Source organism: Dama dama, chromosome 33 (assembly GCF_033118175.1).
Source record: "Dama dama isolate Ldn47 chromosome 33, ASM3311817v1, whole genome shotgun sequence".
In the NCBI taxonomy this organism is placed as follows: domain Eukaryota; kingdom Metazoa; phylum Chordata; class Mammalia; order Artiodactyla; family Cervidae; genus Dama; species Dama dama.
The window spans coordinates 23,429,027-23,501,115 of NC_083713.1; positions in this window are offsets into that span (position 1 = coordinate 23,429,027).

The following is a 72,089-nucleotide window of genomic DNA, read 5'->3' on the forward strand; positions in this document are numbered from 1 at the left end:
ATTTTACTCACCGCATCGTCCCACCAGTCAGCAATCAGGGATCTAATTAGCTCTTTGCTTTAATGACAATAGTTAAATTTGCATTATTAATTTAAATATTACAGACTCTATGGACTTGAGCACATAGCTGACATAAAGATGTAAAATGAATAATATGGTGCCAAAAAACACCAGAGTCATTATTCCCATCATGTTCAAACTTCTAGCTATAATGATATCAATTAAAACTCTAATCCTAGCAAGAAGCTTTGCTGGTTCTCTTTCATTATAAAAGCTGTATTTGTATTTAAATGCTGGGCTGGAGTATTCAATTCATACCTTGCAAAATAGACAGGTCACATATATCACGAGACATAATTACAGTTCTAATTATATTTTTTTATTTTTTTAAAACATCCAAATAGTAAAAATGTAGTAAGTTCTTCAACATCCTGTTCCCTATCTGAATCTTGCTCTTCCTTCTTCCTGAAGTGCTGCAATCACTCTGCAGTGTCAAAACCTGTTTGGGTTGCAAGACAGATGGTACTTTCAAAATGAAATGTACCTATGACTGTTTGCTACTATATATATAAAATGTCTCATTTAGTCTCATCTGTGATTTTCCAAGAGGAAAATGTTTCCAGGAGCAATTTATCTCAGTCCTACAGGTTTGTATCACTGAGTGACCATCTGAAAAAAGAGGACCAGCATCTTTTCTTAAAGGGAAACCGCCTAAGTGTGTTACACAGAGATGTTTCGATGCAGTAGCTGAACTGCATGAATTTGTTTTTAAATGAATGAAATACAAAATATGAAATAACTGAAAATATGAACTTCAAATTTTTCATTTGGCTTGTGAACCTTTCATTTGACTTCATAAAATAGTTCATACCACTGTCCTTAAGAACAACTGGTAGAAAACATAAAATTAATAGACAAAGACATTGTTCATTTTTGTGCCAGTCTGAGCTTTCTGGCCTCCCAGTTATCTAACCAGCTCTCTGCTGAGTAAACCAGTTTAGCGCTTCTTTGGCACAAACTCCCTCCCCTGTTAAAGTAGCACCCGCCTTTGTCAGTGCTGCAAGCCTCCCCGTCCCCCGCAAAGACTCCTTCAATCTCCTAACTCTAATCCCTCCTTTGTGGCTATTATTATTATTATTATATTATATCTTTGACTGAAGATTCTAATTTCCCCTCTCAAATAGGTTCCTTGTGGTCAGGCACTCTGTGGATTATACCGAGTGATTGGGAGGGATTCAGTAATGTGACTGAGTCAGAAATGACTGAGTCAGAAATAGCTAAGGAGGAAGGATGCAATGGTTCACCCAGCAGGGATAAAATCTCTCTGCCTTTGAGCATGTAAAATGCATCATTTCAATTTTACAGGACTAAAAATAATTTCACTATTTATTCTAATCACAAGACCTAGGTTTAACTCTACACTGATCACTCATCAGTGTGGTGGCCAGGGTCTAGTCCTGTCTGCTCTCTGAGGTTCAGCTATCTGAGCAGCAAACAGTGGGCAAGAGTGAGGATTACATATGTAACCTGGTGAGGATTACATAAACGAGAGCCTTGCAATTTTTCTGGTAAAAGAGGAGGTCTGAATAACAAAGCATGCAACACCCCTCGGTCAACTGAAAATTACAAATAGAAGTGTGAAGGATTATGGCTGCTAATAAATGCAATGAAACTGTATTTGATTCAGTGCAACCTGGTGGCAAGGAATAAGGATTCAGTCTTCAAAGGAGAGAGACGGTACTGGACAAACATCTAGACTTTTTGAAAAATGGGTTAGCCATCAGTCCTATCTTAGGATGGTAGTTTAGGGTAATAGCTAGAATTAGACTAGCTCTGAATTTGAATCCTTGTGTTCAAAGTTTAGAATAATAAAAATAGTGTCTGCCTTGTGGGATTCTTGTAAGGATAATTTACAGAAGTCCTTAGCCCAGTGATGGCCTTTTGGTAAGTGTTCAGTCGCTCAGTCGTGTCCGACTCTTTGCGACCCCATGAACCGCAGCACGCCAGGCCATTATCAAAGAATCAAACTGCATGAAATTCAAATCCAGCTCATCCATATGTGCAGATATGCTTCATATTGTTTATAAAGTCACTGCATGTATTGACACCAAAAGATAAGAACCGTCTCGTCTGTTTTTCAGGGGACTGATACAAGTTGCCCAAAAAGGCCCTAACATGGCACTGAATGAATGGATAAAAACATTCAGGTTAGTGTCCAGAATAGGAATTTCAAAATTAATGGCTGGGATGTGTTGACAGGAGCCAGGAAAAAAGTCTAAAGTCCTTCATTTACACATTAGATGATTGAACCGGTGTCTACTAGAGTCTTTTAGAATACTAAGGGCATCATCCTGAGCTGAGCAGAAACTTTAGGTCACACATCAGGAAAGTCCATGATAATGGACTAATGATAATAACAGTAAACATTTAGAGATGGTTTACAACGTGCTGAGCACCAGCCTAGGAGGCTCACATGCATTATCACACTTCTCTTCCCATAACACTCTGTGTGTGCATGTGTGCTAAGTTATTTCAGTCATGTCCGACTCTTTGTGACCCCATGGACTGTGTAGCCCACCAGGCCCCTCTGTCCATGGGATTCTCCAAGCAAGAATACTGGAATGGGTTGCCATGTCCTCCTCCAGGGGATCTTCCTGACCCAGGGATCAAACTTGAGTCTCTTACATCTCCTGCTTTGGCAGGAAGGTTCTTTAACACTAGCACCACTTGGAAAGCCCACCATAACACTCTAACTTGCTTATATTCTTATTCCCATTTTATGGAGGATGTCACTGAAACTTACTGAGGTGAAATTAACTTCACCAAACAGTGAACAGTGCTGGCACATTTTTGATCTCAGATCACTGGGCTCGCAAGTATTTATTCCTGACATTATATAATACTGCCTCTGTGGAAATGCTTAGGGACGGAGCATCTCAGCTTTTGGAACTCTGGAGACCATGCTAAGTCGACTAAAATTTTGAGTTGCTCAAACTTCAAGACTTACTTGGAAGTAGATCTCAGCTAAAGTGAGTCTCCAGTTGTTAACTCAGGACCCATTTTGAGCCAAAGTCAGCCCCAAATCCTATGAAGCAAGCTTCCACAGAATTAAAAAGATGACGTGGCCCATTGGGACAAAAGGCCCATCTCTGTTCTTTGTCCTTGTCCTCTGTCATTGTCCACGTTTTCATCATGTTAAAACTCATGCGGGCAGAGAATACTTAGCAAATTAATAGAAGAAAAGTCCTGACTTTCCTAGCTCATAAAAGGTTGATGCCTTCCAGCCATGCTACTGAAAAGAATGGGATTTATGCTGCAACTTTCTTCCCAGATGGAAAAGTGCTTTAAAAATAATGGATCTAATGCAATTCATTGGTAGTGAGTAAATTTGTCACCGTGGATGCTGTATTAACTCTCTAAGGCCAATTCAATTGGGGATTCAATAAATCAGCTCTTTCAGAGTATCTCCTGATGTCCCACTGGTTAGAAAGAGTCCTAGATAAATAACAATTTGATCTTTCCAATTCTTTAATCCTTGAAATATGCTTTTAAGAAATGTGGAAAGGCTTTATGCCTCCATTTTCCTTCTAGAGAAGGTGAGGAATCTGTGCAATAAAGAAGGAAGCAGGAGACCTCAGATCATGCCCAATTCTATGACTATTTCAACTCCAGTGACATGAATATCTTCCAGCTTATTCTTGGATCGTGTTTTTAAAAGTCATCAGCAAAAACATGCTTGAGAACATTTCCCTGACTCAGTCACCTTAGGTGAAACTGAAGCTACCCCCTTAACTATTTTGCTCTCCTGAGCTCGTTTTTATTCTTACCCTTGGCTGTTCTGAAAGGTTTCATTCTTTGAAGGGGCACTGCTTCTCCATGCATTACTTACTGGGTGCTTCCTTCACACTAAGCTGAATGTCATTGTTTACTGAGCCAAAGTTGGCACTGAGAATGGAAATGAATGAGAAAGGATGTGTATTTGAATTCACATCATGTTATTTATGCCCATGGGTCCATGGCATGGAGCACGTATAAAGATTTTTCTATTTATTTATTTGTGTGAACTCCAGGGGTCCTTCAAGAAGTGAACAAATAGGCACTTCCCGGGTGGTTCAGTGGCTAAGACTCCACACTCCTAATGCAGGGGGCTGGGGTTCAATCCCTGGTCAGGGAGCTAGATCCCATGAGCTGTAACTGAGAGTTTGCACGCTGCAACTAAAGCTCCCACATGCTATAAATAGGACCTGGCATAGCCAAATAAATAAATATTTTTTAAAAAAGAAATGCATATAGCACAAAATTGAATTTTGGCAAAGAAAATTGTATTAGAGAGCAATGCGGGATATCATTCTGCAGTGTTGTTCTCTAAACAGAATTCCCTTGGAAAGGTAAAACTGACACATCTGGCCTTACTCAGCTGTTTTGTGGGTTAAACATTGACAGTGGGGGAAAAAATAAATTCTGAACTCGAAGGGAAGCCATTCCTTATAACTCAATGGATAATAATTCTGTAGTTGTGTCGTTTAGAAGTCCATGTAATGCTCTTTAATTCTGGTGTATCTTATGTAGGATTTGAAATGTCTTGGGGGATTTGCTGGAAGCCTTGTTTTATTTTGTTTTAAACAAACAGTTTTATTTTGTTCTAAATACGGAAGGTGGATCAGAATTGATAGGATATTTTTTTATACCTTAAATGAGGCCCATTTTTTTATACCTTAAATAAGGCCCATTTTTAATATGATCATGATTTTGGCAACCATGTCTCTTGACTAGTAGTTAATATTGTTATAATTCACTGAGTATTTTATTCTGACACTGTCACCATACATCACTCAGTATTTCTGGACTTTTTCAGATTCTCTCCTGTAGGTAATTTGCCTTCTTTGGTTACCTGATGGATGGTCTTGTATGGAAAAAAATATTAAAATCCTTCAAAGAACAATGTATATAACTATTGTGAATTCTGCATTAAAGTGGTCTAGAAGCTTATTACAAGTACAGATATTTGGTTCATTTGCTTTTTCCAACTTGCCTTTTTCCACATTGCAAAGCATGTTAAAATGTTGTTTGTCTTGCTGTAGACCGTGTTATTTGTGAAAAGTCTGCACGGAGAAAGAAAACACAGACCGTGTTGTTCGAAGAATCATTAAGGAGATATTATTTCAGATCATAATGTGATTAGAGTCCTTTAGAGGAAAATGTGAGTGTTAATATTTTCAGCTTTTACATAGGAATGTAACTGTGACTGATTAAGGGAAAAGTCAGCTAATTTAAAATGTTTCAATTTAGTGTTAAACCAGATAATATATCTGAAATTAGAAAAACTAAAACAACTTCAACTCTGGCTCAAAAGCAGTTCCTTAATCCAGGGTCAGATAAATACAGTTTATAATAAATAACATTCTAATTTGTAGAATTAAATCTTAAAAGGAGTAGAAGGCAAAAGAAAATTCCTTACAAATCTGCCATGTTCAAAGTATCCACTTCAAAAGAGAACTTTTTTATCTTCAATTTATTCCAACAAAAATTCTCTTGGGCTTTTATTTCAAAAGATGAAAAATGAGCCATGGCAGTCAGTGGTGCACGGTGACTATTTATCTGTTTACACCTATCCATGTGATTGCTAGAAAAAACAAGATTAGACTTTGAATGTGATATGAAGAATGTATGCTGCTTCACAAGCCCATATGCCTCAGAGGAGAAATAGGTTAAAAACTCAAAACTAAGTTTTAGAAACCATACATTTTATTTTGAGGAACAATAATTCAAGGCCTGATTTTTTTTTCAGGTAAAATATGTACACTCAATTTTAAAATAAACATATACAGCAAGTCAATTCATGGTTTATAATTTTCCCAACCAAAAACTCATGAAGCTAATTATTTAATAATGTTCATGTTATAGTTTATATGACAGGGGCCTATCTGAAAAATACTTAAACATCTACATTTGATTAATTGAAGAATATTGTAAATACACTAGAGAAACCTTTTATAGATTGACTTCTTTGGCAAATACCTTTACAAAGCAAAGGGAGTCTTATAAAATTATTAATAGCTCTGAATCATTCTCATTCTTAGTTCCTGATTTTCGTAGATTGGGCTTTCTTTTAAGAGAGCGTGCACCTGTAGGAAATTTTATACGGCAAGCAACCACACTGCCATAATCAGAAACCAAATTCATTTTCGGAGGAAAGTAGGAAATACACAATGGCATACGTGCCTCTTTTACGACCACATCTGCACAGCTCAGGGAAAAGTTTGCAGATACGTCTGCTGATCACATTACAAGGCTGTTATGAGAGAATAAAGTTGCACCTTTGATGGGTTATTGCAGCTGGGTTAGAGGTCCCCAGTCATTAGAAGTTTTGCATGTCATAGAGCAGAGCAGATTGGAGACTCGGAAATACTTTATACAACTAGCTGAATTTTGGTCATTTCCATCAAATATCAGTGGACCCGTTAAACAAAGATGAACAACACACAGACATACACACACCTCAATACACCCCGGCAATAAAGATGACTTTAGGTAATTTCTGATTTTCACCTCCATGATAGAAAGTCCATTGTACCCATACAGTGCCTCCAGGACACCAGCTGAGAACAAAGCTGCTTTCAGAAGCAGTAAGTGGTTTCATTCTATTAATGTCCAGGTGATATGTGAAGCCCATTATCACATCACTAATGTGGCAGCAGACATTCCCCGGCCAACCCCAGGTAGCCCCAGTGTTTGAGGATGTGGGACTGGTAAAGGTAGGCCTCAGAAACACTTTTAATTTTCTGCTAGTGTCAATGAATGCTAACCACAACCCCAAAAGTCATCTTTTAAATTTCAAAAGAAGATGAAATTGAATGCCACATAAAAGATCACAGGAAACATTTAAAGAAAACAATTTGCAGGATTTAATTGAAGGGTTTTGGAGAAGTGTTTGTGTTCCAGATGTTAACGTGTGGCATGTTATCAGAGAAGGCTTGGAATATGAGGGGCAGGCTATTGATGTAAAAAATGAATAATTCCAGTTTCCTGTCACAACACATGTAGGGAGTAGGAATCATCCCTAGCATCCACTGTCTCCTGAGGACCCCTCATAGTACATCGGGGCTACCTTGGTGGTCTCCAGCTGGCATTGTGCCCTGTAAAGTTAATTTAACTTGTGAGCAGTAGAAGTGACTCCTAGACGTACCAAGCTACTAAAATACAGATATAAATAGCCAGGCTGAAACCAGAATCCACAACATGAGGCAAAATAACCACAGCCACCTAATTTTGAAAAGATATTGGAAAATGCTGCGCATGTTCTTGTTTAATATTTTGTCTATGATTCCAAATCCACATTCCCCAGAACTGTCATTTCTTTTACGATAAAGAAACTACCTTAAGTAAGTGGAAATTCATAGTTTTCCAGATTGCAATGAATGTCTCCCGGTAAGTCTGATTTCTTAAATGAGCTATGTTACTTTAAAAACAGTTAAGATTTGAATTCTAGGTAAAAATTTTTAAAATCCAAAACGAATAAAGTAAAATCAATATTGATTATTAGGAGTAAAAGTGCTAAATGAGACTATAAAACCTTTTAAGAACTAAGAGCAGAAAATTTCCAGTAAAACTATGATAAATTACTACTAAATAACCAGAATATTTGCATGGAATTTAGTGTGAGTACCACAGCCTCCCCCCACCCCCCCGCTTTTTTAAAAGTAGGGTATTACTGGTTCAGTCAGAAAGATTTTCCAGTAATATTACAAGACCAGCATCACTTTGGCAAGTTACCTTCTCAACTTACATTTCATTATGTTCTAAAAAAACCTACTTTTTAAATTTCTAATGCTTTTAAAAATTCATTTTAAAATATCACTTTGTTTTTTGGCCCTCGGGCCTTTCAGAGCTTAATGCATACCATCGTCACACTAAAGTGAAAGCAAAACCATTTTATTAAGAGACTACATTTTAATATTGAACACAATGTTCTGACAGCAGATATTCTTGATGACAAGTTAAAAAGAATAAAAAAGGTTCTATTCTTTACTGTGTTCTTATAAGATCTGACCCAACTTTTCAGTAAATTGTCTTGAATGGACAAATGTTAGCAAGATCCAAATCCCCCATAAAAATTGCTTTAATCAGGGTAGAGCCTGGTGGTGATTTCAGGTCAAAGAACCCCAACATTAAATCTGTATGTCAGCATTTAAACATATTTAAGAACTTTTCATTCTAGAACACTCTGAGGGCTTCATCTAGACTGAAATCCACTGTCTGGAGCAGCACTGAAATGCCCTGCAGTATACTATTGTTCCCTTTAGCGACAAGAACTCTGGTACTTCTTGACAGCTGCTTCTCTGCCTTTACCCCTCTTATTTCATCCCATCTTTTCTATTTGATCTATCTACTTACTTTTGGGGGGAAAAATCTATAGCCAGTACAGATTTCTGACTTTCTAGCCATCTTTGAGGTTTTATTCATTCATTCAAAGAAAACAAGAGGGAAATGGAAACATTTTTAACCTGAACAATACTCATGCTCCTCATAATTTTTGTTGGCTGGGTCCCCTTCCCCCATCTTAGGGGTGACATGGAGTGACAGTGATGTTCAAAATTCCTGCAGGCACCCAGAAAAATTGTGGGAAGTGCCCTGAACTGACACCAAGCAGGTCTGACTCACCCAGTTGATCTCTCTTTGTGCTTGAAGAGTCTACCCAAAAGACAGACTGAGAAAGACTCATGAAAACCGTACCTGGGTATACTTCAAAAGTATTTCTTCCAATGGTTCATTTTGCAAATGAGAAAACTGAGGGCCAGGAATGTGAAGAGTTAATAGAGGATCAGGACTACAGGTCTGGCCCCTGAGTCCCATCCCATGGGTCTCGGGACACGTGACAGTTTCTCTGAGCACCTGCAGTTTTGCTGGTTGGTTACTTCTGAGAAAACTTTTGATGGAAACTCTTTAAATGACCTTAACCATTTAGGCATTCTGGGCAGTGTGCAACCACCCAGAGCTCCCAAACAGAGTTTCTGAACACACAGGGAGGTAAACCCCAACAATGTTAGGACTGATGCTTCAGACTTACTAGGATCTGTGTTTGATCCCCCAGATCCCTCAGTCATGTTGTCAGTACATTACAACTCATAATTGTCAAATTTTCTGCAACGAACATGTATCACTTTTATAACAAGATAGTTATTATAAAAATCTTTTGAAATCACTTTATAGTTTATAAAGTACTAACTGCTTTTCATGGAGTTATTCATCGTAACTTCACAAAGACTGTGACATAGCATCAGTGTCCCTATTTTACAGATGAGGAAACTGAGTCTCAGGGATAAAGTAATTTGCCAATACTCAACTGCTATGAGGTGGCAGAACAGGAACCTGAAACCCAAGTCCTCTGATTCTAAATGTTTCTCCTGTTCCATCCCAGTCCTCCCGGATGTGAACTTTCCTCTGTCCATGGGATTCTCCAGGCAAGAATACTAGAGTGGGTTGCCATTTCCTTCTCCAGGGGATCTGCCCGACCCAGGAATCGAACCCGAGTCTCTTATGTCTCCTGCATTGGCAAGCGGGTTCTTTACCACTAGCGCCACCTGGGAAGCCCATGAGCTTTCCAATGGCTTTCCTTATAAGTTTTCATGAGCATCTTGATAAACTCAGGTCTCCCAGAAGCCCAGATGTTTTTTTCCAACTACTGCCTGGCTTCTAGTTCTCTTTTTTGTTTCTTCTTTTAATCTCTTTTGCATTTATCCATTGTCTGGTTATGTGAATGGCTGCCATCTTGGATGCCTGCAGCGAAGCTCTATTGTAAAAATGTATGATTCTCTAGTTTTCCTTGCTAGATTTCTAGGAAGAATAGTGAAGCTGCAGTAAGCACGCCTGTGTATGTCTTTGCACATGCACATATTCATACACATAAGAGTAAACCTTCCTTGGATGTGGAATGCTGGCTTAGGGATCAACTCTGCCCTAGATTATATAAAGATAATAGTAGGACAATCTTTTAAGCCACAGTTTTCCTTTCTAGTTTAATTTTGTTTATTAAGCTTTTTATGTACATGTTATTGTTTCTGCTTTGTTTTGTTCGTCTAGTTATTCACACTTCTTAGCACATTTCTACTATTGTTTTCAGTTCAGACTGAGGACAAATTTGGTAACTTCAAAGCTTTAAAGTAGAATCTAGCATACTGAGTTAATTTCTTCTTTAAGAGGATAAATGTGAAAGCACTTTATGGATTGTAAAGCAATATACAAGTCCAAGATGATATGATCACTAATTTAATCCAACTGATTTTCCATATTCATTCATTAAACAAATATTCATTTAGTATCTGTATGAAGCAGTACAAAGTCAAGGGTTTTGTAGAGTCAGAATTGCCTGAGACTCGTATATTTTAGTTTGGAATTGTGAACAGAAAGCTATCCAATAAGTAATGTGCCTTTGAAAATTATTCCTAAATAAAAAGGATAACATACAAAGCATTTCCATTTTAAGTTTGCAAACAACTGCATTTAATTGAGTAAGATTTTGCATACACATTATTTTGTTTAAAGCAGAAGTAATTTCTTAGCCTAATGAACCACAAGAAATTTTACCTGGCCATCAAAGGCTGACTCTACACCATGCGAAGTAGTGTAGCTATTTGGTAAGTGTTTACTTAATTTTATCATTGCAGAAAGCAAATGAGAAAATCTTATGCCCTTAAGAGGATTTTTCTTCTTTTCTGCCTTATTTATTGTTGCTGTTAGTGGGTGGGTATTTTGAGAGGAAGGGGAGGATGAATAATTATTTTGGTGAACTAACTACATTGAGCAAATGAACTGATTTCACGGGCTGGAGGTACTTTAAATGTTCTTTGGTTTTTGATGCCCTTAAATTACATTAGATTCTGTTATTTGAATTTCATTGTCAGAAAGATGTTTTATCTAATTTTATTGGATTGAATAACTTCTGCCTAACTTTATCAAACACTGAGTTTCTTTGTATATTAATAGGAAAAAATAGAAGGCAGAAAGATGGTGGGCGAACAGAATTGTTCTCCAATAAGCTTGTACTCAGGGACAATATGGAGAAGGAAATGGCAACCCACTCCAGTACTCTTGCCTGGAAAATCTCATGGACGGAGGAGTCTAGTGGGCCGTCTATGGGGTCACACAGAGTCGGACACAACTGAAGCAACTTAGCAGCAGCAGCAACAAGAACAATAGACACAGGCTTATTTCACAATTTTTGCTTGTGTTCTATATAATGTGCTTTTTGTCTCTCATGGCACAAAAAACGATATGTATTTCTTTTCCTTTTTAATAACAGACTATGAACAGGAGTTTCAAGCTCCTTGAGGGCAGCAAGGTTATTTTATCTCTCCAGCACATGGCCTGGGTCTGTCCATGTTTGTTAATTAAACAAATGAGTGAATGAATGAAGAAATGAACTATCGATATAAATGAGAGAAGCATGACCTTCTAAACACGACCTAAAGAATAAATAGTGCAGGATTTTTCTGTGTTTTGAGATACAGCACAGTGCTTGACCCATACTATACCTTCACTGAATATTCGGTGTGTGCAAATCCTACTCACAAATGCTAACAACCTTTGTAAGCAAAAAAGAAAAAAGATCTTAGTCATCCAGTCACCCACACTCACTCAATTTACAGATTAAGAACCCTGAAGTTCAGAGAGTATCCAATAAATTACAGTCTCCAGAGCATGGCTGGTGGTCTTATCTCCATCTTACATACCAGAAAACTGATCCAAAATGTTTAAATGGTTTGTTTAGGACCATCTGGCTAGTTAGCATCAGAAGTAAAGGATTTTTGTTGACACCTCAGTATGCCAGGATAACTATGTGCTGTGCTTAGTCGTTCAGTTGTGTCCAACTCTGTGACCCCGTGGACTGTAGCCCGCCAGGCTCCTCTGCCCATGGGATTCTCCAGGCAAGAATACTGGAGTGGGTTGCCATGCCCGCCTCCAGGGGATCTTCCCAACCTAGGGATCGAACCCAGGTCTCCTGCATTGCAGGTGGATTCTTTAACATCTGAGCCACCAGGGAAACCCGGGCTAACTATAAACTTTTAGAAATTTTTGTGCCCTGGATGGAAGGTGGGAGCTTCTGGAAACAAGGGGAGCCATCCTGGATTCCACCCCTACAATATGGAATTGGGAATTCAGTCAGAAGCTGGGTCTCTGCAAGCGTTACTCTGAATCAGAGCAGTTGTACATATTTGTGAATGAATAAATTATGCTAATACCAGCAGCACTCCCAAAACCAGGGAATAAAGCTGCAGCCAGTATGAAGAGACATTCAGCTGGAATTTAAAGACAGTGTCAAGCATACAGACAGTCAGCCTGTGCTTTGGTCACGAGCAGTGAGAGTCTCCTAACGTCACTCACTGTGCAGCACTGTTTTCTCAAAGAGAGGTCTGTGCGATGCGTTCAGAGGCAGGCTGCAACATGAGGGGACTTCTTTTTAAGAGATACAATGTAGGGACTCTTTCCTCAAATTAAATTTATTCGATTTGAAGGACTTCAGCCTTAGATTGTGGTTCTTTCATTTTATAGTTAAAGTTTCCCTTTTTCTGTGAAACAAAGATGCAAGGAAGACTAAGTGTGTTTGTGTCTTTACTGGACTGAGGGTGGAAGGGAATTGGTAATTCTACGTTGGTCCTCAAATTATTTTTGGAAACCTTTTTAGTTCATGAAATGCCAAGGTAGGGTAGCCAGTGGACCACTTAGAACTTGGCCGTGAGCACATACGGAACCTGCAACCACAAATCACAGTGCTTCCACTCTCACACAGAAGAGGTGTTGACACCAGTCCATCCTCTGCTCCCAGTGTCTGCAGCTTTCTGGATATGGCCCTGACCATAGGTGAAGTTTTCATGGTGTGTTTCTAATTCATTCCCACACTCACCTGGGCTACACTGCAAATCAAGTTGTCATTCCTAGATGCCTTGTTGGATTCTCCTTCCTTGGAGAGACTTCAGAATCGCTGGGTCACCGCATCCACATAGCAACCCAGTGCACTGGGGTTAGGAGACGCAGAAGTGGTACTTGTTTCAAATGGCAGCAGAAGCATCTGCCAACTTCCCTGTACAGTCCTGTTTTTCATGGTGGGATGCTAATTTCAAACCAGAGAGTCTATTTAGTCAAGAAATGAAACTCCTCGTGTGACACCAGGGCTGTTTAAGATCAGAGCGACACAGTCTACTCTGATCACACACACATGGGGCTCTGAAGTCAGTAAAGAAAGAATCATGCCAATTCTGGGCTCCCCAGCTGTCTGAGAGTTCAAAAGCTTAGATCGTCATGTGCTTTTTGCTATTATTTGTGCTGAGAAGATCTTTTCATCTTTTTTTTTTTTAAGTTAGTCAGAGCAAATGGGTGGTACTTTTCCTTAAAACAACTTGAACAAAAACTAGAAACAAGATAACATCTGCCACAAATGAAAACTCTATTGTACTTGTTCACTAAAAACTCTCCCAGTGACAGAAAAACCAGTCAGCTAAAACCTGTCAGCTTCCCTATTTGGGGAAATACCGCAAGGCTAGACAAATGATGACACCGAGTTTTGAGCCAATATTGAGCTAATCCAATGTAACATATTGTCATACAGCAAACTCAGTGAGAACGTTGGTTTAGCGGAGAAATTATGTAATGTCAGAGAGCGCCAGACTTGCTTAGCTACATGTCTAAGAATGCTTCAAATGGCCTTTCCAAACCAGAGGAACAATTCACTGACCTGCTTTTCCCAATTTGGAACAGTAGTGAATGATGAAGACTTATTTCCCAAAGCTTCCACTTTGATCTTCTATAAGCAACCAAAAAAACATAGAATTTGGAGGGGGGAAGAAAGTCACATGGTCAGAAGAATGTAGAATACCCGGATGTTGTAAATTCAGTTCCAGGGTCACTGGCTGATAACAGAACACATCTGTCGCATCAGACGCTGCCGCCAGCTCATGAACACAAAGGAAAAAACAAAAGGCTGGCGCCTCGGACATTTATAAGGATTCATTCATTCTGATGAGCAAACCTAAGGGGGCGTGGTGGGACATGTACATGGATGCTGACACAGACGGCTTGCTGAAAAGAAAGTTCTGGACCCGGAGGCAATGAAATTGGAATTTTGGTCCAAATTCTGTCGTTAACTAGCAATAAGTCTTAGGCAAGTGATTTTGTCTCTTTGGGTTTTACTCAGTTTCATTATATATAAAACAGAAATTAGACTAGACCATCTCCAAGTTCCCAGGCATCTCTGAGTTATTCACTCAGTTGTGTCTGAATCTTTGTGACCCCGTGGACTGTAGCCTGCCAGGCTCCTCTGTCCATGGGATTCTCCAGGCAAGAATACTGAAGTGGTTTGCCATCTCCTTCTAACCCTGTCTAATTCAAACTGTTTATCAAATATCAGGAGAGGACTGTTAAGGGCTGGCAGGGTTTTCAAGACAAATTTATATCATCACCCTCAGGGCATCATGATGATTTTCTGCGGTAGACCACAGTCCCAGGATTTCAGGACATAGACTGAAATGTCTAAACCCAGGTTTTGCCTCGAATGGTATGACTCTAGTTCAGGAGATAGGACACATCCCTGAACTGTAATACAGGGTAACCCATGCTAAGTACCAAATACCCACCACAGATACAATATAGAATTCAAAGCCAGGAAGACTTTGCCAAGGTTTGGGGCAGAAAGAATCATTTTCAAGGAAGAGGCAGAACTTTAGCCTTATCTCTGAAGGTAAGAGGCTAGATAAGATAACTTCACTTTCACTTTTCACTTTCTTGCATTGGAGAAGGAAATGGCAACCCACTCCAGTGTTCTTGCCTGGAGAATCCCAGGGACGGGGCAGCCTGGTGGGCTGCCGTCTATGGGGTCGCACAGAGTTGGACACGACTGAAGTGACTTAGCGGCAGCAGCAGCAGGATCCTTGGAATTCTAAAATAACAATTAATGTTAATATTAAAGAAAGGCTCTCTAATAGGTATAATAAAGGCCTCCAGTGGGCTTCCCAGGTAGTGCTAGTGGGAAAGAACCCACTGGCCAGTGCAGGAGATGTAAGAGATGCAGGTTCAATCCCTGGATCGGGAAGAGGGCATGGCAACCCACTCCAGTATTCTTGCCTGGAGAATCCCCATGGACAGAGGAGCCTGGCAGGCTATACAGTCCATGAGATGACAAAGAGTCGGACACGACTGAAGAGACAGCATGCATGCATGCAGGCCTCTAATAGGTATAACTACTAATACCATGAAAATTAGCAAAATTTAAAAGATTTGTTTCTCCAGCACAGACATTTCATGACAGTTAATTAAAAGTCACTTTGTTTAATCATATCATATAAGCTAACTACCTTATATGTGACTAAACAACTACCTAATTCTAGTTTAAGACATTGCTTCAAAATAAATTGAAGATGACTGTCAAAAATGATTTCTGCCAAACTTCTAGGATTTCCACTAGAACTTCCCATAATCACCTCCTCACCAGTGGTAATCCTACAGTGGCACATAGATAATTAAAAATAATTAAAACCATTACTTGACAACTGTAAAGAATTCCTCTCTTGCTATACCACTGACCCTTTCATTTTTAAACTGGTGGACAGGGAGAAGAGAGTCAATTTAACTGTTCGGCCCTTATCAAGTGGCTTTTTTATGTTGGGCAACTTTGCTCAAAGCAAGGAGAAACAAAGACACAAAAAAGCTTCCCCATGGCAAGTAGGGAAGAGATGAGTGTATTGTATTTTTTTTTTTTTTTTTTTTGGTGTCCCACAGACCTTACAGTGCCCAGGAGAGAAGGGAGCTCCCACTGGTAACCCTCAGGGTGCAATTCAAAGTATACAAAATTTAGGATCAGAAACAGACAAGAGGCTAATTTCACATAATCGGGCCATTCTGGGTTCGCTCTGATAATGGTTGAAATGGGAAAGACTAAAAAAATAAAAAGAAAGCTGAAGCAAAATGGGAAAACACTTATTTAAAATTAATGTCACACCTCATTTTCAATTAGTCTCTTGTGAACTTTGCCTCATTCCTACACCCTTGCTTGTGTATGCTGAAACCTGTAGACAGTCATAAAATTAGTTTACATAAAAGCACTAATTAACATAGGCCACTTGAGGATAACAAACCAATCTTTTCATCTATTTTTAAATTCTTATTGTGAATCCTTAAAATATGCCTCATTTTAAAGCATCACTGACTCAATTTTAAAACATTGCCAGAACCTGCTTTGCTAATCTGCAAACTCGATAATTCTACCCCAAACCTCAGCGCACTCAGCAACAATTTAATAGCAAATATCTCTAGTGGGACCTCATATTACTATGATTCTATTACTTTTTATATTACAAAAAAAAGTGCTAGCACACTCTAAAGTATTATAAACAGTTCAGACCAGGCAATGCTTGTCAAAATATGTGAAAGTTTATTTTTTGCACTCAGTAACCTGGGATTTTTATCTTATATATTTATAATCTATAATGTGCCTCCCCTAATTAGTATAAAATGTAGATTACTAATCAAATTCCTAGTTTCTGGGCATTTTATTTCTGTTAATATGATTACCAAGGGTGATAAGTTGCATGGTTAATAACCCAATCATGCTACTAAATGCAAATTCTAAACATATCTTAAAATAATTGCATAGATGCCAAAAATTGGCCTCTTTAATTGTATTTTTCTTAGACTGCTAAGCAGCCCTTTCTGTGATTGAGGGCATTTGTGTTTATGCTTTTTGAGGATTTTTAGTTTGAGATTTAAAAGACAGATATAAATCTGGATACTTATTTAATAATTGTTGTAATACATTTCAAATGACATAAAAGAAGTATATGTTCCCCTGTTAACCAGTAATACTTCATATCTTGACAGACGTCCCTGTAAAATTGTTCAACTTTTGAAATGTTCAAGATTTTTTTGACATTATTATTAGTACCACTGGAAGTTTATGGAAGTATATCAATCTGTAAACACAGAGATAATTCCACATAGAAGAGACTTCACAATGCTTGTTGCTTTTCAGCAATTTCATGCTAGCTCAATTTTTAAATTGATACTGCTCATTTATTCTATGACCACTCTGCTATATATTTATTTGTAACAAATGCTATTCACATCAGTAAATAAATGCATATCAGTCCTTAACAAATGATTCCCATTCTTTATGAGAGATGAATTGCAAAGTGCCGTCTTGATTATAAAGCAAATCCACTACTGATATTTGCACCAAACATGTAAATGCCAGCAACACAGACACATCGATATCCTCCAACCTGCATCCCCAGGCTCTATAAAATGTCTGTAAGGGCTACAGGGTGATGATCTTTTAGCCCACCGCCCGCCCCTCCTCCACCCTTCACTGTTTCTCTAGCATGTTCTATCCCTTTAAATTCTCTCTCAACATTAATATCATCGGCTCTTGTTTAAGCATTTATAATGAGCTATAACTATCACAGGAACCAAAATATTCCAGCTCATTCTCTCCCTGTAGGCAGATCTGACCAGCCAGCCAAATCTTAAGGAACAGGCTTCTTGATGAAATCTGAGCTGAACAAAGGACATTTTACATTTAACACAATAAGTGCCTCCTGAGCCACGGCACGGTCTTGCTCTTGGAATGGAATTTTCCACCTTTCCAGCGAGGGAAGCATAAAACTGCCCTGGGTTTCCTTTGGCAAACCTTCCGCCCTGCTCCCTTACCATTTTCGTGGTAAAATGGGGACCGGGTCCTGGAGTAAGACTGATTTCGCAGCAGAGCCAAGATGCCAAGAGTGTTCTCTGATCCACTACTCAGGTGCCTGGCAGTGACAAAGGTCAACACACCTCTGGGGAGTTGAAAAGTCGAATCACCTTCTCTTACCAATTTCTTATTCAAACAGTTTAAACTCAGAGTCCACTACTGTTCCAAAATGTATTTGTGCCATGGGCATGGTAGTTGATATGCTTAATTCCCAACTGCTTAGAATCATTGAGAGTTCAAGCTCCTTCTTTTACAGACACAGAAAACAAGCTCCAGAGAGGTTAAACGATTTTTCCAAAATACAATAGCTGAGCTAGACGCTCTTGCCTTTCTTTATAGGCTTTTTATCTTATTATTCTTTTTTAAAGTTTTTGGATGGGCCTTAGCATTCAGCACCAACTTGACTGGGTTCCCAGCAATTACGTAAACTAGACCACAAGTGACCATTGCGATGAGACCGCTGGGGCAGAGAGCAGCACAGTGTGTCCAGCTCTGACTTCAGAAGCTGCCTTTAGGCTCTTGTTAATGAAAATATCTGCAGCCTGAATAAAACTTCATAATAAAAATAAAACTGTTTCACTTATGGTTAGCCTTCTCCTAGTGAGGGGCTCTAAATTCTGACTGCAAAACCGAGGACAAGTCATGTCAGTTGAGATCATTATTTGTGGACAATAGTAAAGAGGCCGCACGTGGAGTAACTAACACACAGCCAAGTCCTCTCCAAGCCTGCTCGCTTGTCTACGCCTCAAGGTCTCACAGCCTCTGACAGTTTCTCCAGCTTCTCTCCTCCCTGTGAAACTCCTCCGAAACATCTCCCTACGGTCCCAGGTGTGTTCTCCCTCCCCAACCATATTTACTGTATAAAATAAGTATTCTTCTGTGGGCTTCTCACATCTGCTTCTCTCCTTTCAGCTTTGTGTGTGAGATATGTAATGCTACCTATGTAATCTCGAGCATAAAGAGTATTTTTAAATATTCTCTAGCTTCTATAACTGAAGCTGATGTCAGTCATGACAATAGCTAGAATGCATGCTTGGTTGTGTCATGGACAGATTCAGAACATGACTAGGGGGTTATATTCTGCTGTCTTGGTCCTCGGTGTCCGCCTCCCCTGCCCCCTTCCCACTGCCCAGTTAAACAGAGGACATTAAAAGTCATTTCCTCACACAAGTGACATCAGGAATGGTGAAGAAAGTCATGTAGTTACCACAGTGAAAGAGATTAGAATCTACTGTTCATGTCAAAGGATATTTATGAACTCAGAGTCTTACTAAATACACCATGTATATACTTCTACATGAATGAGCATACTGTCAAAAGCCCAGGATGGCAATATAATGGGACAACAAATGGGTCACCTCTAGGTGCTTCTCCTTAACCGTGACTGCACCTCTCAATTTTCTTGATTGCCGCCAACCTAAAGCCTCACATGGGTCTGCTCCTTTGAATTCCTTGAGGCTGAACCAGTCAAATGTTAGGCTTAGACTAGCCTGTGAGGAAGTTGCTCAGGAGCTAAGTGTCAATGCCAGAAATTTTTTAAAAAAAAGAAAGAAAACATTTTGGTTGTAAAATGCACTTGGCTTTCTGCCTTTGGACAATCTCTCCATTCATTAGTAACCTCTGAGCCTTCTTCATTTCTCTTCCTGTTATTTTTCTGTTTTTCAGAAATGACATCCCTTCTGACAAAAGAACTCAAAACACTGGTGAACTGAAGGTTGTTTTAGGTTCTGAGGACATCGCTGTTGGTGTAACTCAGCCTCATGGATGCTCTCCCACACCGATACGGGTTCACCAAGAGGAGACTCGAAGTGTTCTATCTACAGTCTACAACAACAGGCAAGGATCATATATTTCAGTAAGGCTTCATTATGAAGTATTTAAAACCAAGATACAGCCCCCAAATCTTAACTCTGCAGAAAATCAAAATCCAGAGACCCAAGTTATTGAGGTTCTGAAAAGATTTTAGAGACTATCCCATGTTGCTTTATTTTAGGGCTAAGGAAACTGATGAACAAAAGGGCAAGAATCATTAGCTCTCTGAGATTTTTAGAGACTAAAATGAGAAAGACGAAGAATTAATTGGTGTCTTTTTTTTTTTAAAAAAAGTAACCTCTGTCTGCATAGATCTTTTTATATAAACCTCTGGTTATTGTATAATATGAATGCTATAGATCTATTTAGGAAAATAACCATACTAAGTTACAGAGAATATCTCTGTATTCCAATAATAATGATGTTTCTTAAATACTGATTTGTAGGGACCAGTGGCCCCGCAACGAAGGTTTCTGTGCCCTTGACAACTCCAGAGCTGGATGGAACAAGGAAGAGCTGATGAGAACTGAGAGCCGCCCTTGTTGTTTCTGAAGGTGCTTTCTGGAGTAAGCAGCAAAATCCTAGGAAATAAATAACCTGGGTTCTAGTCTTAGATCTGCCACTGGGCAGCCTGGTCTCAGGCAAGATATCTAGCCTCTCTTGGTCTTGATTTTTCACCTATAAATTAAAAGATTAAGAAACTCCTTAGCCCTTCCTTCTAGCTCTGAAATTCCTGAGTTCATTATGCTGAGCCTGAGAGCCATCACATGGTCTCCACGTGTGTGCTCAGGGCAGATGTGGGTCCAAACACTGCGACCAGCTTAGAGTTAAGTGGGCATAAGAGGGTTAAAGATTTGAGCACATTGGAGTAGCAGCTGAACAAACGAGGACCCCAGCTCCTGCATATTCCGTACAGCCGTTGTATAGATCGGAGAGGTAGAGAGAAAGGAGTGTGTTTTATCCAGGGGAAATCAAGAGAAACCAGAGTATTTTTCTGACATCAAAGATTAGAGACAGGTGATGGGCAGACTGCCCTGAAAGGAGACCAAATATATAATTTAAGCGGTATGTATGACTAGAAAGTTCGGGTCAGTAAGGTCATGCCTCTGTTCCTGCGACCAGCATGGTCTGCAATTTTCAAACTTCTTTTAGCTCTGGAATCCTGTTGCGGCAGCTTCCACCCCTTAAGGAACCAATTGTCATTTACTCCATCCCTGCTTCCTGCCCCTCCACACCAAATCTCAAGTAAGCATGAGCCTTAGATAGTCATGCTTTGTCTTCAGATCCAAAGTTGAAGACTCCTATTCAGATGTTAAACACAAATGCCCGAACCAACACGCAGATGGTCCTTTGAGTGTCTTGCCAGGGCTGTCTACACACAGGCTGGACGAGCAGCTTTGGTAAGGGAGCAGCCCTGACTTACGTGTGGGTAAATCAATGGTCCAGTCTCTCTCTGCTACAGATGTAGCAGAGAATGGGAAGTGAGACCCAACTGCAACGAGGAGGAAGGATGAAGATGCAACTCATCCCTGTCTCCTAACTCATTCTTGAAAGACAGCCTGGAGGAGCAGATTCCAACCAGAGAAACCCAGCTGGAACACCTGGGCAGCAGCCAGGAGCTGGCAGGGCCGTTTTGTGTATGTTTTCTGTTTAGTTGCTCAGGTTTTAATGAAAGAAATGCATTTTTGTTCTTTATGTGTTTTTGAAGTGTCTTAGCATTAAAAACATATACTTTTATTGTTAGAAAAATAAACTACGAGTATTTTAATAGCAGTTCAAAAATTGAATTTGATATACTACTCCGAAGAATGGCTTCCCTGGTGGCTTAGCTGTGAAAAATCCACCTGCAATGCAGGAAACGCAAGAGATGCGGGTTTGATTCCTGGAGAAGGGAAGGGCAACCTGCTCCAGTATTCTTGCTCGGAAATTTCCATGGATAGAGGGGCCTAGTGGGCTACAGTCCATGGGGTCACAAAGAGTCAGACACGACTGATCACACACACACACACACACACTCCTAAGAACATGATATATAAAGTAATACATATACATGTGTGAATATATATTATAAAGTAACCAGGAGAGAAAAAATAGTGAATATTGATTTTTTTTTCCCCCTAGTGAGCTATTACCTGGGAATCACAGCCAAGGTAGGACTATTTAGACCACTTTATCATTAACCTTCCTCTGTATGTAAATTCACAGACATCAGACTATAAAATGTGCTTGCTGCACCGCCAAAGGAAACTGAATTCTGATATAAGCTCTATATTTTGAAAATGAATGGTTCTGTCTTCTTTCTAAAGTACTCCAAAACTTCTTGCAACAGCCCGTTCTACAGTTTGGTCATACTTACAGATCATAAAGTCTTCCTGTGTCTGAAAACAGACTCTGTCCTGGTGCTGTCCACTGAAACTCCCTTTCTTCTGTTCCATCCAGGGAGAAGGGAGAAGGTTGGCTTCTGTTCTCTACAGCTCCACCTCGCTGCTCAGAGCTTGTTAATTTTGTCTTTCTTCAGCCTTCTCTTCTCCAGAATAAATAACCCACCTCCTTCCCTGTGTACACAGCCTCCAATCCCAGTCATCATTTCCTTCTTTCTATGCATGAATTCTATGCCATTTTCATGCATATGTTTCAAGTTACAGACCTAAAGTGTAATGTTCAAATAAGAGCCTGACCTTCGATGAATTTATACAAAGATTAGTTCCTGGCGACAAACGATGCTCATCTTAACAGGGCTCAGGATGATACTGCTTCCTTAATGCCATCACTAGGTTAATGGCTTGTATATTTCTGGAACGCCTGATCTTCTACAGCCAAGTTCATGTCAAAATATATTCTCTATCTAGCCCTTTCTCCCCAAAGGAAGTGAGTGTTAATAAATTTAGATTTTAGTCCTTCCAGCAGTTTCTACATGAGCTCTAAATAAATTATATGTTTATATCTACCTTTTTTGATTTTCAACCTTAAACATTCAGTAGCTATTGACTTCTCTAGATGATGAAAGATTTCACTCATGTATGTTTTCCTTCTCTATCTTCTCCCCAATTTAATTCACGAATTTTTAGTTCTTCAGTTAGGTAGATGGATAACTTATCTGCATGTATAACATGGTTATCTCTCCATTTCTAGATCTAGCAGCTTTAGAAAATATTTATTTACATTAGCACACCTCTCCACCTCCAGACTTCTGTCAGGGTATAGCTTTTATGCTGCTAAGGGTTATAATTTACATTGTTTTATAAATATTATTAATTCTGATATTATCATAGAAATAGTATTTGTTACATATGCAAGAAAACAGAAATTAATCTTATGTCACCAAAATCATGCTATGCAAAATAGAGTATTCTAAGCATCACAGTCAAATGAATTCTCTATTCTTGAACTCCACCAAACCCTCAAAATCAGGCCACATCTTAGTTTACTTCTTGTTTGAATCCTGGATTTTGAGGCAGTTCTATACATACTATTACCAGTTGCAAGCAGTGGAAGCTGATTGACTTAACAAATGTGTTGGAAGGATATAGCTAACTCTGAAAACCAAAGGAAAAGCTAGGAGTGAATCAGGTACAGATTTTCAGGGTATTAGACTATAAAACTAGAAGGAGATCCTGCTCATTCTTAGAAAAGAGCCCCTAACTGGCCTATTCTGGATCACAAGCTAGGATGGGGAGGGGAGGGAACTTGATTGACACCCCCATCTAGGTTGCATGCAATGGTGAAGGGTAGTTCTCAAAAATAAAATCAAGTTGCTGTCACCAGATCAAGCTGAGTAGACCAAACAACAGTGTTTAGCACATACAATACATACAATAGTGCTTGTCACATTTTAATTAGTAAATAATTGGGGCAGTTATCTGTTTGACATTGTCCTTTCCCACTAGACCTTGTTCCACAAGGAGAGGTTACATATATCATTTATTTTCTTAATCCACATGCCTAGCACAGCACATGGCACATAGAACACTTATTAAATATTTGTTGACTACTGTTTTAAGAAAAAGAAGTCCCAAGGATCTTTGGGATATACTTCATAGACTACCCGTATTCGTTTAACTTTACTAGCAAATATTTTCAGATGACTGAATTGCAATATCAAAGAAGGGATTACTCTTTCCAATGGCATAATATCATGGAGGAATACACCTTAAGTTTTCTGTTACAAGTATTGCCTTTTGAAAGAAAAGGACCTCTCAAAACTTCCCGATAGTGGCAGAATCCCATGATCTTACATGTTGCCCAAACAACTAATGGTTTTAATTGTTCAGTTTCAACTGAAGAACTTATCCAAAGAACTGGTTGGCAATTTGAATGTTAATTTTTCATTCAGGATCTCACAACCTGTAGATCTCTGCAGCCAGGATTCGACACAGTAATATTTAAGACCTGATCTGATATCTCCTTTGTAAAGCTCCCCGTTCTCCCAAGGAATGAATCCTTTCCCCCACTCTTCTCTATGCCACTTCACCCACTTCATCACAGCTGAAGGAGAGTTATTTGTGGAGGCACAGTGGTAAAGAATCTGCCTGCTAATGCAAGATTATTAATGTTAGATCCCTGGGTGAGGAAGATCCCTGGGAGTAGGAAAGACAAACCACTCCAATATTCTTGCCTGGAAAGTTCCATGGACAGAGGAGCCTGGCAGGCTACAGTCCGTGTGTTGCAAAGTCAAACACAACTTAGCAGGCATGCACATTTGTTTATGTACCTGCCTCTCCATCTAAACTACAAGTCCTATAAAAGAAGAAAATGTGTATGATTCACCTTTGGATCTCCAGTGCCTACCAAACAGGAAGCATTTATTACATATTTATTGAATCTAAGGGCTTCCTCGATAGCTCAGCGGGTAAAGAATCTGCCTGCAATGCAAAAGACACAGGAGATTTGGGTTCCATCCCTGGGTCAGGAGGTTCCATCCCTGGCAACTCACTCCAGTATTCTTGCCTGGAAAAATGCCATGGAGCCTGGTGGACTACAGTCCGTAAGGGCTGGAAAGAGTTCGACATGACTGAGCACCTAAGGGCACAGGGAAGCGTCCTGCAGCCTGTGTGATTCAGCAAAAACACCCAAAACACTGAATCTCACTAATCAGTCTAAGTACAGTCTTTGACAAAGAAGGATAATGAGTTCAAAGAAATACCAGTCCAGACTCGAAAGACAGATTTTATCTTCATCTAAAATAATAAGAGCAGAAAAAGAAAAGAAGGAATGGAGGGAGGAGGGGAAGGAGGGAGGGAAGGAAGGAAGCAGAGTGTTTGTGCTCCAAGCTGTAGAGACGTTTTATTTTTCAAGTGAACCCATTTATGGCTTGATTAGAGGGCTTTAATATCTCTTAATCATATGGTAACAAATGAAACAATTAAGAATTCAGAAATGATCCTTTCGAGAGTTTTCATTCTTATATATCAATCAAGGAGAATGTTAATGGAGAGGGTTCAGTGGGAGTCAGTAATTCCTTACCAATATCAGAAATTTAGTTTCACTTTCAGAGGCTGTTGGTGGCCACACTTGCGAAATCAAAACTGTAATTCATCTCCAGACAATAACTAATTATTACTAATTACTAAGAAATAAGTCAACAAAGATATTTTCCTGTTTACATTCTTATCGGATTGTATCAGAACCATCTGTTTTCAAGTTCGTTGTTGCCGGGGTTTTTTTAATCCCCAGGGATAAATACTCCACATTGTTCTCAGAATATATGCATGCAAAACTGCCTCTTGCTACACAGCTGCAACATTCACTGAAACATTTGGGGAGGGAAAAAACACATATTCTTCTGGGAAAGAAAATGAAAAGTAGACAATCTCATTGAATTTACTCTATCTTCAAACAAGGATATGCGGGGGTCTGTGCCATTTCTAACCACCGTGTCCTCATTCGAATGGGTAACGATTGATTTTGCTAAAAGTACATAATGTGGAATTTTAGACACTAAAATAACTCCAACCTAGAAAATACAGTAAAAGTCTCCACTAACACAGAAAGAGTCTACAAATTTAGAACAATATGTGATCTCTTTGTTCTGTTGTTCATCAGTGCCTATCTCCTGTGATGCAAGCAATAAATTTCCCTTCTTTGAAGAGAAGTATAATTTCTCTATTGCCAAGGAAGCAAGAGTGGGAGACTTAAACTGTGGTACTGACAGAGTTGCAGCATGGCTTTGTGCGAGCAATTAACCTTTGGTGTCTCAGTTACTTCATCTGTAAAATAGGGATAAGGGCTTTGCACAGGTGTGTGATGCCTGGACTAATTAGCATAATTATCATTATTGATGGGAAACTAATGTTGGTCACTGATTTCACATCTCATGTTAACACCTGGGAATCACTTTATCTCCTCTATATTGAATCATTTTTTGAGGAGTGTGTAAAAAAACCCAAAAGATAAATGATGACAATAGCCAAAAACAGAGGCTGGCACAACACAGGTAAAATGAACCATCTCCATACAGGTGCAGAGCCTTCATGGATTATCTTTTGGTCTTTTGTATTTATCACTTAGATGTTTTTTTAAACTTAGACTGAGCATGTAAACTATGAAAATACAAGGAAACTTTTCAAGGCCCACACTGAACTGGTAAATTGCACTGCAGCAAAAGGCTTTCCAGTTCATTGGCAGGTAAATTACGACGGTACTAGAGTGGTTTAGGCTTGAGCCATACAAAGTAATCAAAGTCAAGTAAAAGTATGCACTGAAGACATTGCTCATTTAACATCTAATACTGGTAGCTCAGCTGGTAAAGAATCCGCCTGCAATGCAGCAGACCCCGGTTAGATTCCTGGCTTTGGCAGATCCCCAGGAGAAGGGACAGGCTACCCACTCCAGTATTCTTAGGCTTCCCTGGTGGCTCAGATGGTAAAGAATATGCCTGTAATGTGGGAAACCTGGGTTTGATCCCTGGATTGGGAAGATCCCCTAGAGGAGGGCATGGCAACCCACTTCAGTATTCTTGCCTGGAGAATCCCCTTGGACAGAGGAGCCTGACAGGCTACAGTCCATGGGGTCACAAAGAGTCAGACGCGATGGACAGCACAGCACCCTCACTTCCATGTACATATCTGCCCTGCAAGAACCGCAGCTCAAGTAGCCAGGGGACCAGGGCAGACAACAGAAGTACAGGAGATGCCACCTTCATCAGCGCTGGGCACAGTAGGGCATCCTTACACCAGAGCACCAGCAGTGACTCATGAGTCAATGAGAGAGACAGAGGCCAGAGAATGGGGACTCTCTCCTTGCTCATTTAGGACTCTTAAGTGCTCTATTTCCTAAGTCAGGGTGAAATATCTGCTTAAAAAAAAATTGTACACGCTGCTATACTTACATGGATAACCAACAAGGACCTCCTGTAGAGCGCATGGAACTCTGTTCAACGTTATGTGGCAGACTGGATGGGAGGGGGGTTCGGAGGAGAATGGATACATGTATATGGATGGCTGAGTCCCTTCACTGTTCCCCTGAAACTATCACAACATTATTAATAGGCTATACCCCAATACAAAATAAGTTTGTTTGCTTTTTAAGTTACCTTCACTTGTTAGCAAAAATGGCTGAACCATAAAGGGAAACATAAAAGATGGAAGTGCTCCTATCATTGGTACTCAGTACTGTAACCTTTGCATCCTTTAGAGGAGACATGTGATAACTTGCAGATTCAAAACCTCCCCAGGGCTTCTCATAGTCAGAGATTTTTCTCCCAGGAGTTCACTCTTTTCTTGAACTGAGTAGGCATCAAGCCTTAATATCTAATGCTTCCCAAGAAATTAGCCTCTTGACAAGTCGTCAGCACTAAGGACTGTCCCTTTCCTCCATACTTCTCTCAAAATTACAGGCAACAACTTCCAAATGGAAACAGAGCTGTTAGCACGTGCATTTGATCCTCACCTATTACACGAAATGCAACAATTAACATTTCTAGCTGAATTGAAACTGCTAACACAACTTCTCTCTGTCCTACACCATTAAACTTGATTAGAAATCCCTTCACGATTAACATTCATCTCGCTGTATCGTGCTTGAAGGTTAATAATATCCACCATCTCCTGAGAGAGGGGGAGGGGAGGTATGTGTGCAGAGGAGAAAGGCCGCCGGGAGAGGCAATTCCCGCTTCCGTCCACTAGAGGGGGTGCTCTGCGGGGCCGGCGGGCGGATGGCAGAGACGCGAGACACAGCATCCCGTCCTGCCGGCCTGCTCTTTAGTTAGGAAGACGCAGCATTAGTATTCATCGTTCTCTACTTCTCACCTCTGTCGATTTTAACTTCTCATAAAGCCCCTTCAGAAATGCCGGATGGCCGTGCTGGCTTGGGAGTGGGGGATGTGGAATCAACCAGCATCTTAAAACAATATCCAGTCTAATTCTTCTAAATCAACACTGCGTGAGATAAACACATAACCTGTATGAACAGATCCTAAGTTTAAATTCTGTAGCAACATAGATTCTGTAGCAACATTTGTACCCTGCAGATGTAGCTATGGAGGGGGCAGTGGGTGTCAGTTCTCGGGGAGAACACCCCCATTGTATGTAACGCATGAGGAAATGTTCCCAGCCCTCAGCACACCGGCTGTTTCTGCTTACGGGGCTGAGTTATCCATGAAATGCAGTAGCACATTTTGTACTGAGTACTTGATGGACTTTTTTAGATCCACTCTCCTATGCAGGTTTGTATAATTAAGGAAGAAACAGACATTTTAGCAATGAAAGACAAACCTTCAATTTTCCCCTCGTCAAAATATGTTATGTTCTAAGAAAGAAGGGGTGGGGAAAGAGCCTGTTTGGGGTGGACTCCACCTAGATGGCAAGGCAAAATGTAATACCTTTTTCTATCTGTAATAGCGTTCAGTGCAGCGAACTCTTTTTCTTGTTACAGTACAGTAAATGGGGTGTTTAATTTGGGATTCAATGTAGTCCAGTGTCAAGGTGCAGCAGTTTTATTACAGAAATACAATTTTATTGGAGGCTGAAGATTTAATTTCCACCTTACGTCGAGAGCCATAAACGGTGTGCCTATTTTACATTTTGCATAGCATTTGGTATGTGTAATTTCTCGCCTAATTTTAGAGTTTGAAAAGGTGGAAGAGTCACAATATGTAGATTCAAATTCTTCAACATTTCAGCCAGAAATGCCATTTTAAAATGAGCAATTTTCTGTTTTTTAGTCATGGATTTGAAATTACTCCTTTCCTCCCGATTGAATTCTGTACCACATCCTGTCCAGTCCTTCCTAATGAGGTGAGCCTCAAAGTTACCCAAGGAACACCCTTGGGTTGGAACAAATGCTTTCTTTGTTTAAATTTGTCTACTGGTTGGTATTGTACTTAAAAGTAAGATGATTGGGTGGTATGGATAGTTTGCCTTCTATGCTGCTTCCATCTGTCAGGGTCACACGTTATGTATATTCTGATGGATGCATTTGGAATAAAATAACTTGTAAATATGTTGGAAGGACTGAATTTGAAAGAAATAATAAAATGTTAACTGTAAAGCTATATCGACATTGAAATCCAAATTTGAGGGACTGTGCTATTGTTCTGCATCAAAAATATTTATTGCCACACACACACACACCCACACACACACCCCTCTATTGACACACACACACCTCACGTACACACACACACACCCCTCTATTGACACATACATACACACCCCTCACGTACACACACACACACACCCCTCTATTGACACACACACCCCCCTCTATTGACACACACATACACACACACCCCTCACGTACACACACACCCCCCTCTATTGACACACACACACACACACACACACCCCTCACGTACACACACACACCCCTCACACACACACACACCACATGCACACACACACCCCTCACACACATACCCTCACACACACACAGACACGCACACCCCTCACACACACACACACACACACTCACACACATGCACGCACACCCCTCACGTAGATGCTTACACACACACACACACACACACACACACACACACACCCCCTCACGTAGATGCTGCCTTTCCATCTGTTCGCCCTTTACAGCATTAGTTCTCATCAACATTTCATACCTTCCCTTTACCACCAGGTGGAGCCCTTTGTTTATGGACATCTGTCCATTTCCTTTTTCTCAAAGATGCTACCAGATAAATAGCTTCGGAGTTAAAATACTGTTGCAAACACGAAAATTTAACACCCACCGATAAAAAAGTAAGGCTTTTTTCAGACATTGGTATAATAAACGTTGCCGTAAGAGTCCTTTTGCTACTAGATTTAATAGCTTTACACACTCCTATTTACAATTTCTCCACACCAAACAGAGAAATAATACTGTTGTGTGTGCCATAAACAGTGCTGCTGCAGGTCTATTTTATGTAGCACCATTGTTTTTATAATCTCAAATGTTTGGAAATTTCAAATGGCAAAAAAAAAAAAAAATGCTATACCCTTCTGTTTTTCTCAGTCTTAAAAATATACACCTCATTAAGAAGAAAATGTTTTCCTTCAGACAAAAGAGAGTGGTGGGTGATTCAGCTGAAGGCAATACAGAGCAATGTCAAATTCTTCTCTCAGTCAAATTTATCTCTCTTCGATTTGAGGTCCAGTAAAAGGTAAGTCAAAATCTATCTTACCTTTGGTTCTGTTTAGGAGCTAGTTCATAATGAATAACTAGAAGCAAAGCTTAATTATTATATTGTTCAATTATTTGAATATTTTTATTGAATATTTTTATTTTAAGAAATTAATCAAAGATCTTTTCATGAACAAAAGGCAGAAAAACGTAAGAAAAATTTAGAATGATTTGCATGTGCAAATAACTGTGGAATGAGCTCACCTAAACTTGCTTGCCAATGACCTCAACCTTGATCTGGAAAGATCATTTATTCACAAGTAAAACATTCACATTCTCTATGCTCACACTGTCTTGGATCTTTTCTCAAGGTAGATTACTAACTGCAACGTTCGTCTATGCATAATATCTGCATTTATCAACACCATGGTGTTGTGTGTTTAACTGAAATATCATTTCTGTTACATTTTTAAAATTTTAACCAGGATTTACTCTCTTTGTATTATATGTATCTAAAATTTTGCTTGGGCATCTGCAGAGCAGTAAGTAGAGGAAGATCTGTGTATGCTTTATTGAATCCGTGCCTGAGCGTGGGAAATCTGGCTTTTCTCTCTTACACGAACTGGTTCTGCGATCTGAGATAGGAGGCTGTCTGCAAAGAAGCCCTCATCCAACAAAATGCTAGAACCACCATTTTGCTGTCTGCTTGCACACAATGAAATGGTGGCATAGAAAACAGTTAACACATTGTGCCCACGAGATTGTCTGTGAAAGTATTCCACTCTCTGGTCCAAATATTGAGCTTTTAAAAATGTCATTACTAAGGGGCTAAAGATATTCATCTTCTTCAAATATATAAAACCTGTGTGGGAGGGTGGGTGGATGTTATACTGGAAGCATCTGCTGTCTACATTCAACTGAACGATGGAAAGAACTCGTCAAAAATGCACACTTATTTAGCAAACTGGAAGAAAAGCCCAGATCCTGAGAACTGCTTCTGACAGCTCACAAAAGCTGTAACGGTGAATTTGGCCTTGATGCCTCCTTTCATTTTAGCATTACGGCGTGCAAATGACAGTGAGGAGATTTAAAGGAGTTTTTTTCCTTTTTTTAAAAAATGTCCTGTAAAAATTAAAAACAGACCCACATTTGACTCTCACGTGGAAGACCCCACACTTATTTTTTTAGGGGAGCAAAAAAAACAAGACAAGGACCCAGGGACCCTTCCTCTCCCACTTCTGCTCTTATTTTTAATCATTAAAAATGTGCTGCTTTGGCTGCATTTAAGTGTGGAAATTCTCATTTTTCTGCAATGCTTCAGACTTCCATAGACTCCTTAGAGACACAGTGAGGAGCTAACCACACAGGGGAAATAGGGATTTTCGTGGTTAAAAACACTGCAGTGTTTGGTAATTTTCCACAAGGAGTCAAAGTTACAAGTAGCTTTTTTCTTTTAAACATAATAACTTGAGCACTTAGTGTAGAGTTGCAGGTTTTAATTTTTTTAACTCATTGAAAGGTCTTACAAAATTTAACTTGTCTCCTTTTAATAAATATTTCCAGCATTTTCAAGTGTATAATAGGTAGGTCGCACACACAGAGACAGAATTATAAAAGGCTACTGTCTATCAATAGAATATGGCCCTGGAGGACCCACCAGCAGGTTATGTAATATGTGACATAGACCACCAGGGGCTGAACTGAAACCACTAATACTTTTTTCATGGGATCATTAGTTAGAGTGAAACAAGGTACCTAAGTGAAAAGATGAGGAGGTTGACCCGGCTTGTTAATTTGCATGCCTTCACTTTCATTCTTTTTTGCATTGAATTAAATGTGAACATTCAATTTTATTATTTAAACATATTTTCACCCAGATATAGCATGCTGCTTTTCATATTTTTAACAATTCATCATGTAGTATATTGTGATCACTATTTACAGTTGGTTTTCAATAAATACAAAAACTCTTGTGAAAAACACAATTTAAAGCTAAAGAGAAGTTATTAATTTTTCCCCCCTGCTGTACTTTAGGAGGTAAAATCAATTATTTTGTTTTGATATTTAGATCTTAAATTTAAATCTGCCTCCAACCAAGATGAATGGGTCCGGGGCTCACGGAGCCAGCTTGCCTGTGTTCTTGACCTTGCGTTGACAGTCACTGGGAAGAGCATGTTCCCTCTGTAACAGCTACTTTACAGTTTTGGAGATGTGTCTAGACTTTTACGTGCACTCCCGTCAGTTGCCCTATGTACCTTAAATCAATCCAATCCAATAAATTTAGGATTGTGGTTGAGAAATAAATGTCATGTCAGTAACCATCAACAAGATATCAGAAGAAAGAGTATGTAATCGTTTAGTCCAAAAATTAAGTTTCATGTTTTTAATTGGTGTCATATCCTGTCTTAAGTCTATGGTGCTTAAATCAAAGGCCACCACATTAACTTGGAAAGGAAACATAATAACAACCCCTTTCATCCCCTGACTCAAATGTTTCTTTGCTCAACCCTCATTTTTGTTAAAAACACTTTCAGGCAAAGACAACAGGAAACAGTAAACATGGCAACACCATGAAAATAATTTTCTGATGCACTATTTCTCTTCGTGTTCAAAGAGTGGGTTGTACAGGGTGCAGAGGAAACTGCTGTATCATTAAACCCTATGCCGAGGAAAACAGCCACTGTTCCAGCAAAGGGGATACCCCTCCTCATTTCATAAATCTTGTTTCCAACTAGACTGAAGCCAGGACTTGACTCTCACTCACATCAAGAAACTGGTGAATCATGGTAATACGTTCAAAGGGAATCAGGAGTAGCCAACAACTACTTCAAGGGCAGGGATGCAGCCAGATGTCTGGCTAATATCCATCATGACTGCAGATGGTCTTGGGTCCTCTCCATCCAAACAGGGAAAGATACATGGATAGACACCAATACCACCGATCATCAGTGCAAAGCGAAAACCATGACCAAGATTTCAGATGTTGAGTTGGCCAACTTCTCCCCTATCTTCCCTCCCTCCCACCTTTCCTACCCCCTTTCCCAAACAAGAAACTTGTTAGTGGTTGAGGGCCCAACAGGAAATGTTTACACCCAGTGCCAAATGCTAATCCTTCACTGAGGCCTTTCGTATATTTAAAGATTTCAGTTATGGAGGCAAAAGGGATTCCAATAGAAATTTCTTAGGGAATATGGAGATTTAATAATTTGGCTAAGTGTTTATTACATTCATTGGATTTCCTGTTTAATTAAGGATTACCTTAAAAGAGCACATTGCAAAGAGAGTGGAAGATTTTTTTAAACTATCACTTATGCAGTAACCAGCATGAAATTTTAAATATATGTTTGGGATGTGGGAGGGGGGATATAAGTAAATTCTCTTAGTAGGTTATATAACATTCCTTAATCTATCTAGACACATGTATTTCTTCATATCCACATATTCCATATTGTATTGTCCTGTAATATTTTTTAGAACTGGATTTGGCATGCATTTGTGATTCATAAACCACAGATATCAAGCCCTTCTAATCTGAATGTGGATAAAAGATTCTGGGGAAAACTCAGTAAAATTGTCTGACTGTTTAAAGCCAGCTTGAATTTTTAATTTAATTAATTGAATTAAATTCATGGTATTAAGTATTTGCAAATTTAATAGAACCATATTGAACATATTTATTATTTTAGTATCAGTGGATTTTTCAGTGCCATGAACTATTTTGCAGTTTTCCTAGCATCTCTTAGAGTAACTGAAAATTATATCCTTTCAAGAAAACTCCCCTTTTATGAAATGTTTATAAACATGTTTAGATCTAAACATGTTTGTAAACATTTTGTGACCTTCTTCTCTAGGACTCCTATAGTGGTCCTAAACTCATTTTGAGGTCTCAGCTTTCTCAATAAATATGTCAAAACCAGAGGTCTTTCAAAGAAGCTCCTGGGAACACGGAGGCCCTTCCTGCACGGCCAGTCTGACAAGGTCCTGGGTCTCCATTCCAAACCGGCTTTGTGTGGACATACACAGCTTCCAAACAGAGAAGCATCTTGTGCGCTTTCATGGAAACACTTCCAGAAAATATGCTGACCAAGAAGAATCAGCAGGGTGACAGAAGTGGTCAGAGCACTTGCAACATCTTAACAAGCACTAATTAAATGACTTGCTTTTAAAATACGGTTTAAGAGAGCCAAATACAATAACTTCTTACATATGGTTTTAGGAACTAACAAGACCTGTAGGAAATGGTGCAGTCATTAGATCAGTGTCTCCAAAGTCTCCTACAGCCATTAGTGACTAGGTGCTGTGCATTTTAAGGAGAAATGATGAGAATCTGTCTGGTGTGAAGCTGATTATATTTTTCCTCCCTCATTTGTCTCTGAAGGGGATTTTGCATCTGTTTTAATGCACTATGCAGTCAATTATTGAAACGGCCAGTCAATTGAATATAAAAAGAGCATTAGCAGCCTTGAAATCTATTTTTTCTGATGAGGTACAAAGCCAGGGTGAAAAAGAATTGTGAAAACCAAGAGGTCAGGAACCGTGTTTTATCATATCAGTACCCTCCAGTTTCAATACATAGTGGGCATTTGATGATGGTTTGATTATTTACTGAACAAATATTCTTTCAGTGATTATGCTATTCCAGACATAGGCTAAGTTTTAGAGAAACAGTAGTCAAGAAGACAGACAAGGCATCTTTTGGAATATATAGACTGTGTGAAAATATTTAAGGACTGGATTGGTGGCTAGGCAAATGAATCTAAAAGAAAAGTGTTTCTTGGATACAGATCTGATATTACTTCAGGATGAGACCCATGGGCTGAATTTATGCCAAGAAATGTAAAGCCAGATCCCCAGCTGAGATGACTCAAGACTGGCAGTCTGAGCTCCTGAGGATGGAGCAGCCAGGATTAAGTGAGTTTGCCAGGATCCTAGAACCTGTTCAAGGTCACTATTAGCCACTAGCATTCTTGGGAGAATATGAAGAAGTGCTTCTGCTAATAAAGGAAAATACAGGTCTAATACTTAAAAAAAAATTTTTTTTCACTTTGAAGTATGACTAAAAGACTAAAGGGTGGGTATACGTCTGTTTGACTCTGTTATTAAGAAGAGACCTCTTGTTTCCAGGTATTGGTATAATACCTCTCGGGAAGATACATCTTACTGGCCCCAAACTACCTTTCACTCAGGCTGATTTCTTAAAGCTCCTTGCTGGCTTTTTTTTTTTTTTTTTAATCCTGTTCCCATTTGCCTTTTATTCAGGTGGTTGATATTGCTGTTCTACGCATTATCTGTACTCTGATGCAAACTGGGCTTCAGCCGCAAAATGACTGTGAGAACAGGTCACTGAGGCTTGGTGAAGGGGCTGGAGATAAGCCTGCTCTTTCTAGAGCAGCCGGCTGAGCGCTTTGGGGCTGGAAAGCACAGTGAACTGGGGGCTGTGTCACAGGAGCCTCAGGTAAGGCTGGGGTTGGGACAGTGACTCAATCTAGCCACGCCACTGCAGAGGGCGATGAGAGGACATCAGCGTGGGGAAAAAAGCTTGCGAACCTGGATGTTTTCCATAAAAGAACTAGTTGACTGAATTTTTCTTTTCCAGTCGGTTGCTTTGCAGTTTAATGAAAGGGAATATCTAAATGGCTGGGTTAAGAACCTAGCACCTGACCCCACAGAAACCCTTGTCCCAAGTCACTCCTGTTTATCAACACTATTCACCAACCACCACCAGAACCCTTCACAAAGGAAGAATCCTCACTGGATGTGATGCAATTCATTGCATACATTTACTCAACAAATGTGTACTAAGAAGCCCTTCAAGTGGAACAGCTCTAGATAAGCAAGTTGGTGGGGGAGAAAAAGACTGCCAAAGGAGGTATAAGGGTAAAAATCACTGAAGTTGTAGCATTAGGAATATAACCTTCAGCCTTGGGAGACTTCAGATGCTAAAGGAAGCAAGTCTGCTTTTCTCTAGTGCCACGGGCTAGGACAGACTGGTTTTGGTAATGCAGCTGATGAAGATGATGAGCTGATGATGGAGGTGACGGTGGTGACCACCCAGAAGGTGATCACTGGAGCTGCAAACAATTCCTTATATTCAATTTGGTATTTAATTGGTACACAAATCCGTTAGGTAGGAAACTGAGACTTGAAGAGGTTGAGTAACACCTAGGATTCAATAAATGGTAGAATGTGGATTCCAACTTCAGTCGTCTGCTTCCAAAGCCCCAGGGACTATATGCCTCTCTCACATGGTCTAATTTCTTATATTTGTGAGGCCATTTAATTTTCAAGTCAAAATCTAGGTGATTTTCATTCACACGTGAGAGTTGCATGACTATTTTTGAAACCAGATCTGGAAACCCATTAAGATGGTCTTTTAAATACATATTTAAATGCAACAGTCACAAGTGCAGTCTAAATATGAGTAATATTTGACAGGCTCCAAATCTCATTCTTTGTATTCTCTTTTATGTCAGACCTCTTCAAGAGGTGCCACAGATATCATGCTTCAGATCCAAAAGGTGTGGCTCTCGAGGGCATTATGCTATGTGAAATAAGTCAAAGAAAGACAATACTGTATGATCTCACTTATACGTGGAATCTAAAAAATAACAAACTCAAAACAGAGATCAAATTTGCACTTGCCAGAGACAGGGTCAGTGGGTGAGGAGATTGGATGAAAATGGTCAAAAGTTACACTTACTTGCAGTTTTAAGATCCATAAGCTCTAGGGATGCAACATACCGCATGGTGACTATAGTAAATGTTGCATATTGCATATTCAAACATTGCTAAGAGAGTAGATCTTAAAAGTTCTCATCACAAGAGAAGCAAATTGTAATTATATAAGGTGATGAATGTTAACTAACCTTTTTTGGGTAATTGTTTTGCAGTATGCAAATTTGCAAACATGCAATTTGCATTATATTGTGTAATTTGAATTTAGACAATGTTATATGTTGATTCTATCTCAATAAAACTGGGGAGGGGGAGGTTGCCCTTTCCTCTCTGGACAGTACCGTATTGTCCCAAAGCTGGCCCTGTGGCCACTGCAGCAGTCATGGAGTCCACACACATGATGCTTAGCAAGGAATGTCCTCAGAGGTCCAGATCCTGGCAGCGATTAGGGAGAATGGGGAGGAAAGGCAAAGCGAGCCAAGCACGGGGCGAAAGAGAGAGAGAGAACCTTGCTCTCCTGTCTTCCTCTCTAGTCCCCGGATCCAGCACCACAGTCACCTCATAAACAGCCATTTGTCACCGCCTCCCGGCTGGCCTCCTCCACCAGAGGCTAGCCTTGTCTCAAGCCCCTCAGCAGAGAGCTGCTCCCAGAAGGGAGCAAACGAGGTGTGTGGAAACAGAAAACCCAGAAGTCTTGGCTTCTGAAACATCTAAACTCGGGCCAGCCATGAGCCTCTCTGAGTCTTCTGTTTCTTCCTCTGTGAAACGAAATAACGAGCAGGTGCCCTGCACCAAGTACCAAATAGCTAATGAGATCATGTATTTTCAGTAGCTTCACTGAGTTGTAATTGGCATGTAAATAAACTGCATATATTTGAGAAATAATGCATTTGAAAGAGCACTTGTATGGAATCTAGAAAGATGGTACCGATGATTCTACAGGCAGGGCAGCAAAGGAGACACAGACGTAAAGAACAGACTTTCGTACTCAGCGGGAGAAGGGGCGAGTAGGATGATTTGGGAGAATAGCATTGAAACATGTACATTACCATATGTAAAACAGATAACCAGTGCGCGTTTGATATATGAAGCTGGGCACCCAAAGCCAGTGTTCTGTGACAACCTGCAGGGTAAGGGTAGGGAGGGACGTAGGGATAGGGGTTTAGGATGTAGGGGGACACATGTATACCTGTGACTGATTCATATTGATGTATGGCAAAAACCATCACAATATTGTAAAGCAATTATCCTCTAATTAAGATAAATAATTTTTTTTAAAAAAGGAAGAGCACTTAGAAACCACAAAACTTTCTTCTCTACCAGGCTCAGAATCTCCCAGTAGCACCCTAATTTTTTAGCACCCTTGAGCACTGAGGCTGCACCTTCTACCAATCTAATCACTGACCTAGGCACTAGGGATATTTCTGCGAGCAAGACAGACAAGGTTCACTGTCCTCCACCCCACTTGCCCCCAAGAGAGCTCTCCCAGGTCAATGTTATTCTCCTGTCAGAGTCATCCTTCTCTAAGCAAGCCCCCCAGCCCCAGTTCTCTCTCCCAGGACATCGCTTTCTATTCCCATTAACTAATTGTCCTATCCCTCTTTTCCCCTGCAGCACTTGTAGGCTGTTTCCTGTTATTTTATTTATTTGTATAAGATTTATGTATTTATTTATTGGTTTTGTTTTGACCTCACTGCACAGCATGGCATGTGGGGTCTTAGTTCCCTGACCAAGGATCGAACCCACAACCTCTGCAGTGGAAGCAGAATCTTAACCACTGGACTGCCAGGGAAGTCCCCTGTTTCACATAATTTCATGTTGCAGAATTCTTACAGAGGTAAGCATCATACAGGGAACTACCTTTGCCATATCCTCATGGCCAAGAATCGACATTTGAGATAGTTCTTGATTTCAAGAGTCTATCAGAAAGGCAGGGCATGTGTGAGAAACTTGCTGAGGTAACACAGCCCATCGTTGCCCCTCCATGTCACCCTCAGCCGTGGGCTGGTCAATCCTACTGGGAGGGTAGCAAGGACAGACTGATTCACGGCTTGTCCAAAGCCAACCACAGGGGAAGCCACGCTCAAGGACATCTTCCTGCCGCCAGCAAAAGAAAGACGAGGGTCTCCTAGCAACCAGATTCCAGTGGCTTCCGGTCCTCACAGCCTGCCCCAGGGCTCACTGCTTTGTTGCCTTGAGGTTTGCATTTTGGCATTGATCATTGCATTCATTCTCGATTCCAGAACTGTAGGAATAAGATCTGATCTGCCAGCTAGCTGGCTAATCTAGAGCTGAGAACCATTTCATTCATAACATGCTTTCAGCAATCACATAATTTTCAGGGAACAAAATGTGTGCTCTTAGCTTAAAAAGGGTGCATACATTTTTTTCAAGATTTTATTTATATCAGAGCAGTTGGTTTGAAAGCTACATAAGAAGGAAAAGTGTATATCCTTTCCATCAAATAATCAAAAAGTACTCAGACCTTTTCAAAAAAGATGCACTATCATTCAAAACTGGTTATAGCAATAAACTTTAACATGGCAAATTCATAGATGCAGAAAGAAAGGCAAGTCAAATTTGAAGAAAATGACTCAAGGTCCTTAAAAGTTTTGATGGCTTAAAATTATATCTGCTGCCAAATGGCTTGAGTATGATCAATTCTTTCTTTCCAGAGATTTTCAAATTCAGTTCTGTTGTCCATGTGCTATGTTTTTATGTCAGTGGGGTTAAATTCAGCAACTGACGTTGCTTTTTTAGTTTTCTCTTGTTCTTATCAAATATTCAGCAAGGCACAATATGGTACTCATCTAATTTTTTTTTTAAATTTATTCAGACTTCATGGCGAAGAGCTCAAAATGAACTCTAAATACAGTCTGCATTCCCCAAACTCTATACATGTGAGTTAATATTCTGATTACTTTTATCTTTCAAAAAGGAGAAGCCCAAGATAGAACGGTGAGTTGAGTGCTCAGAGGACTGGCCAACCCAGAACCTTGCCCAGCACCAACATCAGTGCTTGGTCTTACATCCCCAGCAGCAAATCCGGACTGGTGAGGCTGCAAGCCTCTCCGCTAAGGCAGGGAGCTGGAGCTCTGTGGAGTCATGAGCCCCTTGGAGGCAGCTCGTTTCCTCCCCCTTTCCCTCCCCTTCTCCCACCAGTAAAGTCACAAGTCAAAGTTGAATTCTAATTGTTTTGGTGGTGGTAGAATCTCACCAACCCAAGACTGAGTCTTTTCTTCTCAAGAAAAGTATACTGCTTATCAGCTTTTGCCTTTTCATCATCCACTTTTGAAATCTAGATTTGGATGTAATTTTTACTAAGGGGGTGTTGACTGTTCCCTACAGTATCCCTCTCTCTCTTGGGCTCTCTGATGACCTCTTTTGGGGTTCTGCACACGTGTGTTTAAAGGTGCCATCATGTAGTCATGTAGTTAAAGCATACCACGCCTGCACCACCTTTGCCTGCCATTAAGTGACCTTGTATGTGGATCAAGGCTTTCCTTATTGTCTCAGTTTGTTCCTTTCCCCCCTGAAATGGTCAGGAAACCTGTCAACTGGCTCGGGAGAATGACTATCTTTAAAGTCCGTGAAGAACTCTTGGTGAAAAGGAAAAAGTGCTCTGCCACCCACTTGTCTGAATTCAGCTTTTTAAGTCTTTAATCACCAGCCAGAAGCCTGGCGGGCTACAGTCAATAGGGTTGCAAAGAGTCAGACACGATTGACGCAGCTGAACACACACACACACACGCGCGCGCGCGCGCGCGTGCGCGCACGCAATTCCATTCACCTGTTGTCTTAATACTTCAGGTAAATTCAGCTTAATCATGATTTTCCAATGGCGGGGGGGTGGGGGGGTGGGTGGGAAGTAATCCTGACTTCTCCCTTGGCTCTTCTCAAACATCCACTTGTAGCCGTGGGAGGAACTGAGGTAGGCAAGGCCCTGGGAGGCAGGCCTGTGTCTCGCCCCACTGAGTCTGGCAGGCATTCAGATTACTGTACAAGACGCTGATGACTCAAGACTTAACAGGCCTAGGTCCCAGCCTTCATTATTTCCATTTTCATGATGGTTTACACTATAAATCCTAAATGACCACACTGATTAGGAGCTCTATAAAACCAAACAGGTTGGGAGGTAGTGTAGAACAGAGGTTGGTTAACTGCATAAATTTTACATTCCCAGAGACCTGGGTTAAGCTTCCAGATCTGTCTAGCTGTGTGACCTTGAGAAAGTCACTTGACTTCTCTGAGCTTCATATTTCTCACCTGTAAAAGATGAATTATGATAACTACCTATTTGAAGGTCAGTGTGAGGATGACATGAGATCATGTATCAAAGACTTTAGCACAGTGTCTATAACTACAGTTTATTGAATAAGAAATGATAAGGGTGCTTTGATATGTGTTCCTAAATTAGATTATCTTATTGGTTATCTATTACTTCTCTACAAAGCACTGCACTGAATATGGGGACCCTTCTCCCCAAATTTGAGCTCCTTCTTTCCTCGGAAACTTTATACCTCAATTGCTAGCTGAGAGACTGTATACAAACCCACACATAACTAAACGAGCAGTTAGACACACCTTTTCCTGCAGTGCTGTCCATTCTCAGTGAAGTCAAGTGCACGTCTGGAGCGGACACTGACTTAGTTACTGCCCCGGGTCATACCTGAGCAGCCAGGGCAGTCTGTGAAATGAGTCCGCACTCACCTGACAAATATTCAGTGACATCTGCTTTGTGCCTGCACGTGCTAGGTGATGGATAAGTTAGTCTTCCTAGGGTTAAAGTAGCATTAGGGTCTTTTTAATGTATTTCATATAAACTAACTCCTTTAACCCTTCAAAAACACTAGAAGGGAGGCACTCTCATTAGTCCCATTTTACGGATGAAGAAACTAAACACCGGGAGGTTAAACCACCTGTCTAAGGCCACACAGGGAGCATGCAAGAGAGTGAAATCAGACCCAAGCAATGTGATTCTAGGGTCTGTCCTCTGGACCCCCACACCTTCCTGCTTTCTGACAGCACTGGGTCACGTGAGCGGACCATTTCCTGCCTCTAGCGTGGTTCGTTTACTCCTCTTTTCAAAGATGGACTCCCCAGGTGAGAGGATGGGGGCTCTACTCTTTACTTTCAGCTTTGAACACTTTAGTAGGGCTGTAAAATCCCTGTTCACACTAGCTAGGCTCTCCACTGACCAAGACATACGTCATCAGTTATCATATTTAAGGCGATCTCCCGCTCTTTTGAATAAGAATTACAAAACACACTTTGATGCATTCAAAATATCTATCTTAGCAGAGGTTTACTTCATAATCTAATAAAACAGATTTCTAACTTGAAGGCTATTACAGTCTTTGAAGTATTATTTAAATTGTCCTAGACAGAAATTACTTATAAAATTGAACTGTCACTTTATAGCAGAATTAAAATTAATATGCTTTCTTGATTCCCGCACTTGGGCATAAATTCCCTTAAGTAAATGCTCTGAAATTTGGAGGGCTAAAATCTGAACCCTTTTCTCTGTCCAGTCTTATGCCTCTTGCGGTAAAAGGCAAAACATACAAATCATCAGTAACAACCAGGATGAAGGAAGAGTGTTTACTCCCAGCCTAAGATCACTTTCTTTCCAAGTTCTTCAGCTACATTAGAAAAATCATTTGAACAAGAGAAAAAAAGAAAACCCACCTCCTATATGCAAATGGAAAACACTGTAAAAGACAAACATGGCTGCCCAGATAGTCTCAGGACATAAATTTCTCTTAAAAGATGACTGCTGGCCTTCAGTTGCTCTTTCTAGAACCCAGACCATCTTGTACACACAGTAGACAGACGTGGCACTAAGTTTTGCCCACAGTTAGCAAATGGCATAGGAAGAACAAAACTGCTCCCTTGAAGTTGAAATCAAAGAGCCCTGGTGAGCAGCCCCTGTGTCCATCGGAACCCGAGAGCACACACGTGTGTGGTAGAGGTGATCCAGGGAAAGAGGCACGCTTCCCAGGGGCTGTTTTAAACAATGACAGACTCCAAAATCCAAACATGATGTGTTGGAACATGCAACACACACACACACACACACTTGTGAAAAATACCGCCAAAGCCCCTCAAAGCCAAAGTTTAGAAGAACACGTGCCCTGGATACAGCAACAGCAATTTCAAAATCACTCCATTTATGACTCCATTTCTCACTCTTTGATCATTTTGGCACACCACTTAGGAAATAACAGAGCAAGAGAAATACGAAGCTGAAGACAGAAAATGTAATTATAAAACAAAGCCACCCACCTTGCTTTCGGGGTCAGGAAGCACAATGGCCTTCTTTTGCAGCAAGAATGAACACCAGTGTGTTAAATGACTACAAGGATATTTAAAAGAAAAGGAAATGGTTCTTTAAAAAAAAAAAAAAAAAAAAGCTGCAGTATCTGTCCTCATAGCAAGTCTTATCCCCCCAAAATCAAAATGAAATAAAAGCAGCATACTGTGGTTCTTTGGTACAAGGCAGGAAGCAGAGTCCTCAAGTGACTATTCCCCTCTTTTGCGAAACAAAACAAAAAGCAACAGTAAAAGGTGCGGTTTGCCAGAAGGGGTGGGGGGAGAGTTCCTTCAAACACCTCGAGGCCTCCTGGGGCTCTGCCCGTGCCTTCTCCCGGCATGGGCTGGAGAAGTCCCACGGATCAACACCAGGGTCACCATCGGCTGCTTACATGCCACAAAAGTACACTTAGAAATGAGAAGAAAGTGACTGACACGGATATGCTGGGCCAGCCTCATTGCCACTAGAACAGCCTTAAATGCCCACACAAGGAGAATAAAAAGAAAAGCACTATTGCAATAGAATAATTTTTTTTTTTTTATTGAGACCGCGGAAAGTCACATGACCCTGCATGTAGCCTTTTAGGAAAGCAACCGAAATGGTAAAGACAGACGCGGGGGCTGCCTCTTTCCTCCCGCCGCCTCTCAGCCCGTCCTGCCGCGTGTCCGCATTCTTCTGGGCGCATCTGTGGAGCTATTAAGTGGGATAATCCCTCTGGCCTTTGATACATTTCTGGACATGATTATTTCATTACTCGCAGTATATCAGTAGGATCATAATAAAAAGGACTTCTGACAACCTGCCAAGAGTTTTGTGGCCTTGTAAACACAAAAGTGCTCTAATAAAATTTTATTAAGTGTTAAAAAGTCATAAAAAGTGAAATAACATAAACTACAAAATTTACTGTCCTCAGCAAATGCTGAAAATATCGTCCACAGTAAAATTAAATTAGCATGTAATAGACAGAGAAGCGGTGTGGAGTGGATTTAAAAGAGGATCCAGGGAAAATGACACTGTAACCCAATCTGGGTCACGGGGATTTAATTCGGATTCTTGTCCCTAAATGTGAATAAATGTGCTGATTACAGACAAGAGCTGCGGGGTTACTGGAGTCTCACACATTGTCAATACTTTGGAAGAAATAATATATTGCGGACTGTAATGAGCTCGGGGAGACGCGGCGAGTGTCGCGGGGACCAGGTGAGGCGCAGGGCGGCCACTAGGGTGCGCTGCGAGACCGGGAATCCCCGCCGGGGCGCCCCCGCCAACGCGCCGCCCGGAGCCGCAAGCTGGCAGCCCTCGCCCCGCTCGAACTCGAATTTACAGTTCTTTTTTTTTTTTTTCTTTCCCCTTTCCCCTCTCTCCTGTGACATTTTCTCCAAATCGGAAAATGAAGTGTAAGCCGAGCTTTGCCACAGGCGGCCCTCGGTCTGCGCTTTCAGACTCGAGGTCCGCGAGTGGGATGCGCTGTCCGCCGCGGGGCTAACCCCGGGGGACTGGGTGGGGCCCCCGGCGCCGCGGGCCGGGCTGGGCCTCTCCGTCGACCGAGGCCGAGCAGCGGGTGAGGCCCGCGTCCGGCTCCGCCCGGGGCGCGTGTGCGCTCGGAGCCGGGCAAGCGGTCGGCCTCGCGGCGGGTTCAAGTGCATCCCCGGGGTTGGAGCCCGCGGCGGTGGGAGCGAGCTCTCCCTCGCGCAGCCCCCTCGCCGGAGTCCAGCGCCGCCCGCCGCCCCGGGGACCCCTCTCCGCGGCCCTCCCCGTCGGGCTGCCCGTCGGCCTGGGACAGGGACTCAGCCCCGGGCTCACGGCCACGGGCTCTCCAAGTCCAACGTGGAGACTCCGCACGGAAAAGAAGCCCGACTTCCTCTCCACGCTGCTTCGAGTGGAATCTGGAATCAGCAGGAAACCGCTGGAGCACCCAGCCCGCGCCTTTGCAGTCAGCCCTCGCTCTGGTGAAGAGACGCGGCTCCCACCAAAGTCTTGCCTCCCCCTCCCCCCGAAAGCCCCGCGCAGGTTTGTAAAGAGGGGTGCGAGATCCGCAAAGGATTTGTCTTCCAGGAAGAAAGATGTCGGTGACGGCGCCCAATGAAAGATGGGTGCTTTTAAGCTAGAGGTAACCAACGGGCCACATTTCGTAGTCCAAAAAGATGCAAACGCTGCCATCTGAGGAGTAAGGATCAGGAGTGTATTACTTATAAGTTGGCGAAACAGGAAGTAAATGGGCAGTGACACATTTTGGGGGCATCATTTTTTCTCAGGGTTGTTCAAGTTTTCAGCTGCATTTAAGAATGAGTTGCCTTTTGCAAGGAAGTAAATAGTTTTAAGTAAACCACTTGCTAAAGCCCAGAAGAGGTAAGTTAAAGTTACCGCCTAAGATCCTTTAGTTTCCTGTCGAGGCTTGTGTGGGTTACGAGGAAGAGGATGCCTTGTATTTTTAATTTTCCAGATGGCAAGAGCATTTGATTTTTTGTGTGGCTAGGTAATGTCCAAGGCAAATGGAGGACCCGAGGATCTTTCGCTAAGCAGTGTTCACTTGACACTTCTAGCTTAAACTAACTATAATTAACTTACAGTGGGAATTATAGTCCATGTTTTAGACTTTTGGTCTTAAGTTATCTGAATGAAGTGTTCTTTAACAGTTTTTTAAACAACCCTGGTTTTTTTGTGTCATTTGCAAAGCATTTGAAATCTGGCCTGGAGCATGGAGTTAAAAATCAAAACAATTTAAATGTGGTTTGACATTTGCTGTCAAAGACTTTGAGAACTAATAAAAACAGAATTAAAAAGAATGGATATAAATAATAAAATTTCTTTTTGACAACCGTGGCTGCTGGGGAGAAGGGACAGATGACATGGTGGTGACTTTGAGCCAGTCGCTGCAGGCAGCAGTTGTGAATGTGGTCAGTCAGTGCTCCTTCAAAAAATGAAGGACAAGAAGGTTTAAGGAGCAAATATAGAAACAAATACTTTACTGCATAGGATTTTCTCAAGAGTTCAGACTAAAAGTTTTGTATTTAAAATTTCACGATAAACATTTCTTCGTTGATTTATGAAATTCAAAAGGAAACTTTATACTTGTGTTATTTTGTTCTGTGTTCACATTTCAGATTGAAGTTCAGCTGTCCCTCAGAAAAAAGTATTTCCATAACTACTAAAAACATCAGGATTAGTATTTTTTTAACTCTCTTCAAGTAGATATCACTGAAGTATTTTTTTTTTAATTTAACCAAGATTAGCACAACCCTATTCAAGAGGTTTGGTTTATTCCAAAACTATAAATGTATTATAGAGAAAATTGTAATATCAAAGGTTTTTGTAAAGAAACTTGGGAATAAATACATTTTATATGCCTATTAAAGCATGTTTTAAACCCTAACTATTCCCCCTTCCAAAGAAAAGTCAGAGTTTTCCATTCTATAGAAATACTATAATCAGGTATAAGAAAATTATTACTATAATAACAGTTCTGTCAAGATGATGGAAACTTTTGAATGTATTATGAAGAAAAAAATATTTTTGGTTCTTCATGTGTTTGAGGTACTTGAAAAGGCAAGAAGTTTGTAAAAATATTTTACTATCAAAATATACAAGACCATTAAAACATGGAAGTAATTAGACTCTAAGTGACTAAGAAGTATTTTTTTCCAACAGCTTTTTATTCTTTTAAATTTTTATGTATTCTTGAATGATTGCCTTTCAACCATTCCAAGTATTTTGTTATATTATCTATATAATAAAAATACAGTTGGCATGTGTTGCATTTTACTTTCTGCATGAACAGTTGAGAAATATTTTAATCTTCTTTTATATGTGTATGGGATAAATTTGAACATGTGCCTTGTTGGAGTAAAAAACCATCCCAAGTGCATTTTTCTCTCCAAAACTTGACATTGATCCTGGTCTCTTAGTTTTTATGTACACAAACTGTTATGGAAATCAATTTGGACATGCTGGTTTATAGAGAAATTTTAAGCTAGTGCAAGTTTAACATCAAAGAATATATATTAAGATATGAAATAACTACTAGCCAAAATTAAATCAGGAGGTATATTTGTACCATTTATTCGTTTAGATGAGTGAGCATTTGAAAGGTAGTTTTGCACTCAGGAAAGATTTCCTTATGCTCCGTATTTATGAATATCTAAATTATTCTCCCCTGCAACTTAAAAACCCAATAGCCAAATAACAAATTTATGTATTTTAAGGTGACTAAGGCTCAGGATATAAGAAGCAGATTGGCTTCATGAAAGAAAGCAAGTATTTAAAATTGTACCTTAAAATACAAACTTGATTTCAGTTTCTGACAGAAATACTGTGGCCAGCTCATCAGTTTTCCAGATCATTTTTAAAGCAGCATGTAAAAACTACCTTTTCCACATTAGAAGTTCATATTTAAGTTTCCTTAACTGCAAAATCACTCTAAAACAGAGTGTTTTACATTAAGGACCATTTCATGTGTTGGTCCCATTGATTACATATGAATGTATAAAAATCTTGTTTAAGAGACCAGTAAAAGTGAGGAAATTCCAAGTCAAGCTGGCTAATTCCATTCATAATTCATCCTGAGTGCCTGACTTAGGAAACTTGCACACAGTTTATAACTATACATACAAAATAAGTTGACTTGTTTGGTAAACAGGGAAGCAGAGTTAAATTTGACCTCCTTGCTCAGAAAGGCTTAAGTTGATACAACCATGGAATGTAGGTTAAGCTTTTTGTTTCCCGAGGAATTTTCCAATCTCAATCCTTTTTTGGATTTTCGCTTTTTGAAAACGTAAACACAGGACAACTTTTGTGTTCTGAGATGGGGCTGACTTTCACCCACCCGTTCCCTTCCTGCTCGCATATTTGTTCAGGAATTCTTCTCAGTGCTGGGGGAGCGCAGAGGCCCTGCCGTGAGAAAACCGCATTCACCGCATCCCTGTCCCAGTTAGCTATTCTAGGCCATCTTTTTATTCTGAGCAAACTGGGCAAGAATTTAGTACTTATACTCACATGGTTCAAACTCCTAGATCCACAGCCCGAAGTACTTTTGGCAGTTGGCAAGAAGGCCACGTAGACTTTGCATTCTGAGCTGGGAAAACTACTGAAGAATCACGTGCTTTGACATTGAGGAACTTCCAGTCTGTCTGTCAAACCTGAAACAATCCATCTGCTTGTTTTCCAAAGCTGCACTGCAGGGTGATGGCTTCCCTTAGTTTTGACGTTTGGGAAGATGTTAAAACGTTTTCATACAGTTTCTTAAACATGCTGAGTAATTTGTAGTTTTAAACCAGGCGAATTTTAAGGGTGAAAACTGGCCCAGAGAGAGTCTTTACACAATAACTTCAAACTGCTGTGAACTTTTAAAGTGACTTTTTAAAATAAGATCCTGAAAATGTGGGTTTCTGGTTCCTATTCTCAGAATAGGAATCCTCAGAACCAGTTAATATTCACCAAACACGCTTCATTAAACTGGAACAAACATGATGTTGAATTCCTGGCTCCCCATTTTCCTGAATGCAGGTCATTTTCTGTCCTTACAATTTAACAATTGAAGGGATTTCCTGTCTTTGAAGTACAGCAGTTTGTCACTTGTTTGGATTAGCCTCTTTAAAAGTTGGGGCTCCCGTCCTATGTTGAAAGACTTAGCGACTCCATTTCTCTGGCTAGAGTTTCCCAGCTCACTAAAGGCAGTGATACCTGCCCATGTGGGACTTCGCTTTACAAGTCAGTGCCTGCAGAGCCCATATTCCAGGTTGGAGCCTTCAAGAAAAGCCCAGAGTCATGTGCTCACCTGGGTGAAGCAAAAAAGAGGTAAGCTTTCATAATGAGGGGCCATATATCAAAATTCATAACTTTGGAGAACTGGAGTAACTTGTATTCAGGCATTAGAGTCTCATGCTAAAATGGAACATAACAAGTGAGGCCAAATGTGCCAGGTGGGTGAGACCCACCTAAGAAATGACCGACATTTAAATGTGCTTTTTAAAAATGTACTATTTGTATTTGTGTGTTTGGGCTTAGTTGCTCAGTTGTGTCTGATTCTTTGCAACCCTATGGACTATAGACTGCCAGGCTCCTCTGTCGGTAGGATTTCCCAGGCAAGATTACCGGAGTGGGTTGCTATTTCCTTCTCCAGGGAATCTTCCCTACCTAGGGATAGAACCCAGGTCTCCTGTGTCTGCAGCATTGCAGGAAGATTCTTTATGCTGAGCCTTTGGGGAAAGCCGCCCCCCACCCCCCCGCCCTTTTTTTAAAGAATGCCCAATATTTCATCATCTCTTCTGATATGGATCCTAGTAGACTAGATCCAATATTTCTAGTGAAAATATGCCTATTTTATTAGAAAATGTCATTCACAAATGATCGATGCGTTAGGAGACAGCACTGAATTGCTTCTAGGAGCTGGAGCGATGCTTATTTTTGCCAAATAAGGCAACAGGCTCCAGATCTGTTTGTGAACTACAGCACAGCCTAGGAGAAATACAGTGCAGTTTGTTGTTGTTCAGTCACTCAGTTGTGTCCAACCCTTTGTGACCCCCATGGACTGCTGCGTGTCAGCCTTCCCTGTCTTTCACTATCTCCTGGAGTTTGTCGTGTTGATTGAGTCTGTGATGCCAACCAACCATCTTGTCCTCTGTATACAATACAACAGGTGAATGCTATTTGCATATATTTACATGACTCTGCCTACCTTGAGCATATGCACCAACTCATCATTGCCATGACTCAACTTATCCTTTGTTTGCTAGAGCAGTTCCTTAATTGTTTGAAAGCCTGGGCAAGAATAAGGCATCTTCACAGTATCCCCCTCCCCAAGAGCATTTTCTTCTTTTTTTTAAGTAAACCTTTCGAAGTTTAGGAATTGGAGGGCTTTCTCTTTGGAGAACTGGACTCATGTGTGCGTGAAATTAAGATATTCTGATAAGTGAACAGAAGGAAGTTAAAAGAGATTTCAATACTGTTCTGGTTTAAGTTTGTGATCAAATAAGGTCATGATCAAACAGAGAAGAAAGGAGGTAGAAACTGAGCAAGTCAAAGAAAGGGGTATGAGGTTAAATTCTGCATGATCGTTTCATAATGAATTGGAATGAAATTCTGATGACTAGGCATTTTCTTTTTGTGGCTATCACTTTGACCCATTTAACTTCTCTGGAAGAAATCATAATCATTGTAACTGAGCTGCCCTGCTGGGCTGTTTTCTGGCTAGTAGCATTGGAACCATCTGGGAAAAAAATGTATCATCACCACAGAACGTCCGTCTGAAGGGCACACCTCTGTGTCTCTCACAAAGCAAGTAGCACTTGGTCCAGCCAAGGAGATAGATTCATGCATCTATCTGTTTTTTGTGAGTGTTTCACTGATCATCTTCCTGGTCCTTGCCCTAGGCAACTATTAGTATAAGCCGAGGATGTATAGTATCAGAACAGATTCTTTAGCCACCAAATGAATAGTCTTGTCTTTAAGTCAAACACTTTTGCACCTTTCGTGTGGTTAAAATTAAGAATGTTCCAATTTTCCCTTGGTTACATCACAGATGCTAAGAGAACAAGACAGGTGGAAATAGGATACTGAACAGCTGAATATCTCTGCAAACTTGAGCACTTAAAACAGTTTGGAGTCACGCGGTGCTCTTTCTTTTTTAAATTGTCTTCAGTGAAACTCCAAAAACCCCATAATGTCTACCTTAAAAGCATCAGGAGTATTTTAATTGGGTAATAACCATCCATATTTTCCTTCTGATAAATTAAAAGGAATTAAGGATGAAATTTTATGATGATTATAAACTATTACTGACCCAAGGGACAAGAACAATTATGAAAAATATGTCCTACATATTTGGCATGAATATGAATTTAGACTTTTAAACCCTTCATCTTAAATGCTCAAGCAACTTATTAAAGCTTATAAAATAGTAGTCACATAATGATAACAGGGTAACTTATAATCATGATTGATATTATATCACCAATATTACTGCAGGCTGCATGCCAAATAGCGAAGCTGACTTGGTATTTGCCTGTTGGGCTTGTGATAAAAATAGATACACTATAAAAAAGATGAAAGATGATAATGGATTTTGTGTATCTGAGGTCCCTTTTGGTCAATGATTGTTTTAAAAATGCTTTTCATACAGATCACATCTCCTCTCCTCTTCTCCCTCATGCTCCCTTTTCTTGTTTTTTTTTTTTTCTTTCTCCTTTCTCCTTCACATAAAGTTAAGAACCATTAGAAGGAAAAGTGCTTTCTGAAAACCATGAAAAAATAGGAATTTGACTTGTGACTACTAAAGTACTGGGAGTGTTTGTTGTTTAGTTGCTCAGTCGTGTCAGACTCTTTGTGACCTCATGGACTGTAGCCCGCCAGGCTCCTCAGTCCATGGGATTTCCCAGGGAAGAATACTGGAGTGGGATGTCATTTCCCTCTCCAGGGGATCTTCCTGATCCAGGGACCAAATCCACATCTCTTGCATTAGTAGGCAGATTCTTTACCACTGAGCCACCAGAGAAGCCCCAAGTAATGTGAATAGATCTGATCAAATCAAAACTTTATTATCTAGCAGCTGCGTGAGGACAAATTCAGCATACACGAATATGAATCCCCATCTGGGGCTAACCCATCAATGTTTAGACCAGCTTTGACCAAACCCAGGATGGGAGTCTTCTTTGAGAGCAAGAGAGTATCTAACTTTGAGTCAGAGCTACTTACTGCCCTCATGATCAGTTTTGGATCATGACAAACTTTTTTTAACATATTTAAGATGACTGGGGCAATTGCTGAATTTCCACAACATGGGCAAAAATGGGCATTCTAATTGGAGGGGCTGCCGTGTCCACATGTACCTTAGACCCAGCCCTGCAGAGCCTTAGAAGCTGCCATTCAGACATTTACTATATGTTAGTGTTAAGCCCTTTCAAATGTGTGTTTAACTGTAAGTAGTTTGTTCCACTGAAGCATTGGAACTTTCTGGCATGACTTGCCTCTGTTATGACTATATGGAATACCCAAAGACTGAGCCTCTCTATCCGTGGGCTATGGTTTTGCTCCCACTCCACTGTGTGACCTATGGCAAGTTACTTAACTTGTCTGAGCGTTTGATTCCTCGTTTACGGAATGAGGGCAGTCGTGCCCCTTTGCAGCGTTAGTTTGAGTATTGACTACTAATGAGTACTGAATGGCCTAATATTCGTAAAGTATCTGGAACACAGTTTGCAGCAAATATCTGTTACTGAAGTTGCAGGGAAAACAAGATTAAATCTTTTATCTCACAGTTTTTCATTAACTAAAAATTTAGAGATCTTTCAAAAAGAGAGAGCTTTGAAATGCACATTTGTAATACTAGTGTCTTGTTTGCACCCAGAAATAGTCCTGAACTCAGATTTGAGATTTAATATCAGCCAAGCTTGCCTCCTCCTTTCACAACCTCCAGAAAAATATCTTTGCATAATAAAAAAATGAGCTTAGTACTTTTCACTCCAATTGATCTTTACTAGACAAGTCAGGTAAAAAATTCACCAAAAGGCCCTGAAGTATACACTATTTAAAGAAAATTTTTTTAAAAAATGAAAATGAGGGAGAACAATTTGCTACTTTATTTGGAGACTGATAGGTAATGTAAGAACAGCAGAACAGGTGGAGCTTTTTTCCTAATTTGTATTTTAAAGAAATATTCTTCTGGGAAGTGGCTTTTATGTGCCTAGATTCATTCCATGGTTAGTTTTTATGGCCAAGTTATAAACTCTTGACTGTAAGCACCTAGAATAGAAATGCTGACATACCTGTAACTAGAGCTGTGTGATTGACATCCCCATCATGTTGTAACTGACGCACAAAATAAACTTAGGATAATTGCAGCATAGTTTGAGCAACAGAGCAATACGTGTGAGCTTATTGTAACAGTTTGACAAACTGCCTGATCTGGATCAGCAATGTGATTCCCATTTATTGCCTGTCTTAACAAAAACCTCAAATCTTCACCAAAAGATAGAAAGGATAGTTTATTGCAACATACCATGATTTCTGAACTGGAATCAAGAAACACAACACTATTTTGTGTTGATCCATTCACTGGTCCTTGGGAGGTGAGGAAAAGACACTGGGAGAATAAATGAATGAAGTAATCACTGTTAAATCAGTACAAAACAACAGAAAGAAATGCTATAATATCTCCACCACCCCCATCCCCTGCCATAGAACTGTTCCTACATATTTCACTTCATTACCTTGGCTATAAATACCATCTTGAGTGTTTTGGTTGTTTATACAGTTGGCCAAACCACTGAATTTGGTTTTTCAGATCCTACTGTATATCGTGGCAACTGCCTGATTTGCCTTTAAATTTTGGATAGTCTATCCTTTACAAGTGTCTTGTCATATTAGAGAACTTTCCAGTCTTTTTTTTTTTTTTTTTTCTGACTCGTTTTCATTCCACTAAATTATAGCTAGATAATCATGCAAAAGCTTAGTTCTTCTGCCTGGTTTTTCCTGCTGACCTAGATGTCCTCATGTGTAAAGTGAGACTCTTTAAGTGTCATTCTAAGATGGCAAAATACCAATGTATACTTAATAATCTGGACCTTGATCAGTTGGTTTATATTGGAAGACCCTAGTATGCCTCATCCGTTCTCTTGGGGGTGGGATGTGGATGGGGGCATCCTTGTTTGCAAGGAGAGGACATTCTACTCATGGTCATGAGGTATCCATTTATTCAAGAAAGTAGACCATTTGTGTGCAGTGTGTACCTGAGTGTTTCAAGAGATCAAAGGAAAGAAATATCAGTGAGGACAGAACGAGCTCCTAATGTGTTCTCTGGAGAGGTGGACTGCACCTGTGCTCGGAAAGCAGGGCGCAGCTTTGGATGGGTGAAAAGAACATTTCCAGCGAGGAGCACATGGTGGGTGGAAATACTGAGGCGGGATCGAGCTTGTTCTGTTCCTAGAATTTTAAGGACCTGAAGAAATCGTTCCATTTGTACGTACTCTCTGCCCTCACTATTTTTGTTTATTCAGAGTCATCCGGTTTTCCTGGAGACAGATTTGACGGTCTGCACACACTGAGGGGTCTGCTTCCTTGAAACTTTTCATCTGACTTCTCTCAAATCTGCTTAAAATGCTACTCTGGATCATGCCATCTCCCTCCTTAGAACCCCTGCCTGACTGCACACTGCCCAGTCTCCGTAACCTCCCCACTCCCACCCCTGCCCATCCTGTGAGCTTCATTGCACCTCCAGGTGCATCTCACTTCTCACAACCTGGCTGCAGCCACCTGGAACTGCCCGTATTTTCTCTTGTCTCCTGCCCTTCCTGTGAGCTCAGATCTCAACTTAAACATCGGGAGACCAGATAAGGCTCCTTGCCTGCTCACCCTTGCAGCTCCCTACAGGAAGCAAGTTTCATTTGAATTTCTTCCTTAAAAACTGTCTTTCCCATGAGACTGGACACTTCTTGCAATGAGAAACCATGTTTGGCTTGATCATGAGTGGCTGGCACAGAGCCTGGCACCATCCATTCATTCAAAAAAACTTCCTATTAAAGTCCCAGGCCCTAATACAACAGGGAGCAAAATAAAGAAGCACTGTCTGTTCTTAACAGTCTGCTTGGGGACCAAACACAAAACAAGCTAAAAATAAAATTTATAACGTGTATATATTTATAGTATAGCAGTAAATGCTCAGGAGTAAAGCAAAGCCGAGAAGGAAGACAGAATGTGTCTAGTACAGAAGAATCTTCAGGCAGGCGGCCAGGGAAGAGGGCCTTGCTAAGACAGATGGAGACAACTGAACAGAGACCCGGAGGGAATGGAGGAAATGAGGGGCTGAGCCATACAGATGCTGAGGAAGAGCAGGTGGACTATGGAAACAGCAGGTGCAAAGGCCAGTCTGGGGCACCTTGAGAGTATTCAGAGGTCAGTGGGCTGGAGTGCAGAGAGTGAGGGGGGGAGAGAGAGAGGTGTGGTCAAAATGAGGAGACGGCAAGGGAAGGACGAGAATCATGCACAGGAATGAATGGGTGTAGGACTGTTGTTATGCTATTATTTCTAGTCTTTGGACTAGAAGACCCAAAGAGAACAGGCTATGTCCTTTACTGCTTTAAAGACTATTTTAAATGACTTTTTAATGCTTTAAAGTAATGCCAATAATTCAACATGGAACAAAGCCTGCTCTCATTAGCTTGCTGAATGAAAGGACACCAATGCAATCAAGCCTCCTCCTCCAGCCTCAGGATCTTAATGCAAAATGCAGAGGGACCATGTATCACGTAGTGAGCCCATGACCCCAACTCCTGTCTTTGCAAGAGATTAACGCATGGAGGTGAAAGAACATGAATGTAGGTAACTTAATGATCAAGGTTTTCATTTTAAAATCACCTTCAGAGGGGAAGGCAGGAGAGCACACAGTTATCTCATTGCAACCATATAGAAGAAAGCTGTGGTTTTGTTCTTATTTTGACTCAGTTCTTCAGGGCTTTATTCTTTGGCCACTCCTGGTGTCATTAGTAATTAAAGTAACCTTTTCTCCAGGTGATGCTTAGCATCTTAACTAATGAAATATTCCATGCACAGGAAAGTGTTCAGCTCTGCCAGAAGTGAATGTCAGCAGAAGGAATTCCTGCTCTGAACCCCACCCCACCCCCAGAGCTACAGACTCCTGAGTTCATGGCTTGTGGGTCACACACATCCCTCTGTCCTGGACACCTGGGCCGGGCCTGCGGTGCAGAGCGTCACTCAACACGGCTGCCGGCCCCGTCCGTACCCACCACACGGCAGCTTTCCTTCTCTCAACGCTTGGCTGCCCGCCACGCCAACCCCAGGAACAGAGCCTCCTAAGAAAAAGGTACGTAAGAAATGAGGGCTGAACACACACCACGTCTTCCTCGAGACCAGCCAACTCTCCTCATGAGAACAGCTTTCCAAGCCTAGGGCTTGGTTCCAGCTCCATTACAACAAAGAAAAACCTTTATAATGTTTGTCCCACAATCTAAGCCACAGAAAAATTCTGACTGCGTAGCACATGACATGGTGTGGAGAGTATAAGCACACTAGAGAAAGAAGTATTACTATGCAAAAGCTATGGATGCACAAGACCTTCGTAACAAGCAGGAAATGTGCAAAGACAAAAATACCCCTGCGGGAGATAACAGCTGTCTCTGTTGTGACCCAAGGCTCAAAGAGCAGCTTGTGAGACCCTGGCTGCTTCTCAACACAGCGTTATTTCCTTGGCATGTGATTGAATTTGGGGACCTTCCTTGCTTTTCTCTGGTCTCCTTCTTTTGTCATTGTTCATGAAGGTAGTTGAGCTTCGGTTTGGTCTGGAATCCCATGGCACTTAGAGCTGTAAGATCAAAGTCCATCATAGGCATTTGGGCCGGTGCCAGCAAAGTTCAGGCTGAGCTTCAAATGGGTCTTGAGTGCCTCTTGGCCGCCGTTAAAGGCTGGCTGGGTTTGATCTTGAACTGGGGAGTCTCGGGTCCCTGATTGATAAACCCTGCTCGGCAGAGCTCTGCTTTAATTAACGTGGCCCTTGGGTTGGTTGGATTTCCTGCGTTTCAGCAGCTCCCTAGGTGTAACCTTATCTCTCCATTTTCTACCCATGATGGATCTGAAACACCACAGGTGAGGTTTCTCTTTGACTCAACAGCTGGATTACTTCCAGGTTTCCCCACCACAGAAGAGAAGTCCCAAACTCTAGTAGTTCTTATCATTTGACATTTTATGGGGCAGCCACCGTGGGTGAGATGCTAATATGATTAGACACGGTTCCAGTAAAGTGAACTTACTGCTTGAAAGTGTATTCATCTACAATGTGTAAATGTTAGAGACAGTGGTAGTAAACAAATGATAGACGGTGTTTGGGGGGAGGTGACAGCCAGGTGTCTCTCAGAAGCTTGGAAAGAGGGCAAGTGGTTGACCTCTAAGCGTTAAGCTACTTAAATAACTGCATAAGTGAAGGAGGCAAAAGGTTTCATTATCCTTTGAGAAAAGTGATTTAGAGGCAACAGGAGGATAGCCCGGCACCCTGAGGAACACACGCCCTGCAAGGTGCTTCTCAGGTCAGTTTGGGACAATCTCTGATAGTCACAATGCACATTTCACTTTGTTTACACTTGTATTTCTATCAAACTTTAAAAAAAAAAGAACCTCCATCACCTCCCTAAGTTTCTTGTTTTTCTGGTTTGTTTGTTTCTAAAATCACAGCACACCATGGGAAGAACTGATTTATAAAACATACCTACTGTGGGAATACAGCAGGACCCAAGCTGAAGAAAGAAGACACCCTCGGATGAGTGAGGTGTTCCAGGCACAACAATGTGCATTCAGAGGCAGTTTTGTGACGTGTCCAGAGCAGCCCCAGGCAAGGGAGGGTAGAGCAAGGAGGAAAATCGCTCTAGTCATCAGAGATTGTGTGGGTGTGTATGCGCGCGTGTGTGGGTGTGTGTATGTGTGTGTGATTGAAAGAGAGAGCGACAATTGAAACATCTTCCAACACTATACAGAGTCCCTTTGAAGATTTCTGAATAATGACACAGCTTCATAGATACAGTGACACGAGGCAAGTGTTGTCCTGGCCAGGAGAAAAGGTATTATATGCCCTTTGGGAAGGGCTGTCATCCACAAATAGTTAACATTCTCATTCAGCCATCAGTTTCTCCCGATTTAAGTAGCATATAACCATCTCTGAATACCCTAAAAAGATCTGGCCCTGAAAACTTCAGGAGACAGATGATGGTGAGAGTTCCACAATAATGTGAATGTACTTAGGGCCACTGAACCATACAGTTCAGTATGGTTTTATAGTATGCGATTTTTCCCACAATTAAAAAAAAAACATTAAAAATATCTGGCCTAAATAACAACTTTGCCACTTACTAGAGTATAGAATACAGAAAATAGAAACAGGCTGGAATCTATGGCTCAATTTCTTTATTTGCATATTGGGGTTACTAAAACATGGGATTACTGTAAATATTATACAATATATGCTTAGTGCCAGTAACATCATAAGCACCCCATGAAGATATTTAACTTTAAATTTTATTTCTATAATGATTTTTATTTCAGAGGTTGACAGACATCAACATGTTTTCCAATGTGCTAGAGCTCTTTAACATGCTCCTCAAAAGGCTGTTGTTAATGAAACTATGTCACTTTCTTTTACTCACCACATAACATGATGCCATGAAGCTTTCACAGCAGTCACTTGCAAGTGTCACTCATCTTGCAAAACCCAAAGAGGACATGATTACAGTCTCTGCTTTAAGAATTTTTACTCCCTGGTAGTATCTGTGATATCAACATTATTACACTGGCAATGAAGGACACAGTGGATTTTTTTCCTGAAAGATAAGAACACAGGTAAGGATACGGTTACTTAGGAGTCACATCTTTTCTTTTAGAAGACCAAATATTTGCGAGTGATGTTGAGTTGGGAACATAAGAAATCAGCTCTCTGACCTTGGCCCTCCTGGCCAAATACATCCAGTTGGGTTTGAACAAGTAAACACTTTTAAATTTATTTTTATATATTTAGAACTCTGTTCGGTTTATTTCTGTATAAATAGACATCATGCTTTCCAATAAACAGGCTCAAAAGGTAAAAAAGCAACATTTGACTTGGTGACCCTGGGCACACAAACATGACGATGCTAGTAAAATGCATTTTCTGGTGCCAGTCATGTGCAATAGAAGAAACCAGGGAGCACACATTAGGCGTGGCGTTCATGCTCCCAAGCTACCCATGAGCTCTGTGGGTTCCTACCCATGGTTAGGAAGTGACTCGGCTACAACACTAATAACTGCTCTCAGCGGGTCTTTCTGTTTGGTTGACTTAAAGGATTCACCACCACCTGGTTCCATCTACTTATCACAGTTTCCGGCAGTAGTGATGCTTGTCCTGCCAGGTCCACCACTGCTGGAAGAACCAGATCCTTGGGCACATGGAAGGCTCAGGACCCCGTGGAATGAGAATTCTGAACAAAACATGTTTGTGTCTTGAAACAGGAGCCATATTCTGTGTACCTGCCACAGACTTGTGTTTAGGAATGGTCACACTTAGAAGCTGCTACCAAATTTAAGGACGTATTTTAGGAGTTATCAAGCTTCCTTACAACTAGCAAAGCATCAACGTCTGGGAAAAAATAATAGACAAGGAACAGTTGGGTAGAGGTTCTTCCATCAGGGCTGACTTGGTAGATGCCACAAAAGATTTGATTTGCAGATTTCTGGGAGAAAAGGAGAAATCTGAAAACAAAACCAAAGCAGTCTCACCTGGTGGGGGGAGATCACCAGCTGGGGTTGGTTGGCTGAAGTCTGATGACACATTCAGAAGTTACTTAGTTTTAGTTTTCTTCTGTCTATGACTGGGCGATACCACGTATCTGAGTCAGAGCTTCCTCTTCTTGCAGGTAGGTTTAATAGAACCTGCTCCAGATGCTGGGAAAGATTGGGGACAGGATGATAAGAGGGAGACAGAGGATGAAATGGTTAGATGGCATCACCAACTCAATGGACATGAGTTTGAGCAAACTCTGGGAGATAGTGAAGGACAGGGAAGCCTGGCGTGCTGTGATTCATGGTCACAAAGAGTCGAATACTACTGAGTGATTGAACAACAGTTCCCTCATATGAGATGGTTGGGGCAGGATGAGTAATGATATATGTAAAAAGCAAAAGAAAGTCTAAGCATGCAAGATTTCTGTCTTCTCCCCTAGACTGTGAGCTCCTAGATAAGGGGGCCTTTTATCTTTCTACTCATGGTGCCTGCTGCATAATGGGCTGGCAGTTGTATCAGATTACTGGATACACTGATTATGAATCAACTGGGTCCAAGAAAGAAAGTTGCCATTGGAGGTGCCCAGAGACCCCTTGTATCAACTGGGCCCTGGAGGGGACACCAGCCTAGAGCATGCAAGTGGGAAGTGGGCCCCTGAAAAGCTGTTGCTGCCTGTGACTAGAGAGAAAGGAAAATAGTTTGGGAGATGGGATAGCCTAAAGGATTCCTGTCCAGGTCTTTATTCAGACAGAAACTTGTGAGAAAAGGTCCCAGTTCTCAGATGCGAGTGAAGCGGGAAGTCAGGTGACATGGGTTAGGGTGTTCTGCTCAGCGTGGCTGAGTGTGATGGATGGCTTGTTGTGCTGTTTATCTAGTGCAGGCTGGTATTTCACCTCTGTTTTCATTAGACTGATGGTAAGGTAATAATTCTTTCCTCTGGCTGAAAAATCTGTCTTCAGCCATTTGTTGATCTTCTTGAACGGGCACTTCAGATGTCCAGAAGTTACCCTAAAGGAGGCTTTGAATGAAAACTTAAATAATGCCAGTTGGCATCCACAGAGCTCACAGCAAGGCTTCTGCTAGACTTGCTGTGGTTAGGAGGTACAGAGTCACATCTGTGCAAAGAGAACCAGCCTCAGAAATGGCTCAAAGAGACCACGCCTGTGGGAAACAAAGAGGAAACGGCATACTTTTTGCATTTGAACATTTTAGGCATATCTGCAAATTAAATGAAGGCAGTGCCATCTTCCTGGGGTGTTTCCATGAAGCAGTGTGATGTGTTGAGAAGTGCCCAAGACTGGGACTCAGAAATCTCCATGACTCTCCCTACGGGCAGATCTTGTAATATCACTGGGCCTCCATGTCTTCATCTTTCCAGCAAAGATAATAATAATAATATGTGGTTGTTTGAATGGGAAGCCCTTGTCAAGAGAACTTAGCTTTTAGTTTTTCTCCAGGGCTAGTGGGAACAAGTTGAACACAATGACGGAGGCGTGTGGCATTACTAAGTGGCAGCATGATAGCCCCACACTCCTTCCAACCCCTTCCATGAAGAGCAGGAAAGTGAGAGGACAGGTTGGCTCTGTAAGCCCTGGTTAAGGAAACTCTCTTCCCACGACTCACAGGACAATCCTTCTGAGCAGTGCTGTGGGTTTGTGAGCTGACCAGCCGGTGATAGGACTTCTGCTCACAGAGCCCATGAAGTTGCTTTATCTGGAGTGGACCACAGAAACGTCTCATCCCCTCATATGTGTATGTGTGTGCCATCTACATGCAGATGGTACAGCCAGGCCACGGAGAGAGAGAGAATCATAGACTGCTGCTCTCAACGCTCAGGTCTTCCATTCAGAATGAGGGTCTTTCCTCCCCATCATGAGGGACAGCCTCTTCATCCTCTCTGTAACAGAGGCCACTTGCCTTGAAAAATGGTTCTTATGTAACATAACTAGGGTGGACATATATCCTGATTTGTCCTTAACAGCCCACTTTGTGCTTTTTGTGACAGAATACATATAATAGCTCTCCCACCAACTCTTAAAGTGTTCTGAGTTTGGACAATAAATTATATGACACCCCAAATACAACAGATTCATTTTTCTGTTGGCACCTTCTCCACCCTCAACAAATACCTCATGTCTATTGCCAATATTCCCTCTGGCCTCAGCTTAGTTGTTTATGCTATACAAATAAAGATAAAGTTTTGCTTTATAATTTTCACACAGAAATGTATATTCATCAATATCATTTTCAGGGCACTCCTGACATGAGGGGAGACTCATTACAAAGAATTGTACTTTATAAAATGTTATAATTCTAATGAGGAAGGATTAGTGGGGATCAACTAACATAATTTTTTATAAAGTGCCAATCAAATGGAAGCTACTATTATTAATAATTCTGAAATAATGACAACTAAAGAATTGTTTTATTCACCCATTCTTCAACTAAGCAATTATTCAAACATTAAACATTTGTATAATGTTTCCAGGAACTATGCTTGATACTGAAAATATGAAAATGAAAGACAATCTCTTTGAGCTCAAGGAATTCATAGAAAACAAGGTAAAGAGGCAAGGCAGTGATGACAGTCTGCTCATGGTAGCGTGGAACAGGAGCCCTTAATGCAGTGCCAGGCCGCTAGGCTGGAAGGGAAGGGGGAGGAGGTGGTGAGGATGGATGCAGAGTGGATCTTTTTCTTTTTTTTAAGATTTTTTAAAATGTGGACCATTTTTAAAGTCTTTATTGAATTTGTCACAATATTGTTTCTGTCTTATGGTTTTATTTTTTTGCTTGGTTGGTTGGTTGGTTTTTTAGCCAAGAGGTATGTGGGAGTTTAGCTCCCCAACTGGGTATCAAACCCACATCCCCAGCATTGGAAGGTGAAGTCTTAACCACTGGATCACCAGGGAAGACCCTGGAATAGATCTTAAAGGATGCATAGGAGTTAGCCAAGGGAGGAAGATGTGAAAAGCATTCTCTTTCAGATCTTTTCTAATATTAGAAAATAAGAAAAACAGAGAATTCCCTGGCCAGTCCAGTGGTTAGAATTCTGTTCTCTCACTGCTGGAACCCTGGGTTCAGTTCCTGGTTGGGGAACTAAGCTCCTGAAAACCATGAGACAATGCTAAAAAAAAAAGAAAAGAAAAGAGAAGAAGAAGGACAAATTCAGAAGTCAGGAAATATTCTGATGTGTCCCTGTTGATTTTAAAGGAAGCTGTTTCTATTAGAGGAGGCTTCTGGGGAACTCTGTGAATAAACTTTCCTAACTAGGAGACTTAAAAAGATAGAATCTTATTGAAGCACTTTCCAGTAGAGTTGTCACCCAAATGTGCAATTGTAAATTTTCTAGTAACCATACTATAAACATAAAAAGAAACAGGTGAAATTAACTTTAATAATAAGTTGTTTTTAACCCAGTATACCCAAAATAGTATCATTTCCACAGGGAGTCAGTATAAAAAATGAGATGTTTTGCTATCTTGTTTTCACATCAAGATTTTAAAAATCTTAGTTTTTTTTTTTTTTTTTTAAATCTTAGTTTTTAAAGTAAGTGATTGCCTCAGAAATTGTCTGAGGCAGACGTTGTCTGAGTTGGGAGGGTGAGGAGGGAATGGAATGGGGTATGCTTTGGGAGTGGTGAACATGTTCTATATCTTGGTTTTTATTTATTTATTTATAAATTCATTGAACTGCTAGTTCAGTTAATGCATTTTATTGGGCATATGCTGTATCTCAATAAAGTTGATTGAAAACAAACCAAAAAAAGATGTTAACATTCAGCCTGGGACTTCCCTGGTGATCCAGTGGTTAAGAATCTGCCTGTCAAAGCAGGAGACGCAGCTTCGACCACTGTTCTGGGGCATCGCTGCCATGGGGCAGCTAAGCCCTTGAGCCACAGCTACTGAAGCCTGCACATCTAGAGGCCCTGCTCCATGACGAGAGACGCCACCGCAATGGGAAGCCTGCACACGACAGCAAAGAGTAGTCCCTGCTCACCTCAACTGGAGAAAGCCAGCATGCAGCAACAAAGACCCAGTGTAGCCAAAAATAAAATAAAAATTTTTTTTAATTCCAATCTGTATTTTACTCTCAGAGAACATTTCAGTTCATAGTAGGCACAAGTGACTGGGGGCTCCCATCCTGAACAGTGCAGTTTTACGATATCTAATCTCCCTGTGGTCACAACTGAAAATGAAACCAGAGTGTCCTGGCTGGGTTTATTCTTGACTGTTTATTCCCTCACCTACATAAATAACACACACTTCTTGAAGAAGGGAGAAACAAAGTTTCTACAGAGATCCATATTCTGTTCTAGGAATTTCTCTTATACTTGACAGTCTACAGTTTATGACAGGCCTCTATACCTCATAAGCAAACTATCCATACAGTCTTTGAAATATAAGTGTTTTAATTGTGGGGAGAGCCAAAACTCTGGTTATACATTCCAAAACTCTGGTTATACACTACCACGAGGGCTGGTATGTATCTGTGAGATAATTCAGAACCAATTATTCCATCACAAAAGATGTCATCAAGGCAAACCTTCACACTTGCTGTCACTCATGCTAATTTCTTTCTTGTTGAAATAGTCTATTTGTATACAGCATGCTATCATTTTGTGAATCAAAACAGAAGAATGATATTAGGAAGAAAATCCTGTTAACAATTCACTGCTGGGCACGTGAGCTGTCTCAGGCTCTGAATTCCTCTGTCTCTGCGGTGGTGATAACAACTTGGGCCTCGAGGCCTTAGTACCTTGAAGACATGAACAAACACCTCTCATCTTTCTGACTCTTGGTTTAACATAGAGCTGATAATTACAGAAGATTTCTTCAATCTCTGAAAGTGTTCGTGTAGCTATAAGGCCATCCGGTGAGTCACTCTTTCTCTTTTCTCTTTAGTGGGTCACTCACAGTTTGTGACAAGAACACTAGTAATTGCATAGCCGGTGCCAGGGGCACTGTGGAGTCGCTGAGGACATCGCTGTTAGCTACAACCCATATAAAAACAGATTGTTCTCCAGAGAGGCCGCGTGCCGTCCTGCGAGAATGCAGGCGGACGCCTTGAAGTTCTTCCACCGACAAGGTGCACTGCCTGGGGCCAGCTATTTTAACTGCAGCCTTCTCAGCTGTGAGAAATGAGAACAGCGATCCTCACGGCTTTAGAAGGGAGTTGTGTTTATTAATTAGTCTGTATTTCAAAGTGCTTCACAACTGGAAAGTTTCACTATTGAATAAAGGAAGATTCCCTTTCATTTTATCCCCCATCACATTAGGATGAAAAGAAACTGTGCTCACTGAGGCTGTGAGAAAAACGGAGGGGATTCAGGCAAAAAAGCTAACAAACCTGACTTCCAAAGGTAGTGGCTCATTTCCCTGACTGTGAGATGACACCCATTAAAGGCAACTTTGGTAAATTAGGTATCTCAAAGGGCAGCCAAACCTGCTACCTGAAGAACTGCTTTTCATTTAGACTTAATTTTTATGATCCCTTCCAGGAAAAAAAAAGAAAAAGAAAATGAGCCAAATCACACAGTGATGGGTATTCAAAAAGCAAAGCTTCCCCTTCTTCCTAGGAACTGACATAGACTTTATCATATTTTCTTTCCTTAGAAATACAACCTAGACCTGCTTGTATCTCCACCATTAGATCCTCAGACCTCCTTGTCCTTTTCCTAGCTTACAATAGAAAGCAGGCCCACCAGAATTTCCCTAAGTGTTCCATTATCACCAGAATATCAGTTGATTAAAAAAAATAATAATAATTCATTCCTTGTTCTTCTTGCAGCTAATTGTCCACTCATTTTTTCATCTCCTTCTATACTATAAAAATGTAGTTGCCTGACTGAAATTGGTCTTTCCGGTGTACTTTGCATCTAGCTGGGGTTGCGTGATAAGTTCTCACCAATGGAAGGTGAGAAAAATGGGATTTCTAAGATGTGAGTGTGCATCTTTACTCTCTCTGAGGGCTGGATGAGATTCTGAAGACCTTGGGCAAGTCTGAACTTCAAGACATAAACCTGAATCCTGTATCCTGCAGCTAAGGGACATCTGCTTTGGATTGTTCTCTGAGTGAGAAATAAACTTCTAGTGTGTTAAGTCAGTGTTTTTGAAGTTTATTGTTATAGCAGCTAATAGTACCCTAACACATACATTTGCCAAAGCTGACACACTTCCCCAAATTTCCCATTATTGTTGTCTTTTCCATGCTAGACCACGAAACTCCTGCAGGACTTTCATGACATTCAGGATAGTATGATGTAAGATATTTAATAAATGTATGTGGAATAGAGGGAGGGAAGGAAGAAGGAAGAAAAGAAGGAAGGGAGGGAGGGAGGAGCAATTGAATTAATGTGAATGCATTTCAGTGACTCGGTTATTTTCTTTGAAGCTTTCAAGCTCAGTGTGGCCACCACCCCATTAAGTGGTAAAGGTGGGAAATATTTCTCCTTTCTGTATGGTCTTCTAAAGGATGGACACAGAGCCACGAGAGAAATCACTGACCAGAGAAAAGCAATCCCTTAGAGAAAGCAATCCAAATATCGTCTCCTCGAGAGCTGGGCCACCGCCAGCATCTCCATCAGCAACTTGGAAGAGTTGTCTGTCTTCCCGACACAATAAAACTGGAGACATGAGCACATAGAGCTCTAGCCAGCACAATTACGTGAAGCCAGAGCACATTATCACTTTGAGCTTGCAGGATTTATGACCAACTATGATGGAAAATAAAGACAGAGATATTTTACTTGTCTGAATTCATCACTCACAAAAGGCAATACATTTTAATCAGAGAGAATTTGTATAAATGGTGCTTTTTCTAATTAAAACCCTCACAAACAGAACAGAAACAGATGCTGGCATCTTGGAAAGAAAAAGAAAACTGAAAAAGATGGCAACTTTGCTCCTGGTCAGAAAATATGCAGTTGATAGCCTTTATTATTGAAAAACTTCCAAATGCATTGAGGTAAGCAATGCTATTTTGGTGGTTTCCCGGGTTTGGGAAACAGCTTTTAACTTGAGTTGAACAGGGAGCAGGTTTGTATACCCTTTTGGTGTCTGCTGATCCAAGAATTGTGTGTTTGTGCATGCTCAGTCGTGTCTGACTCTTTTTGACCCCATGGACTGTAGCCCACCAGGCTTCTCTGTCCATGGGATTTTCCAGGCAAGAATACTGGAGTGAGTTGCCATTTCTTACTTCAGGGGATCTTCATTTCTTGCATCTCCTGCATTGGCAGGCGGATTCTTTACCATTGTGCCACCTGGAAAGCCAAGTATTAAGTAGTGAAGCTAAAATCACTCTACTTGTAAGAAGCTTGTGATTTCTATTTGCTGAGAGGGCGTTACTTCCTGTGGCAGGTCCCCCTGCCATCAACTCCCCTAGAGCCAGGCTCTTCCTGCAGCAGATCATTCCTAGGCTTTATGCTCATTAGTTGCTCATTAGTTGTCTCCACTCTGGGATGCCCACCCTGTGAGCACAGGGCCTGCAGTGTTCCTGGCCCAGTGTTGGTGCGTGGTGAAAGCTGAGAAAATATTGAAGAGTTCTGATTAGGTTGTGACTTTACATAATTAAATGGTCTTCTTTACACAGACCATTTGTTTTCACCATCAGTTCGCTCATGTTGTTTTTTGTTGTCGTTCAGTCACTCAGTTGTGTCCAACTCTTTGCGACCCCATGGACTGCAGCACGCCAGGCTTTCCTGTCCTTCACCATCTCCTGGAACTTGCTCAAACTCATGTCCATTGAGTCGGTGATGCCATCCAACCATCTCATCCTCTGTTGTCCCCTTCTCCTCCTGCCTTCAATCTTTCCCAGCATCAGGGTCTTTTCTAATGAGTCACTCATAGACAACAAAAAGGTAAACCAGGTGGTTTTGTCTAATGTTTTAAAATTTGCATCATTGAAGTACATGGTGGTGAAACCAGTGTTTATGGGAGCCAAAATTATAGCCTCTAAATTTCTGAAAGATGGAGAAGATTGAGAAAAAATGGAAAGTGTTACATAATCCTTCAAGTGCAGAATATGTCCCTGCATTCTGTTGATGTTTGGTGTGGCACCCGAAACCCTAAAGGCAAGTTTGTTTCCAGAACACCTGAAACAGAGACCACATTTTTATGATGTTTGCCTCTCATGGTCAAGTTTACATTAGGGAGCTATATTTTCCTTGTATTTATTTTAAAATTATTTGGGTTTTCCAATAAAATAACATTTTCATTTTTTTCTCCCTCTTCCCAGATGAACACATTTATTACTTTTATCCAAGAACATGGGGCTGTGGTTGGTGGTTGGGATGCCCTGAAGTGGTATACTTGGAAAGGATGTGTTGTTTGCATTTAACAAATTACTTAGTTGGCTGAATATCTAGTGACTAAAATAATAACAGTTCATCAAAACACAGTTATCCCAGATATCCTTTCAAGAGCGGCAATCAGATGTCCTAAAGACTCCAAGAAAAGGGTGAGAATTGTGAGGAGGGGGAGACCAGAGGGACAAACCGTGTTTGGAAGCAGGAAGTAAGTCAAGTCAAGAAACCAAGGATTTGAAATAAAACAAAGGGGGAACACATGAATCTTCTCCTCTGAAGTCATCCAATTTGAACCTAACCCAGGTTCAGTTCAGTTCAGTCTCTCAGTCATGTCTGACTCTTTGCGACCCCATGAATCGCAGCACGCCAGGCCTCCCTGTCCATCACCAACTCCCGGAGTTTATTCAAACTCAAGTTCATCAAGTTGGTGATGCCATCCAGGTTAGGGGGAGTGAAATCATTATCTGCTGTTCTGAGGCCACTTCAAAAATTCATTGGTACTTTCAACCAGGCTAAACTCAACATTGAAAAACCACCAGCACCGCTGACTTGGGCTGCAAGGCCCAGCTCTGGGCTCATATCTACCTGGAAGGGCCCAGTGCCACTTAGTCAGGATGAGGGTCAGGGCAAGGGCAGAGCAGCCTGCTCACTCAAGCTGGCCTCAAGGGGAGGCTGGTGGTGTCCAACCCTGGGCTACTCATTCAACTCCTCTCTGGAGCGATAAACAGAAAAGTGGCAGGAGGCTAAGCTCCCTTAAGTTAGGTGCTCTTAATCCTCTAAGGTGACTGGAGATTTATTTTTCAATTCACTAATAACCTAGAGTATATGTATAAACATACTCACGCATATACATGTACACATATGTATACACACACACACATATATATATGACTATATAGTTATGGGTATATGTATATATATGCATATGTGTATATATATGGGCTTCCCTGGTGGCTCAGATGATAAAGAATCTGCCTGTAATGCAGGTGACCTGGGTTTGATCTCTGCGTCAGGAAGATACCCTGGAAATGGGAATGGCAACCCACTCCAGTATTCTTGCCTGGAGAATTCCGGGAACAGAGGAGCCTGGTGGGCTACAGTCCATGGGGTCGTACATTCATGATTGGTGTTTACATAAAAGTGAATGTAAAACATTCTAAACTTAGATTGTAAGGCGGTTGTACAACTCTATGAATACACCAAAAACAGTTAAATTGTACATTTTAAATGGGTAAATTTTATATGTGAATTATATCTCAATAAAAATGGTTCTTAAAACTGAATGTATTTATCCCTCTATTTTTCTAAAAACATCATACACTGGGTTTTGTTATTGTCGTTGACTTCCTCCTATGCTTTTAACTTCTTCAAGTCTCAGTAGTCCTAGCATACACTCCAAGATTGCTAAATGTTGATTAATGAATGATCCAGTTTTAGAGCTTCCAGGCCACATTGTCCATGTTATGGGGTCGGTGAGAAAAATTATGCCAAAAATTAAAATTCGTCCAAAGTGCTGCTCTTCCTGTGCTCCTGCCCCCTCTCCCCACACCTTCTGGCTTCCCATCATTCTCTGAGGGTGGATGCTTATTGTGGTTTCAGGCATCATCATTTTAAAGATGACGCTTTGGATGATACCTTCTACTTCTAATAGTCTATGATGTGGATGAGACTGGCAGAAACAGTTGTAAATGTAAGAATTGGTGGTTATTTTTTTTAAACCTATCTTCAAAGCCAGTTCATATGCAATAATTCAGCCTTACAATGTCTTGTGTGGCATATATAATTGCAGTTGTTTTATAGATGATAAAATCTTATAGGGGTTATATTAGTCAGTTTCATAGGAGATATACATTTCTTTTCTTTTTTTTTTTTTTCTTTTGGTAAATCAAGTGAATAGCATAGGGCAGTGCTTCCCAAACTATTGTAAAAGATAAAATTTTATAAAGTCTCCAAGAGATTAGTAATTTTTGTAAAAATCAATAAAAATAAATTACCAGCTTAGACTCCAAAATACAAGCCCCCTTTTTGTTTATTTCACTTGGGGGGTTTTAATTGTCAAATTACACCTCTCCCTACTCTCCCTTCTGTGAAGTGAAACTGTTAGTCTCTCAGTCATGTCTGACTCTTTGTGACCCCATGGACTTGCGACCCCAAGCCCTCCAGACTTGTCTGTCCATGGAATTCTCCAGGCAAGAATACTGGAGTGGGTTGCCATTCCTTTCTCCCAGGGATTTTCCCAACCCAGTGATTGAACCTGTGTCTCCTGCATCACAGGCAGATTCTTTACCATCTGAGACACCAGGGAAGCCTGCCTTCTCTATCTGCTTGCAAACTCCAGTGGCTCCTCCCACCACCCCCTCACTAGTCCTCTCAGACACTCCCTGCCCGCCTGATCCCCCACCTGCAACTCCTACCAGGTCACTCCCATTCAGAAAAACACCTCTAAGCACCAGATTTCCAACCACCCTCAAGGCCCCGTCCCTTGCCTTCCATTTTGAATATTAAATTATTTAATAGACATTAAGCTGCATTTCAATAAATAGTATCAAAACAAACATGGCATAGAAAAAAATTTGAATTTTTTAAAACTAAATATTATACATTGTTCACTGAAAATATCTATCTAGGTGAATAATAGAGAAAACTGCTGTTACACTCAGAATTTTTATAATTCTCCTATTGTAACATGAAATAATAAGTAGAATAAATTCCCATGCTAAATACCTATATTCATGCTTTTAATGAACAATTTGTATATCAATATTTAATTTCAATGTGATGGATGAGTTTGCTTCTTGCTGTGTAACTTACCTAATCTAGGATAGATTGATGACAATAATACTCATAAGGAAAAATGTGTATCAAAACTCTTTCTATGTTTCAGTAATACTTAAAAGAGAGAAACCTGTCTTGTAGAGATGTATCCATAGTAACAAAGACAAAACAGGATATTGGTTTTTAATTTTTTCCAAAATGAAGCAAGTGATACTCTATTTGCAAAATTTCTCAATTCTCAGTATCAGTAACCAGTTCCAACTACTTATTCTGTAAAGTTATAGTTAAATTTAAATTAATTTTTTATGAAAGACAAGGTTTCTGTCTTTACAACTTTTGGGTTACAATCGACTAATTAACCTTAAAATATGACGTGCTTCACATGGTCCTACTGCTCATTTTATAGACTTATCTCACAAGTTCAATATTCCTTGATCTGATCGGTATGCTATTCGGTGAAATGAATTCATTGACCATGCATTTGGAAGTCAAGGTAATGTCAAGTTGCTAAAAAATAATTTGCATCCACTTACTCTCAATTTCTGTACATATCTCATTGTGGACTAGTAATAGTTGATAGACCAGCACTGGGCCCCTGGAGCACACCTTGAGTGGCACCGCCATGAAGATAGAGCATTCCTTTGCTTCATCAAAGCAACTGAAGTCATCTCTCATGATGAACTCAAGCATAAGATGGATGCTTGTATTCCAAAAGCTGAGATTTTATGATCCCATGAATTAATGTTAACCTAAATGGAAGATTCAGAAAAACTGCTAATGAGTTCTTCATTTGCATCTTTTCTCTTCAGTAATTTTACCAATGACTTAGATGAAGGTGTGAAAGTGTACTCATCAGATTCAAAAAATAGTTTATATTTATGAAATACTTTGTATGACCCTCACACTGGACTAATTAATTATTTTACATTGATTGTTTCACTTAATCTTTAGAGTGATAATTCTGTGATATAGGTACTGTAATTATCCCTGATTTAGAAATGGGAAAAGTTAAGTAACTTCCCCAAGTTCACACAGCTCCTTCATGGTGGAGCTAGGATTTGAGGTCAGGCCACCTGACTTGACATCCAAATCTCTGAACCACCTAACTGACCACCAAACCTGGCCAGGATTGGCACAATTACATGTGATGGAAGCAGGAGACTTAAAAATATTCTCTAGGCAAAATTGCTGGGCAAAAATCAATACTGTGAAACTTAAGAGGAATCAGTCAATACAAGTCAATTACACAAAAGCTGGCATAGGAAAGCCTGGCATGTCAGAGTCCCTTCAGATTATCTAATATCCTGCCAGCTTCACCTCGGTTACCAACCATCACAGCAGCATGTGTCTGCATGCCACTTCTGCTAACAGCACCTCATTTAAAGAGCCTACCTCTCTGCCCTGACATTCTTAGGTACCATGCCTGGAGAAGACTGCTCAGGATACAGGCTATAGCAGCTGGAGTAATCCCTAACCAATCAAACCAATCAGAGATGAGAGCTGATGGATAAATGTTTTGCTGTCAATGCTTTTTACTGAAAGCAACTCTGACAGGCATTCTACAGCCTCAGATGGTCCTGGTAAAATCCAGTCCCAGTTGCCTGCTGCAGGAACCAGCTTCACAAGGCCCCTTTGATTAGTTTTTTCTCCCTCTTCATTTCACACTCCCTGGTCCACCCCTGAT